The sequence below is a fragment of the Apiospora aurea genome (genome assembly GCF_038362705.1).
Source record: "Apiospora aurea strain CBS 24483 chromosome Unknown utg000006l_segment0_segment0, whole genome shotgun sequence".
In the NCBI taxonomy this organism is placed as follows: Eukaryota; Fungi; Ascomycota; class Sordariomycetes; order Amphisphaeriales; family Apiosporaceae; genus Apiospora; species Apiospora aurea.
The window spans coordinates 4329239-4385324 of NW_027117393.1; the positions used below are offsets into that span (position 1 = coordinate 4329239).

Genomic DNA, 56086 nt, shown 5'->3' on the forward strand with positions numbered 1-56086 from the left:
AAGTACTACACGCACCCTCGCAATAATACAACGACAAACCCTCCATAATAACGAAAACAGCGAGGGCAGCAGCGAAAATAAAAACCCGAGAAACAACTTAGTCCGCGCCGAGCGCCGATTAAAAAATCCTAAACGGCTCATTAAACTACTTACACCCGAACTCGCCGTAAAAGTAGCAAAACCCCGAAACCTAAACATCGACGGATAGCTAGCGATCCCAGGAGTTATACTTTCTAAATTACGAAAACTACGGCAAATACTTATCATGCACGAACTTAAACAAAGAGTAAAAAAAACTACGCTATCGGCGACGATTCCAAAATTTCGCCAACATACGACAACTATTTTTTACTCGCTTAGATCGGCTATATCCACGATAATTATACCGAACACTTAATAAAAAGTTCGAAAAGGGATAGTTCCCTCGAAAGATTAGCAAGCACCTAATTAGGCAACTACACCTTAACCACCTTATCGGGAAAGTTAAAACAATCATACTTAACCCCCGACGAGCCTACCTATTAATCGAAAAAACTCCACAGTGGCCCCGAAAATACCACCTAAAAAAACAGAATTAGAAAGACTGCACCAATAACGAGTGCCTACAGCACGCTTAGAAAAAATCACGAGCCTACCGAACACTTAAAGAAAGCGCACAATACTTCCAGGATACCCAAAACTTCCAGGTTAAAAAACCTACCATAACAATAAAATCCTAAACACCGCCACCACCGTATAACCACGAAACACCGTACGCATAAATCCGTCGCTACCGACGAATAACCAACGAACGAAACCTACTATAACGGTCGGGAAACGATTTCCGCCGGTTATAAAAAAACGACACCCGACAGGACACGATAAATTTTTATGCTTAATAACGAATAATTAAAACATCTACGACTACATCGTACTAATAATCGAAATCAAAAGAGTTACCATTCAAGCGCTATTAAATAGCGGAGCGTAAAGTAATTATATTTCACTACGAATCGTTAACAGCCTAGCCTTAAAATAATAAAAAAAGGACGCCCCATACCGACTCAAAACCGTCGATAAAAAACTCATAACGTACAATAATAGGGACGTACGAAAAGAAATCGCGAACCTTTCAATTAATATCGAAAAACGTTATAAACGAATCACGTATAACATTACGAACGTCGCAGGATACGATATAATTTTAAGGATACCCTAATTACGGGTAAACAATCCCAAAGTCAACTAAAAAACAGGCCAACTTTAATAAAATACACCAGGAAAAGGTTTAGTCGATAAGTAACGGTCTAAGAAATAACCCCCAGTAAACCTAAAGTCTTTAGGGCATATATCATTACCAAAAAGCCTAAACCGAATATCACGACGACTATACCAAAAAAGTACCAGCAATTCGAAGCTCTCTTTAATAGGAAACTAAAAACAAACTTACCGCCTCACATACGATAGGATCATGAAATACCCTTTAAAGATAAGAAAAAAACCCCTATTCATACTTATATACAAACTTAATTAGGAGTACGAATAAACCCTAAAAAAGTATATCACGAAAAATCTCGAGAAAAGAGTTATACGACCATCTACGTCGCTAATAAGATTCCCTATACTCTTCGTTCTAAAGAAAAGCAGGGACGGGAAACCCAAATAGCGTATATACATCGATTACCGGAAGCTTAACGAAATTACCATTAAAAACCGGTACCCCTTACCCTTAATCAGCGATTTGCGAAATAAACTACTACACGCCAAAATTTTTACAGCATTTAACCTCCCTAACACATACAACCTAATCCGTATCAAGGAAAGAAAGGAATAGAAAACCGCGTTCCGAACTAAGTACAGACATTTCGAGTACCAGGCTATGCCGTTTAACTTAACTAACGCACCAATTAATTTCCAAACAATAATTAATTACGTCCTACAAAAATACCTCGATAAGTTTATTGTAATATACCTCGATAATATCCTAATCTATTCCGAAAATAATAAGTAACACCGAAAACACGTTAAATTAATACTCCGGAAACTACAAGACGTTAATTTACTAATTAACCTAAAAAAGAGCGAGTTCCATTAACGATCCGTTACATTTATAAGATACGTAATATCCCCCTAAAGAAATCCGGATAAAACCTTCCAAAATTTCAGCAGTTAAAAAATAGCCCACGCCTATAAGCGCTATAAAAGTCAAATCCTTCTTAAAACTAGCTAACTACTATCGAATATTTATCCCCGGATTTAGTAGGTTAACAACACCTTTAACAAACCTAATAAAAAAGGACGAACTATTTCGATAGACAGAAAAGAAAAACCAAGCCTTTTACGACATTAAAGAGCGAATCCTTAGCGAACCAGTACTTTACGTAATAAATCCTATTAAACCTTTTAAAGTTGAAACCGACGCATCGAATTATACGATCGGAGGGTAACTCAACTAACGGGACAATAACGGAAAGTCGCACCCTGTCGCATTCTTTTCGAAGAAACTTAATGAACTAGAACTCAACTACCAGATCCACGATAAAAAACTAATAGCCATTATTAAAGCTTACGAAGAATAGCGACATTACCTTAACGGAACGATAAAACCAGTCAAGGTCTACACCGACCACAAAAACCTCACAACGTTCACTACGACAAAAGAGCTGAATAAACAACAAGTACAATAGTCTAAATTCCTCTCAAAATTCAACCTTACCATCATCTACCGCAAGGGTAACGAGAACGGTCGCGCCGACGCGCTAAGCCGACGACCAGACCACTAGGAAAAAATCCCACCTAAAACACGGACTATCTTAACCTACGACCAGGACGACAACCTCACGCCGTCACGACAACTAAATACTACAAATTCCGTACAATACAACAACAATTAAGTCTCCAAGTTCCGACAACTAGATCAAACCCCGGATCTTACCAACTACACCAAGGATCACCTCGAAAAACGAAACAACCTCGTCTTCTACCGAAACAAAATCCACATCCCTAAGTAATACCGTAAAAGCTTTATTAAAGAATTTTACGAGTATCCCGCGCACGAACACCAAAAAGTATTTAAAACCTAGAAATAAATCATTAAGCAATTCGACTACAAAAACTTTAAATCAATCGTAACTAAAGTAATCAACGAGTGCGACCTCTACAACAAAGCCAAGGCCGCCAGACATCGACCCTATGGGGAACTATAACTAATTCCACCACTAAACAGAATATAAAAAACAATCGCACTCGACTTCGTAGTTAAGCTACCCCTATCAAAAAACCCCTAACTAGAGTTAATTACGACAACATCTTAGTAATTACGAATAAACTCACGAAGTACGTTTACTTCCTACCGTATAAAAAATCCAGCGATACTAGTAACCTAGCCTACACGTTCCTACGAATAATTATTAGTTAATATAGGCTATTTAAAACGATTATCTCCGACCGAAATAAACTATTCACCGCCAAGTTTTAAAAGTCGCTAATAACGCAACTCGGCGTAAAATATAAATTGTTTACAGCCTACCATCCCTAAACGAATAGATAAACCGAACAAATAAATTAAATATTAAAGTAATACTTACGCTATTACGTTAACCATAAACAAAACAACTAGGTATAATTGTTACCTATAACACAGTTCGCCTATAACAGCGTAAACAATAAAGCTACCCGTATATCCCTATTTCGAGTAAACTATAGGTATAATTTAAAAGTTACCAGAACACCCCCAAAAAGAAAGTTAACACCTATCGCGACTATATAAATTGAAAAACTAAAGGAGTTACAAACAACACTATAATAAAACCTTACCTTCCTCTAATAACGAATAAAGCAGTACGCCGACTAGACTAAGTTAAAGGGACCAACCTTAAAAGAGGGAAAAAAAGTTTACCTCCTACAGCGAAACATTAAAACTAAGCGACTAAGCGAAAAACTAGACTTCAAAAAATCGGACCATTTAAAATCGCAAAAGTCATTTCAAAAACTAACTACCGACTATCGCTACCTAAAATAATGCGGATACACCCCATATTTTATATTTCATTACTCGAACCAGCCCTTAAAAACGCGAAAACCGAAACTTAGCTAAAAGTCGAAACAAATCAGCACGAGTATAAAATTAAAACGATTCTCGATAAAAAACAAGTAAAAAAAGGATAGAAATACTTTATTAAATAAAAGGGTTACTTAACGAAAAATAACACGTAGGAACTTAAGAAATACTTGGGGAACGCCGCTAGGAAGCTTTAATAGTTTAAAGAACGACCCCGAACTCCGCCAATAATAACGGTTTTAACAACACGTTAAGGTACACGGCGTTCTAATCGAATAAAAAATCGGAAAGCAATATCGGAACCTCCCCAGGAACCGGTTCGGATATAGCCTTATAACGAACCTCTTCCTCCGCCTCCTCTCGTTCTACACGTTCCAGCTCCTCGACGGAATTTAAGCCTCGCTGAACGGCACGCATTATCTTTTTAAACTATAGCTTTTTTTATTTCCGAAGGCGCTATACTTTCGCATTTATCTCACGACGACGTTTCTCAACTTCCTCGATCTCGGCCTCTAACTTCGAGTATTAAAAGGCGACGTCCATCAACACTTTAACCGAAAAACCCATATCACACCCAGACTAGTGGTTAAAAACGCACTCACCACACCGAGAGGAATCGTCCGGTAAGGACCGACAAATAAAACCACGACGAATGCAGTAAAAACAACCGTCCGGCATCTCGATAGGACTTTAAAAAATAGCCTAAGCAAAAAAATCACAAGTACGAGATTTTTCCGTCCTAAATTACTTAAATACACAACGTTTCTCGACACGATTAAACGATATAATAAGCACACATCACAATAAAAACAAGAAAAAGGAAAAAACTTACAAAAATCCCAGCATAACGGCAACCCGTAGGTATTTATAGCGACTAAACTACTTTGGGGATAAAACAAATAAAAAAAAGGGGATAGTATTACGACCTAGCCCAGCTATACGGCCTAGAACCTACCCTACGGCACGGCCCTACGATACCCCGAAACCTTTACATAAAGACCCAGCGTAATCCGAAGCCCCACTAGTCAGCGAAACCCCACCAGTCATTACGACCCCACTAGTTAGTAAGGCTAATTACAACGATAACCAACACTACGAATTAAACAGTACGAATTAAATAGCACGAACTGGACAGCACGAGTTAAACAATACGAACTAAACAGCCAGGAAAAAACAAGCTACAATAGGATAATATTAATTACGTAAAAAATAAAATACGCGCAACGACTCTTAGGATCGCGACAAAAACTAAAAAGTCAGCTCGACAGGATCTCGTAAAAACTACGAAATCCCCGAAATCTAGGGAAATTAGTAAAGGAAAAGTTGGATATATAACGATAAACATTCCCTATATATTTTATATAAACACTTTCTATTTTAATAATTAATCTAAGCATTAATCTAACCCATTAATAAGGTAAACAGCCTTAACGACCCTATTATAAATACCCTCAAGTCTACGCACCTCAATCATTTTTATTCCTACGGCTATTACACATTATATCGATAAAAGTAAACTTCTATCGCACATTCAGATACTCTCTCGTATTACCAAACATAAAACCCCAGTACGTCTTACTAGGTTTCCTTTGGAACCCAGATAGCGTTCGTTACACTTAATAGGACGTATTAACGAAATTTAGTGAAATTTACCACAACGCGGTGATCTTTTACTAGTGTTTTCTACTTTTAACCTTTTTATCTTAGTTTTCTTCCTCGAATCCTTACTATAGTTTACCTTTTCCACTAACTGCTTAAGTTTATTTAAAAATAACTTATTTACTTTAAAACGTAATTAGGGTGCTTAAATACTTTTAAGTTATAATTATACTTAAGCGTTTATATTATATCCTTTATATAAGATATAACCCTTATTAACTACCCCCCCTTTACTAACCCCTTTAAAATAAATATAAAAATTAATAATAATAGTAATAAATAAGTTAATTAAGTAACACACACTGCATTTTAAGGTCTATTTCGGCTTGTACACACTATAATAAAATTACCCTCACCACTAGCTCGATTTGCATTAATTTTCACCACCTCACCGGCGCCCCTTTTCGGCCTTTTCTTTAGCCTTCCTTCTTTAACGTCCTTTTAAACCTCCCTAATGTTTACCATATAAACAAAGCTCTTATTAGGGTCCTTATCGACCTTCCTCCTTTTTTAAGCCTTTATTTTCTTTAAATCTACCTTTAAACCGGCCTTTTCCTACTTTAACCGGCCGATTTAAGCCGTTAAATTATTAACACTCTTATCGAGCTTCTTTCACAGTAACCTTTTAATTAAATCACCGGTGGTAACCTCTACACTAAGCATCGCAGCCCTTAAATTTTTAACCTGCCGGCTATTTTTCGGCGTCTCGATCCTTTCAGCCTTCGATTCGGCCGGCTAGCGCGCATCCTCGGTAGTAATAGTTTCGTCGATAGCTCGCACTATATTAAAACGCCGGAGCTTATTATTTATCGGCTTTTTAATATTAAAAAGGTAAATACTAATTGCTGCTCATTTATTAGTAATAACTTTAAAAATGAAAACTATTTTACGTACTTTAACTTAGGCTCGAAAGAAGTCCCCTTTCTTAATATAGCTATTATTAATAATAGCGTATACTAAGTCGAGCTCCTTTCGAAACCTCTTTTTAAGACCCTAAAACAGCTAACATTTAAGGGCTAAAACACATAAGAGCTATATAGTAATAAATAAAAGAGCTACACCTTAACCTTTAACGCCGCTAATATAAAGTTATCGTCGATATAATTTCTATATTTATTAAGAATTAAAAGCCTCTATTAATTAAGGTTATTAAGCTTCGTTAAAAAAATAAAGATTTTTTTCAACTATTTTAAGGTTATAGGATTAAAAATTTATCCTTTTAATAACGCTTTAAAAGCTTAATTCTTATATTCGTAATTAACCTCGTTCTCCTTTTAAAAAAACTATTATTATTAAATTAATTAATTTTTAAATATAATTAAAGGCGGTAAAATATTATTAATAATATTAATACACTTTAAAATAATTATTTACTCGCGATTAGCCGAGTCGTTCCGTATTAAACTTTAATAGGCGGTAAGTTCGATTATTATAATACCCTTTTTTATTATTATCGTAGTTCTTATTTTATCGGCGTTAAATTTAAATCGAGGGGGTATACTATTAATAATAACAGTATTAAGCCGATTAAAAAACCTTCGCATAGCCCCGTTTAATATATATATAAAACGCCGGAAATTTATCGCTTTAACACGCACGGTCTTAAAAGCTAAATAACGTTTTAAAAAACGGTACACTTATCGTTTACTAATAAAATAATCGACCCCTTTTATAAAAAGGATACGCTAAACATATATACGAAATAGCCGGTACGTTAATACGTAACCTAAACTAATTTAAAAAAAGCTTATTTAATTAAAAAAGTCTCTTCGATAAGGGTAAAAAGTTAAAAGGCTTTATACTTCTCTTTTTCGAAAGTTAACCCCTAAATCGGTTACAAAAGGTGCCCCTATTAACGTTATAGTTTTTAGCCGCACGGTTAATACTTTCGCCGGCTAACACAGCCTAAACCGCCTACGCAATACGAGCTTCTTTAATTATATTAATAGTAGTAAAAAAAGGAAAAAAAAGGAAGAGATTAATCTACTTTAATTGGGAAACGAGTAAAATTTAACCCCCTTTATATACTGTTATTATTGCTTAGGGGCTCTAGAATCATCTGAAATCAGGAGGGGTCAATCAGAGGGGGGGCAGCCAGTAGGGGTTGCATCTTAACCCGTAAAACGGCGCATTTATTCTTTACACCGCTGGTTTCGATGCGTTTCATGACTTGCAACTCAGTCGTGTTCTTGTCAGTCTCAAAAGTAGACAATTGCATTCCATTGATATATATGTTCATAGCAACCAGCAATGTCATGAATCAACATGCTTTTGTCGCCGCCTCGTTTTCCTCTCGTACGCCACAACTTGTGCGCCTTTCATTAGTGACACCAGCATTTCCATCTATTCTGTCCCCCGTCTTCGTTCCACCTTGCACATAACATTCCTAGTCCGATGAAACCAGCCCCCGCAAACCTCCCAGTCCTCGACCAGCAGCTCGAAGTCGAACTCCGTCAGGATCGTCGGCAGCAGCTTGTACATCTCGATCTCGCTGAGGCGCCGCCCGATGCAGACCCGCGGACCTTGCCCGAACTGCAGCATGGCCCGGCCCATTTTTTTGACCTCGCTGGGGTCGCGGTCTAGGCAGCTTGCGGGCCTCGCTGTAGCGTATGGGCCACGAGAGTCTCCCCTGGGCGAGTGCGGCCTCAATCTACCGCCGCAGCCTCGCCAGGGAGGCTGGGTGCTTGTGCAGATGGTAGAAGACGCTCGACAGCGCCGTCGCCGTCGTGTCGCTCCCCGCCCAGATGACGCCCCAGACCTCGGTCGCGACGTCAGCGACGGTCCAATTGCCCTCCTTACCTCTTTCCCTCACAATATTCAGTAAGCCGGTCAGGATGTCCTCCGTCGGGGTGCTCCTCGCCCTTTTGCATAGCCTCCCAGCGCGCGTTCGCCGATTTGTTGGCCTGCTTCGTCACATCCAGCATCCCGCGGACCCCGTCACGGCTGCTCCGAAACAGCATCATGCCAGCGAAGTAGGGCACTTTGAGGAACCACGGGATATACATGAGCGACGCCCCGGTATCCGGCATCACGCCCATCAAGTGACACCAGTCATTGTCATCGCGCCCGTCGCGAACCATGACGAACCCATCCTCGTGGCCGTGGAAGATCTCGCCAACGACGTCAAACTCATACCGCTCCATCCACAGGCTCATCTCCGTCGCATCCGTTTCCCCTCCCTCCATCCCTTTTCCTTCACCTATCCAATCAGATACTGCGACGTCGCAATCCCAGGATCGGCAATGGGAGCGGTAGCATCCAGAACGCGGCAATTGGGTTAAAACGAGTTAAATACAGTAGCATTGAAAACAACCAGCTAAGCTCGTGTTTACGTGAGATATGCATATTGTTCAAAGATTGTAGGATCCCTGAATGAAGTCGGATTTGACGAGAAAGCGTGTTAGCGGAAAGGAAAAAGTCATTTAGCATGGATCATCAGCATCGAGAGGCGGAGCGCCATGTTTCTGTTTCCTATACGCATGCTGCAGCTTGCCATTGAGACATCTTCGGGCCATGGCAGTGTCGCTCCTTGCATTTTTTTCAGCTCAAGAGCTAGTACACAGAGTAAAAACGCCAATAGGGATGAGTTGTGGCATCACACGAGCCGAATGTACACACATGTCAACATAAAACGGATAATCCTCGCACACCCTAAATCTCAACCCCCAACGCCTCGTAAATCGCCCTAATGTACGCCGTCGACGCCGGATTCCCCAACATACTCGTCGACCGTAGATTCATCGCATACGTAATAGTGAGCCCGCGGTCGACATCCATAATGCCCAGCGACCCGCCCGAGCCGCCCCAGTACGCGATCCGCCCCGCCGGCAGCCGGTCGTCCACCCACGTCTTCTCCCTGCCCCCGTCGGCGTCCCCGCGCAGCGCGTACCCGATGCCGAACCGGATGGTCTGGCCGACGGCGAGGTCGGGGCCGTAGGACTGCTCCTCGAAGATGAGGTCTACCGTCGGTTTGGAGAGGAGGTACTTCTTCTCCTCCTGGTCCTCGTTGTCGTCGTTGTTGAAGCCGGCGAGGGTGATGTTCGACAAGATCGCATTCAACCCCCGCGCATTCCCGACCCCATTCGACGCCCCCACCTCCCCCTCCCGCCACGCCCGCGTCCGTCCGAAGTCAGGCGGCATCGCCGGGTTCGCAATCGCCTTCACGAACAGCGGGCCCGGCTCGAACCCCGGCGGCAGCCCGCCCCCTCCACCCCCGCTACTCGAGGGAGGAGGGGCGACGAACTCGGCCATGCGCCCCTCGTCCTCCGCGCGCAGCCCGATCTGGAAATCCGCCCCGAGCGGCGCTGCAATTTCCCGCGCGACGAACTCCTTCAACCGCGTCCCGCCCGCCACGCGCCGCACCACCTCGCCGAGCAGGTGCCCGTAGTTCCACGCATGGTACGCCGACGCCGTCCCCGGCACCCACCAAGGGGCTTGCCCCGCGAGCCGCGCCGTCGCGTCCGAGTCGCGGTCGCAGACCTCCTCCACCGAGATCGGCCCCTCCCAGCCCGCGACGCCCGAAGTGTGCGCCAGCAAGTGCCGAATCTCGACCTCCTCCTTGCCGTTCGCCGCGAACTCGGGCCAGTACTTACAGACTTTATCGTGGACGGACGCGATGGCGCCGCGGTCGACGAGCAGGAGCACCGCGAGGGCGGACACGGTCTTGGTGCTGGACGCGAGGGGCACGACGGTGTCGCGCTCCCAGGCGCGCGTGCGCGCGGCGTCGGCGTGGCCGCCGTAGAGGTCGAGGATGGTCTCGCCCGCGAGGTTCACGGTCAGGGAGGCGCCGAGCTCCGCGCCCGAGTCGAGGAAGGATTGGAAGAGGGTGCGGACTTTGGCGAAGCGGGGGTCGCAGGTTCCTTGGGCTTGTGCCATGTTTGATGTTCGTGTTGTTCACAATTGAGTTTCGGTGATGGGTTCAAGGGTAGCAGTACGATGGTAGTCTGGTTGCTATCGCCCTGGATCAACGACACTTGAAGGTTAGAGAATCGGAGTGGTCTTTATACCACTCGCAATGAATGGCATTTCTGAAGAAAGCACCATATTCGGCTCTGGCGGAGCTGACCTGCGGTCACGATTGAGTCAGCCGGCCGGGCTAGTTTCCCGCCCTCGTTGCACCAAAACCGACGGCGTGGACGCCACTACACTACTAAAAGGGGACGACCAATCAGGAATTACCAAATCCGAGCCAATCATCGTGCACCATATTCGAGCACACCAATCAGACTTGTAGCTTCAGATCCCTACAGAACGGTTCTGGATGGGTGTGACGATGACTGACATCCTCTGTGGCACTGGGTTCTGCCCCCAACAAGGCCTCAACTCACGTAAGGCGTGCAGTGGTGCTAGGGGATGTCGTATATTCTTGGCCAACCTAATGAAACTTCCGACCAATAAGTGTCCAGTTATCCCGAACGATCGAATTAGCTTAAAAACAAGGGTATCTCTCGTCCCAAGGCGGTAAGGGTCGAAAAACTTAAGAACCGGCGACCGAACAAGCAGAGATCATTGTGAGATACTCCTGGCTCATCATTCACTCAACCGTCGAGACCAAGACCAACATCAATACATCAAATGACACTTTCTTATGCATTATCTATACTGGTATACAGAAGGATAGCCAACGTCCTGCTATATGCAACCGAGTCCAATCGGGACTCGTGACTCCAAAATGCAGTACAAACACCAATTCAGAAACCCATCCGAATGCTTTACAGGTTCTTGGAAGCCCAGCCCAGCTTAGGGGTAGAGCCGCCGTTGAACACCACGAAAGCCGCCTTGAGCGCAACATCACCAAAAATGTTGACACCGATGCTGGAGCTGGACTGCAGTCCACCAAAGCACTGGCTGGAGCCCGAGGAAATCTGGCCGAAGTTCATGAACTCGCCGGGGATGGTGATACGGGCGTTGCCGACACCGAAGGTGAAGTCGGGCGCGGTGGCGGAGCAGGGGTAGACGTAGCCACCGGCTGAGTTGGAGTTCTGCGAGCCGCTGATCTTGCCGTAGTAGGCCTTGACGACACTGGTGGGCAGGTACAGCAGGGTGGTACCGGTGTCGGCAATGCCCTGGATGCTGGAGGAGCTGAAGGAGCCGGAGCCGACCTGGTAACCGGATGAGGTGAAGCCCCAGAAGCCCTGGCTGTTGTCGACGTTGACGTAGGTGATGGAACCGGTGTAGGCGTTGTTGTCAATGTAGCCGAAGTTGTACTTGCCGGCTAAGCGGGTGGCGCAATTAGAGTTAGCACATCTGAGTGAGCAGCCAAAGCTTCGCATTCCAGCACCCGGCTAAGAATAGGGAGGAAAATAAAGTTAGAGTGCTTACAGGCTTGGTGCTTCAGGTCAGCAGTGAACAGAGGTTGCGCGAGGGAGCTCTTGGCATTGTCGAAGAAAGTTTGCTGCTGCTGAGGGGAGACGGTGTTCAGGCTGCTGAAGGCAAGGCCAACGAGACCGTCGATGGAGCTGTCCGACGAGAAGGAGTCGGACACCTGCTGGGCCGCCTCGACGGCCTGGTTGTTGACCACGAGGCCGCCGATGTTCACCTTGTCGGTGAAGACGTTGCCGCTGGAAGAGCTTCCGTCCCCGTACGAGATGTCCCAGGTGTAGCCGTTTAGCTGCTTCGAGGTGCTGCTGGAGCCGGGCGTGTAGATCGCCTGCCCATTGCGCTGGGACCGGGGAGTCTCGCTGCTGAAGACCCACAAGTCCGATGAGCCCGTATCGAAGTCCAGGTCGAGCTTCTGCGCGGGGGTGCCAATCGAGACGGGGCTGGAGTAGGCGCCATCCGACTCGTCGATGGGGTTGGCGGCGACGGAACCCTGGTCGCGAGTCTGGAGGAGGGTCCCGGTGATGTTGGCGACGGCAGCAACAAGCTCATCGGAGGGCTTGGCGCCGTACTTGAGGTGGGCCTTGTAGACGGACAGAGCGCCGTTGAACTTGTAGTGAGGCTTGCGCGTCTGTATCGAGGCCATGCCGGGGCCGGCGTTGCCCATGACGGTGCCGATTCTGGTGTTGGGAGGGACGGCAGCAGCAAGGCCGGCCTGGGCGAAAGACGCCGCCAGCAAGGCGTGGGTGAAGGCGTTCATCTTGGCGGAGTTGGAGTTGGAAGTTGGGAATTAGAAAGTAAAGGGGAATGTATTAATCAACCAATTAGGCCAAGGTGTCAGGCGGCGCAATCAAGCTCAGGGACGCAGGAGGCTTGCTGTGGGTGCTGGGTGAAGCACGATATGGAGAGGGAGGGAGACGTGATGTTTATATAAGCTTCTGGGTTTGGTGTTGGTCGTCATCCCATCCCGAGGCGTGCGCTTGCTTTCGTGGCCTCCATCTCATCTCTTCCGCAGGAGGCCGTCGTGACGATCACATGTGGGCGTAGCGTCGAAAGAGGAAGTTGAGCTCAGTCCCGCCCTGCCGTGGCCGATAAGCCCACATGAGCCATGTCGCATTGATAGGCTCTGCTGTCCCAGGTCACCAGGAAGATGGGATCGTAAGGTCGCTGATGGGACGGGTCTCGGTAGAGGATGCTACCTGGTGCGGGCAGTGACCTGTCGAAGAGGCATGTCGAGACTGGCACTGGTCGATGGCTGCATGCGCGCCCGAGCCACTCCATCGCCGAGCTTCCGTTTTAGTCTGGCCCGGAACCTTGAGCGACTAGCACCGGACGAAATGCCATGCAAGTGCCGCAATGCCACTGGAGGAGTATTGGGGCAGATTGCAACCTTGAACAGCAGGGCTAGCAGGGCCAGAAGCTCAAGTCGGATGGAGTGCCATCGTCTGAGTGGTGGGTGGAGGCTCAACTGATTTCCAGCGCCTTGATGGGCATTTCTTTTTTCTGCAACAGGTTGGTGGCGCTAGAGGCGGCCTGCGGGCTTAGGCATAAACATGCCTGTGCCGACCTGCCTATACGCGTTAGTCGGCGTGTTACGCTGTTGCGCCCTAGTGCTCGCATTGGCCAGAGGACGCAACCTCCAGGGCGACCCTGGAGGCGATCCTAAAAGCTTAGATCCAACGGATGGCCTGTTTGGCCATCTGCCCTCATCTCGGCTGCTGCCGCGCATCGGCTGGACAGTTTGAGGTCTCGGACATGTTGCCAGAGGAGGAATGCGCATGTTCAGAGGTGACGGGCGCGACATGTCATGCTTGCGTGCATGGTTTGCGGCATTGCGACAAGTGACTGTCGGTCTTAGAAATGGGAAAAGTAAGCAAGCAAGTAGACTCGGGAAGTGATAAGACGACAGCCGTCACTGCTGCCATGGGCCATGGCGTCATGTCCCGTTGCCTTAGCAAGGCGAGCGCCACTGCCACGCCAGGCACGGGCACGCCTAGGCCGGCATCCGATCTCTTTCGTGACGGAGGCTTTCCGCCATGTTCGCGTTAGAAGCCGAAGCCCCGATTCTTTTCTGAGGTGCAAGTAGCACTTGGGTTGGAAGGATGGTCGTTCAGGCGATCCATTCTTTGCCTGCGTGGTGGTGTGAACTGGGCAGTGGCAGCTGCAGCCAAGAGGTGCTTGATCACGACAAGCTTTCTCGATCGCGATAAGCGGCACCCGAGTGAGTGTGTGCTGCAGGGAAGACGATAAGAACCAAGACCTCGGCGTATTGGTGGGTTGCATACAACGTCGGCTGCCTCTACAATGCCAGCCGCACCTATGTCGCTAGAGATGGAATATGCAATGCAACCCAACATGAGTCTTGCATGAGCCCGAAATTGGCCTCAAAGTCGGAAATTTGGATTGATGCGAGCGCCAAGATCGGCCTATTGAAAGTTAGAATTCAAACTGCCAGGCTACCATCCAGTATGTGACTAACTGACTCGGAGTGGGGGCCCCTGCCAGCGACTGCCCTAACCTAGGTTAACTGCTTGAGCGTCCCGCAGGCATCGTCCCAGCTGCTAACGCCTGGCGTCTGATTGGCTGGGCACGACACATTCAGGGGCAATTGGGCACGTTTTGGTCTTCGCTCACCTGCTATATTGGGATCGGTATATGGATTCCGCATAGTCGGCCTAGCGCTATCAATGGCGCAATGGTCTAGTGCATTGCTGTGTTATATCCAAACAGCGATGGGTATTGGACATGGCCAGGCCACTCAGCTTTCCTTTTCCAACCGATTCAGTCGCATCGTGAATGCGCACAGTAACCTATAAGAGAAGGTGGGATAGCAAGCAGATTTCTTTTCATCCAGCAAGGTATTGCTGGCGCCGCAGAGCCACCGAATCTCACCCGAACAGCAAACCTCACTACCATGCCAGCTTCGGCTTTCCTGAAGTTTAGCTCCCAAGGCATTCACGTTCCGCCTGTGTGCAAAATTCACGAATGGCATCGTGTGGCAGCATGGACAGAGGAAATAAAGCTCTGATATCGGATTATTTGAGAGAGTGGATAAGTTCTAATGAACCAAGCCGACCCCATTCCACAGGGATACACTCGTTTGTGTGAATATCTAAACCAGCTGGGAAGCGTCCAGTGACATACTTTTCGTACAATGGATTTTTGGGGCCTGCGGGAGAGAGGGGGAAAAGATAATGTAACGACTGTGACAGAAAGGTAGTAATAAAATCCATGGGGAAAAAAAAAAGAAAAAGAAAAAGAACCAACGCCCAACAAGGCTTGTGGAAGCCATCGTCCACCCCCTTAAGCCTTTCTTCTACGATTGAGTTCCCTGTCTTGGATTGTCCAGTCCCGTCGCGCCACCCCCGAGATATCACGTTTTATTCCCACCACCCTGCTTACTCGACTAGCGGCAGTCGCTTTCGCAGAGTCGCCCATAGACTCAGTTGTGGCCATATGCAGTAACTGCAGAGGAAGGGAACGATTTCCCCTCGAAGTATCCATCAAGCATGCCCTTGAACGACTTCAGTGTGGCGTCAATATGCTGTTCAGTCGAGACGTAAGCCGGCGAGAATATGACATGGTCGCCGTGGGTATAATGCTGCGCGTCTGCGGTTTTTGTTCACGACCCCGGGTAGACATCCAGGCCCGGAACCTTCAGATCGCTCGCGTCCGGTACTCGGCAGTGCTTGACGAAATTCGTCAGGAAAGAGTACCGGGGGTGGAAGGGCTCCTTGCGTTTCTTGTCCTTCACGAGCTCCACGCCCCAGAATAGACCTTGGCCACGGACGTCGCCGACGTGCGGAGACGTTTTCATGATCTCCTGCAGTCCCTTCCTGAGCTGCTCGCCTCGCTCGCGGATGTTGCCGAGCTTCTGTGGCACGATCTCCTGGACCGCGGCGGCGGCGGCGCAGACGGCTGCGTGGGCCTGGTATGTGTGCCCATGAGAGAACTCTCGTAGTTCTCTGTCAATGTGTCTGTTTCCCCTGTCAGCTGACGGTCTTCTGTGACTAAAAGCTAAAAAGTGTGTGCGTGCTTATAGTACTCACCGGATTGCGTCCACAACCTTTGCATTTGCCAGGATGGCTGAAGCAGGTTGGATGCCGGCCCCGCGAGTTTTGCCTACGATCATGATGTCCGGCGCCAAGTTGGTGATATTGGGCAGAGGAGCTTCCCCATCTGCCGATGGATCGACACGGTCGCTGACCTCATCTTGGTTTCTGAACTCCTCGTCGAAATAATGCCAAGCATTGGCGTATCCAATATGGCCCAAGCCACACATGATCTCGTCATACACGAGGAGAATGTCGTACTTTTTGCACACCTTTTTTTTACCTTCCTTAGATATCTAACGCTAGGAGGCTGGCACCCGAGGGCCTATGATAATAACCATTAGACAAGATGCAAAGGAAGGAATCGTGATTTTCTGGATATCGACTCACTGCCCCTGACACCGTCTCGATGACGAACGCAGCAACCTTCTTCTGCTCCCTTTGTTCAACACGGTTGATCATCTCGACGAGTTCGCGTACCAATCGGTCATCGTACTCGTCATCAGTTTCCGTTCTGTTGGCTCCGCCCCTTTTGACGGTCTGTCTGTCCCGGTATGGGTAGTACCGATTGACCTTGTACAGATTATCCGTGCTGAGAAGTCCACCAAAGTTCTCCTGGCGGGCGGGGAAGTGACTGAGCGAGAGGGCCTGCACCGTGTTTCCGTGGTAGGAACTTGTTCTGGTGATGAAGCAGGCTTTCTCCTTAACGTCACCTGGAGTTTCTACGGCTTTTCCCTTGCTCTCCGCGATCTTCTTCCGCCCGTTCCAATACTGCCATGCCAGCTTTACCATGGCGTCGCACACTTCCGAACCTTGTGATCATGTTAGTTGAGGGTTCGCATAGGCAAGAGTTACAATGGGAATTTACCGGAATTGAGCACCATCACCTTCAACATCTTCTCTTCCTCTTTCAAGGTTGGGGCCGGGGTGTTCGCGTTGGCTACCAGGACGTCCGTCAACTTCTGGGGGACTTCCGACGTGTAGGCGTAGTGCATAAAGTAGGACCCATTGATGACTTGCTCGATAAGAGCAAGCACCACCTGCCCGTACTCGCTGAAGGAAGACTTTTTGGCTTGCATCCTCTTCAGTACCCCTCGAAGATCATGCAGCTCCGGCGCGTTGTCTACCCAGCCATTGCCGAAGCAGCTGACAGCTGCTCCGCCGCAAGCGTCGAGGATCTCATGGGGCTCGGTCTGAGTCTTGTCCTTCCAATACGCAACTTCAAGGGACAGTCCCTTGCCTTTGGTAGCTGGGATGAGTGGGCTATCATCGTCCAGGCTCCCGAGATCAGAAAGATGTTGTTTGAGGCCTTGGATGACAGACATGTTGGCTACTAATGCTATAAATTTATCAAACAAAACCTTTCCTATATCTTGCGAGTTGTTGAAGTGTAGATCCTCAGATTGTGCGGGATTCAAGATAAGTTCCACAGCTCCTATATGTACTTGGTGAGAGCTAGACCTAAATCCAAGATACCAAAGATTGCCGAAAACTGCATGTCGTAGATCCAACCAACCTTGGATCTCATTCCCCATTCCTGTCAAACATATCACACCATTCCCAGCTACCCGGTTAAGATTGCAGTTACATCGCGGTCAAACTTTCGAAGACAAAGGGAATCGGGCATGAATCTGTGTGTTGGTCGGCATCCCGGCCCCTTTTCCTTTGTTTGCCTCCGGACGAGGGATGGGCAAACACCGATCCAGATCGGAGATTCGGAAGTGAGCCATCACCCAAACCAACAACATCTACGATTCCCGATACCAAACCCGGTCATGTTTGCTACCCGCACTTGGGGCACGAAATCGGGCATGAGGAACGTACCCCGGCAGTTCTTCATTACTTACACTATAGCAAGCACCATAATCTTGTCATTGGTATGTGACCCGAAGGAGTCTGGGTTCGAAACTACCAGTCTAGTATTCGTGGCATCGACTCTAATACATGTCGTGAAGCTGACATGCTGCTGTCTTCTAAGGAATTCCATGAACTAATGGTGCTCCAGAGTTTCAGTCAGATATGCGATTACATCTTAAGCATCAAACATCACCGCTCCCATCCTTTTCCTCCCCAATCACATTCCCATCCCCCTTCCCATTCCCCCCTACCATCCCCCTTCCCCTTCCTCTCCCTCGCCCTAACCCTCTCCCCCTCCGCCTCCGCCTCCGCCTTCCCCTTCCTCCTCCTCAACTCCGCACAAAACCGCGACCCCGCCCGGATCCGCTCCCCCTTCCAAATAAACACAAACGGCACCCCGCACATGACCGCGCTCAGCCCCGCGAGCACGCTGCACGCCCCCGCCACCCCCAACCGCCCCCCAAACATCGGCCCCGTCGCCAGCGGCAGCACCACCGCCACCAGCGACCGCGACGCCGACGCCGCCGCGTTGGCCGACGCCGCGAACCGCTCGTACGCGTCCGTCAGGTAGTTGAGGAGCGCCATGAAGATCAGCATCCAGCCCAGCCCGAACGGCACCCCCCGCCAGCATCGGCACCCAGAACGGCACGCCCGCCGCGGGGCGCGCCGACCAGCCGAGCCACAACAGGGCGACCACGAAGAGGGGCCCGCCCAGGCACGCGAGCGGGACCCGGCGGTACTCTTCCTGCCTCGCCCAGGCCTTGCCCGTCTTCTGCGCGCGCTGCAGCACGTGGTCGTACGCGAAGAAGATGGGGAGGCCCAGCACGCAGCCGCCGCCGATGGGCAGGAAGCAGAGGCCCGTCACGCCGGGCGACAACCCATAGAGGCCCTGGAAGATGCGCGGGAAGGCCTGGAAGGACATGTAGAAGATGGCGTAGACGAGGGCCAGGTACATGCAGACGCTGCTGACGATGAGCTCGGTCAGGATCATGCGCATGGGCCGCGTCAGGACGACGGTCACGAGCTGCTTCAGGTCGCGGTCCTCGAGATCGGCGGCGGCGTAGACGTGGGACTCGGGCTTCTGCTTGCGGAGGGCGGCGGCCTTGCGCGCCAGGAGCACGGGAGCGTACGTTTCCGGCAGGAAGATGACCGGAATGAAGGTTAGGCCCGCGTAGATGAGTGCGATCCAGAAGGTCCAACGCCAGCCAATCGACGTGGAGCAAAACCCCTGCGTGAACAATCGATTAGCTTCGCCCTATTGAGGGATCAGGCTCGGTCCAAGATGACTCCCAACTTACGGAGATGATAGGGGCGAAAAGGGGCCCAAACACAGTCGTCTAGCAGCCGACACGTCAGTAACAGTGTATCTCGTGGATGAGGGCGCAGACCAGAAAGAAGTCCCAAGACATACAGCCATAAAATACGCCATCGCGCGGCCTCTAGCCACGGGATCGGCGTAGACGTCCGCAATGATGCCTGCGACGGCCGCGATGGGCGCACTCGCAAACGCGCCGCACAGGAAGCGGAAGACCAGGAACGCCGGCCAGCTCGGCGCCAGCGCGCAGGCCAGGGTCCAGATGGTGAAGATGGAAAACGTGCTGACCACCACGATGCGGCGACCGTACTGTTCACTGAGGGGGCCCCCTGGAGATTAGGTATCGGAGATCGTCAGCCTGGAAAGCCCTCCAACTTCTTCTCGTATTCTGAGAAGGGGGAGTTGCCATGAACATACACATCATAGGTCCGAGCACGAACCCCATCAGGAATGTGGCAATGGGCAACGGCATCTGCCCCTGGGCCGTGACGCCCCACGCCTTGGCCATATAAGGGATGGCCATGCTCGGTAGGGAACTCCCCAGAGTGCTGTTGATGATTAAGACCATGGTGGTGAGAAGCACTCGGTTTCTCTTGATCTGCACCTCACGCATAGAACGTCAGTCAGTTCCTATCCAAGTTCCTGCGACAGTGGCTTGGGGGTAGCCATCATCGTGAGTGCGTACGTGGGACCAGTTGTGCGGGTTCTCCTTGTCGCCTTCCTCCCACGAAATGATCTCTCTATCCGCAAACTGGTTACGGTCTTTCGCTCCACGGCCATTGCTGTCCGGGATGCCATCGTCTGCAGCTTCTTCCCGGTATCGCGCAGCAGCATCTCGACTACTCAGAGACCGCACGAGGTCGGCCAGGTGGCTCCGTCCGACAGGATGGGCCTCGCTTATAGTAGCGTCACTCAACGAGTCTGGTGGGCTGCGAGGCAGGTGCCTGCCGTCTTGTGCTGGTCCGGCATGGATCTCGGGCTTGTCTTTCTCGATATTCTCTCCGTTTGACGCCATCGTGGTCAGTTGGTGTCATAACAATGCTCGATTTCAACACCATTAGACAGCGTCGGTGTCAATCGACGAATGTCGCTGGAACGAGCCGCAAGAGAACTATCAAAGGCGTGGATAGACAAGGAAAGGTATGTTGGGCAGGCAGCCGGGATAGTTCTGGTATGCATCCGCGGATGTCGTATCGCCGCTTTACTGCCCAACGGATCTGCCACCACCCAATCCTGCTGCGGAGGGCCCTTCTGGAGCCGAGTCCGACGCATGAGGTTCGGCAGGGAGGGGGGATCGACGCCCCCAAAGCGGAAACCGTTGCAACCATCCTGCCCAACACGAGGTGCGATTGGGTTATTGCGCGGCTCCCGATTGCTAAGCATCATATGAGCCTCGAGCCAAAGTGGATTCCCAACAGCCGGATCTCCCAGATCAAGATATCCGAGCCAAGTGGTGACGACTGGTCGACGAGGTCCATCCGTTCGGATGGCTGTCATCTCTGGACTGCTACTACTAGTGTTCCCATCGCCTTAGAGTTGAGCCACTGTGCGGTGTCGCTCGTGGTAGCGTCGCGTTTCGGCTTGTTCTTCGGGCTTTCCCCCTCAAATCGGAGGGTATGGGCCGAACCGCGTAATGACCTGGGGCGCTCACTCGCTTCCCCGGTTATGGTGAAGCCAAAGATGTGTGGGAGATAAGGCGGGTATTGTCTGGGCAGCTGGGGTGCCTCGCTAGCGAGAATAGTGGCTACTCCTGGCGGCGGGGGGCAGTAGGCGTTAGGGAGGGGCTACCCCGAGATCCGGGCAGGTCAGAGCACGCAATTCTCCGAGTAAAAGGGTGTGTAGTAGTAGTTGGACATCAGTCTTTCGAGGGTGCGCCGAGAGACTAACATCCAGATCCCGCCACGCATGATGTCAGCGGCCGGCCCTTCTCACTGACAAAAGCCACGATGGAATATCCGGCGTCGACAATGAAGCATTGCGAACATATTCGTATCTAGAATCTTTTCGTATGATAGATAATACAACACGCTTTCGTCGCACAAATGCACATCGTAGTCCTCCCCGCCTCCCCCAAAACCGCCCAATCCACCATCCGCGCCCTCCTGGCCGACCCCCGCGAGCCGACCGTGACAGGCGTGTACCGCGACCCGCGCAGAGCCTCGGCTGAGTTCCGGGAACACCCGCGGTTCAATGCCGTCCAGGGCGACATGGCCGACGCCCAAAGGCTCGACGGCGTTTGCGCGGGCGCCGACGCGGTGGCCACCATCACCCCGCCCCTGCACGCCGAAACGGACCCCATCGTGAAGGCGCGCGAACTGGCCGGCAACGTCAAGCATGCCGTTTCAGCCCGAGAGGGAAAGTCGTCGTCCGTGAAACGTTTGGTCTATGTCTCAAGCGTCGGGGCGCAGTTCCAACGCGGCACGGGCGAGATCAGAACCAACCACGAAGCCGAGCAGTCCCTCCGCAACGCCGCCCCCAAGGTCGTCTTCATGCGCTGCGCCTATTTCATGGAGAACTGGGCTACCGCGCTCGCCACCACCCTGAAAGCCGATCCGCCGTTCTTCTACTCCGTGATCTGCCCTGCCGACTACAAGATCCCCATGGTCTCCGTACGCGACATTGGCCGGATCTGCGCCGCGCAGCTTCTGGCGGCCGGGTCGGTAGCGGTGCCGGGCGATGAGAACCCGTTCATCTTCGACCTCCACGGGCCGGAGAGTTACTCGACGAGGGATGTGCAGGAAGCATTTGAGGACGCGATGGGGAAGCAGGTTGGGGTGGAGTTGGTCCAGGATGATCAGTTGGTCGGATTCTTCGCCCAGGCATTCAAGGAACCGATGGCCAGTCTGTTCGTAGAGATGACGCGGAGTTTCTTGCCAGGTGGTGTCACGGAGAAAGGCATGAATGAGGGCACCCGGATCCGGCGGGGAAAGGACACATTGAGCGAGACTGTGAGAAGGATGTTGGGGAACTAATTCGACCTCGGATTTCTCTGGAAGCTCGCGGAGCGGGGGACGCATTGTCAGCAAGACCTAAGTAGTGGCCACATCTATAGTAGTAAAACATATACCCGATCGGCTCACGCAAACGACGGCGTCAGCGTCCCAGCCCTCCGCCGCGCAACCCGCTCCTCCATCACCTCCCCCGTAAACATGCCCAACCCACCCACAAACCACCCCCTCGTCCCCGCCGGATCCACAATCTCCTCGACCCCAAACGCATTCGCCGTCCTGACCGGACTCATGAGGCCCTCGTACTCCGCCTCCAGCTTCCTATACAGCTCCGCCTTCCCTTCCGTCCCACCCTCCCTCTCCGCCTCCCTCAGCTCGTGCGCGTGCCCGACCTCGATCCCGCCTGTCAGAGGAAGGGACCCCCAGTCCCCGCTCGGCCACGCCACCCGCGTCCGCGGCTCGCGGCAGTCCAGCATCACCCCGCCCGCGACCCCGTACACCCGCCGCGTGATCACACTAAAGACGGGCGTCGTCGTCGAGTAGTACGCCATCGCCAGGTTGACCCCGTGCCGCATCGTCGCCGTGCGCTCCGCCGCCGTGCCGACCGCGTACCCGGGGACGTCGACGAACTGCAGCACCGGCAGGTTCGTGACGTCGCACAGCTTGAGGTGCCGCGTCAGCTTCTGCGACCCCGCCGCGTCCAGCGCGCCGCCCGTCGCGCTCTCGCAGTTGTTCGAGATGATGCCCACCGGGTGGCCCGCCAGCCGGGCGAGGCCGACGATGGCGGTCGTGCCCCAGAGGGACCCGATCTCGAAGAAGGAGCCTTTGTCTACCACCAACTCGATGATCCGGCGGGGGTCGTACATGCGTTCTTTGCGTCGCGGGATAATGGTCTTCAATGCTGCCTCGCGACGGTCCGGGGGATCATCGCTCTGGACAACGGGCGGTACGGAGAACCCCGAGTTCGGGAGGTAGCTAAGGAGTGTCCGGATTTGCTGGAAGGCATGATGCTCGTCGGTCGCAAGATTATCAATCGTCCCATTGCGGCAATGCATGTCCGGGCCTCCGAGCTCGCTCAGCGTCAACCCTTCCTCGAAGGTCGCGCCCTCGACAACCTTGGGGCCGGCGTTGAAGAGGCTGCCGACATTGGCCGCCATGACACTGAAATGGCAGACGGTGACACGCGCAGCTCCCAGTCCTATCGATGGCCCCAGTGCAGCGCCCAGATTCGGGATGCCCAAGTTCAGCTGCTTGACGACATGGCTGAACGCCGGTAGCGGGGGCACATATGAGAACCCATTCTTCCGAATACTCGTGACAGAGCCTCCCCCAGACGAGCCGTCCACCAGCTTCACGATCGGGATGCGTAAAGAGAGCGCGAGCTTCTCGATGTAGTCGGTCTTCTCCCACAGTGCTCCATCCGCATGGCCGGCACGGAGACTGTAGTCGTCCGCCGTGAAGAGGATCTTGCGCTCGTTCAGCTTCCCGAATCCCTGGACGCTGTTGCTGGGCGTGAAGCCTTCGATGGTCTCCTCCTCGCGGGGCTGCTGCTGCTGCTCATCTGGGTCTGCGGCGGAGCTGCTCTCCAGCTTCGTCCTACCCCATCTCACTTCGCCCGTCACGCTGCCGACCTCTTGGAGGCTGCCCTTGTCCAGCAGCGCGTCCACCCGCTCCCAGACCCATAGCTTTCCAGCCTCCTTTTGGCGTCGATAGCCACGGCGCTCTGGGTCGGGAGTGCGGGCAAGTTTGCGCAGACTCTCTAGTTGCCCAAGGCGGTCTGAATAATCTGCCGGAGGACCTGATACGGAGGCCCTCCTCCTCCGCCCTTTCCGTTGTGGTGCCTGTGGCGGTAGTTCGCTTTCTGGTGGTACTTTGCCTCCCAGATGGCCGGCGACCTGTTTCAGCCGGTCGCTTGCCTGTTGTTTGGTGCTTTCATCAGCCCCCATCTTATGCCATGCATGTACTGCCGAATTCGAGATAGCTTGATGGTCCGGATGCGGGCTGGACGATGCCGATTGCAGAGATATAGTGCAGCTTTGTATGCAGAGGTTGTCATAAGGTCCGGAAGTCCGAATTGCTTCCTTTCGCCTACTACTTCCAACCGAGACCCCTAACCTCCTGGCATTGGAAGATCATCAATTGTCTTATGAGAGGACCTTAGCGGCCCTGGTGGCGACCTCGGCAAGTCCTCCAAGCGGCAGATCCCCCGCACTTACAAGCGGCACCGCTCTGGATGCTCTCCGCTAACCCGCTAACCCCCTAACCCCCAGGCCTATGTAGCCGCTAGGACGCGGGACAGGCACCGGCTGCGGGTTGGCCAATTGGCGCTGCATTGCTTTTGCCTGTACATTCTCCCCTAGGGATACTTCTGCAGGGCCGTTGGCCATAGACTGAACAAAGAAGACTTGACCCAAGTCGCACTACTCATCAGCTCTTTTCAGAAGGTGCTTTCTGCTAAGTTCCGCATATAAAAAGTGGTAGGTACGCACTCTGGGATTAGTCTCGTCGTACAGCACTGGGCCCAGCACCGGTGTGAAAGAGGTGTGCGAAAGGTGAATGTCGGTTGGGTCGCAAGCAGTTGCTCAGGGATACTCCTCAGTGCTGCCAACACAGCCACCAACATGAGTTCGCCAGGCTATCCACCTCGACGGAGGATAAAACGACTTCTCGTCGCAAACAGGTATCTCTCCACCTCGCCATAAGGCTATCCATACCTGGGCACCTGCTAAGAGCTTCTGTAGAGGTGAGATTGCCACTCGCATAATCCAAGCCGCCCGCGAGCTCTCCCCCAAATCGAGCCCTTCGCCTTCGTAACTCCCAACGACTGGACCCACGCCCGGTCCCTGGACGCCCGGCACATGCTCGAAGCCCCATCCCCTAGTTCGTACCTGGACATCGCCTTCCTCGTGGAGCTGGTCCGGAAGCGCGGCATCGACGCCGTGCACCCGGGCTACGGCTTCCTCTCGGAATCCGCCGAGTTCAGCCGCCGCATGTGGCACGAAGCCGGCGCCGTCGTCATCGGGCCCGGCTGGCGCATCCTCGAGGAAACAGGCGACAAGCTCGCGGCCAAGGCTCTGGCACAGCGGTGCGGCGTGCCGACGCTGGCGGCGAGCGCGCAGCCCACGGGCAGCATCGCGGATGTTCTGGCGTTCGCGCGACAGGTCGGGTTCCCCATCATGCTGAAAGCCGTCGACGGGGGCGGCGGCAAGGGCATCCGCCTGGTCAGAACCGAAGCGGACCTCGAGGGCGCCACTGCACGCGCCATTGCTGAGAGCCCCTCGCGGCAGATATTTGTTGAGCGGGCCGCCGTCGACGGCTTCCGGCACATCGAAGTGCAGATCATCGGGGACGGGACGGGGAGGGTGCGGCACCTGTGGGAGCGCGAGTGTAGCATCCAGCGGCGGTACCAGAAGGTCGTTGAGCTGGCGCCGAGCACCATAAGCGACCGGAATTTCATGGGTCGCATCATCGACGCGGCGGTACGCATGGCGGAGGCTGTCTCGTACCTCTCGCTGGGCACGTTCGAGTTCCTGGCCAATCCAGATAGCCAGGAATTCTTCTTCCTCGAGGTCAATCCGCGCATCCAGGTCGAGCATACGGTCACTGAGTGCATCACCCACGCGGATCTGGTCAAAACCCAGCTGGACATAGCGCAGGGTGTTGCTCTGGACGCGCTTCCTGCTCTCGCAGTTCTCACATCGTCGGATACAGCCGAGCCCCCCGCAGCTATCGTCTGTACAGTTGCGTTTAACGGCCGAGAATGTCCATAATGACTGGTCGATCAGTATTGGACGGATTCCGAATTTCGCGTTACCAAGCGGTAACGGGATTCGGGTTGACACTCATCTTGTCCCGGGTGCTCCCATGGTCGTTTCCACAGATTTCGACAGCTTGCTCGCCAAGATCATCGTCACCGGTGTCTCCTGGAACGACGTGGTGGCGAAGTGCCGGCGAGCTCTAGAGGATACCCGCATCGACGGGGTCAAGACCAATCTGGATGCCCTGCGTGCCATCGTCGCAAGTCCAGACTTCCCAAACGGGGCTTGCGACACGTCGTGGCTGGAGCGAGAACTGCCGCGGCTCCTGGAAACGGGGAAGAGGATCTCAGAGGATCTAGCCTCGGCCGATTACGGCAGTCGAGATGACGCCTCCCTGTCCGCGGCGGCGCCATCAGGGGGATCCAGCTCCAGCGTCCTCCTCCGCAAGGGCGACGCGTGGGCCCTGAAACTGGCCCCCCAAAACGGCACCATCTCCAAGCAAGCCCCGGCCGAACCGCAAGTCCACCACCTAAAGCTCACCCGCGTCCTCCACAACGAGTTCCCCTCCCTCCTGCGCGCCGAAGTCAAACTATCTCACCCCAGCGCCACCACGCCGCAAACGTTCCTGCTCGAAGCCGCCAGCAGCGCGGCCTCGGCCGGTTCCGTCCTGGCCGAGGGAAAACACCGCCGCGGCAAAGCCGCCGACCCGTCCCACGTCGTCGCGCCGTTCCCGGGCAAGCTGGTCGAGGTCCTGGTGGATGCGGGGGATGTGGTCCGGCCCGGTCACGTCGTCTGCGTCGTGCAGCAGATGAAGATGGAGCTCGAGGTGCGGGCGGCGCGCGCGGGTCGCGTGCGGTGGGTTACGGAGGCGGAGGATGGGGAGGATATTGCGGAAGGGACGCTGATTGCTGAGTTGGAAGAAGCCAGTGATGGCGCAATTGTTGCTGATGGGAATGAGGCGAGAGCAAAGTTGTAAACGCGTTATCGCAACCACCGTTGCTCGGATTGGGTACATTGGCCTAAACGTACGGTTACAAAAGGGTTGGCGAATGGATTAACCAACAAAAGTCCATGTCTATTCCACATCGGATAAATGCATTCCAGTTGGGAGTTGGGACAATTATTCCATCTGCACACGGTCATCGTCAACGAGTAACTGGGTTTGCATTTCAAGTCCACTCTCGCCGCTGTCTGGTATCCAACTATTCAACCCCTCCAGTCTACAATGTGATCCAATGCCCCCTATCGCATAGACATCATAACCCTATCCCCAAGCTCGATAAGAGACGTGTTGATTGCCAACTCCCCTTCGTTCCTCCGACCCCTCCCTGACCGCCTTGTTTAGGCACCTAAATAGGAAGAGGATCGCACCCCTGGCACCCCAAACACTTCCCTTTCGGCACAATCTGCGCAAAGCACCCGATGTAGCAGAGCTTGTTCTCGATGCAGTAGGTCGGCACCACCACCTGGTTGTACGGGAGGCGCGGGTCCGTATCGATGACTAGGCGCTTGGCCTTCTCGAACGCTTCCCGGTTCTCGAGCGAGGGGGCGGGGGTGACGAGGGCTTTGGCACTGCATTCATCGCCAGCGAGGAGGACGTCAAGTCAGTGACCACGGACCCAAAGTATGGGGGAAGCCTCGAGTAGCCCGTTTTGTTGAACTGGTGAAAAGGACACTTACACGATCACCTGGGCCAGAAGGCCGGTGACGAGGAAGGAGATCTGCATTGTAGTGGATTTTGCAATATAGCGTTTCTCCGATTAAGATGGTAACAGACTTAGGTGAAAGAGACACTCTTCGGCGAGGGTCTGGAATACCGAAAGGGAATCTCCCCTGTCCTTATACTCTGGTCCGTCGAAAGAGGTCCTGACTGGTATGTGGGCGGTTGCCAGGGAGGGCAGAATTGATTGGAGTGTCTCGGAAGAGGAATTCTAGTAATCATTTGCAAAATCCGATCAGCCACAATTATTCAGGAATGAGAACAAAAGCAAGATATTGAATCAGGGAGAGATCAGCGCCCTTGCTGTTTGTCCATAAGAGAAGCACCATCCCTCGCTGTTACTATCACAATACCATGCACAAGAACTCACCAGTTAGAAACCCGCGCACTCTGTCGCGGCCATTAATTAACACACAATCCAAGTCCATTTCTATTACCCCCAACGATATTACTGCGCCTAACAAGAATAATAATGCCCGTATAGATATTCGTCGGGTCCGCAATGCGATGCGATGCGATCCATCTACAAACCCCCGGCAGTGTCGCTATACCAAGTACTTGCCCTTTCCCGTGTCCTGATAGTTTGTTCCTTCCCATCCCTTGGTGAAAAGCAAAAGGGTGACTGACCAAAACTCCACGCGAAGACGCTGAAAATTCCTAGAAGGCGAGAGGAGCTATGGTGGCCCAACTTTGAAATGTGGCGATCCATATGCGTCCGTTCAGAATGGACACATACACGAGGTATTCGTGACAATGATCGGTGGAAACACCGGTGAATGGTCGTCATCATGCGCAATAATCGCTGTCTCGTTAACCCAAAGCCATTTCCTGCGCCCGTATGCCAGGCCTCCCAGTCCAAATGCCCAATTTCCCGATAGAAAAGAATACAACCAAAAGTTGATTAAAGATGCCGGTCCGCGCAGTAGTGCCTCATCACATGACAACGCAGTCCCTGTGTCGATCATCAGCGCTTTGCGCAGCTACCGGCGGCGGTCTGGCGCGGCCCATATTGTTACCAGCGAGGCTACCTCTGGATGGGCCTGCCAGATTGGGCCTACGCCCCCTCGTCGAACTGCCCGGGCTGCTCTCCGGGTGGCTTGGGTGGCCTGCCGGCGGCACATATGGGGTAGACTTGGAGGCTTGTTCGTAGCTCGGCGGCGCATCATCGTCCTCTCCATCTGTAGGACGATGAGTTCGGTTGTTGGCCGGCGGGACGAGCGGCCTGACTGGTTGCTGCTGCGCCGGTCTGCCACCCCGAGCTGGACTGTTCAGGCTGTTACTGCTCGCCCGAACCGGAATGTTCAGTTGGCTAGTAGATCCACCACGGGAGGAAGAGACGCTATTCCCGCCTCTGCCCCGAGGCCCTGTACGAGCCGTCGAGCCGCGGCCTTGCTGCTCAATAAACTGCTCGGATAGCTGTCTCTCACGCTGCCGGGCCACTTGCTCATTCCGATGCCGTTCATCTTCTTCCTCTTGCAACTGCAGCGCTAACGCCAGATCCCGATCTTCTTGCTCAAGAGTTGGAGAAACCGGCGCGTTGTCCGCGTCGCTTGTACTACGGCGACCTCTGCCGCCGCTAGTGGAAGCCCCAGCCGGCGACTCCTGGTGTGACTGTTGGTGCTGCGGGCCGCCCACGAGCCGAAAGTCCCCCGAAAAGAACTCTGCCCGCTCGCCGTTGACGTCGACAAGTGATTCCCAGACAACTTCGTCGTGCGAATGGTACCCAGCGTCTGTCACAAGCACCAGAAGCTGTAATGTCTGCGGGTGCCTGTATAGCGTAGAAAAGTGATCATTGCGGAACAGAATCGAAAATGTACCGGGCCGTACTGATTTTGTTATCACCTCCAAGCCCCACGGAGTCAGTTGAGTTGCCGAAGTGGCCAGGAATGATTTGATGATCATGATATCCTGGTACATCTCTTGTTCTTGTTCTGTAAGCCCAGCGCTGGAGGGTGCGCTGAGTTTATCTTCGAGTTCTTCTTCGCGGAATAGTAGGCTCTGCACATCATCGTATGACGATGCCTGGCGGTCAAAGGCATCGTATACGGGGTCATCCTTTGGAGGAAGCCAGCCATGTATAAGCGGGATAGAAAATGTGGCGTACAATTTCATGTCGCGAGTATCCTCAAACGTCCCAGGGATGAGATCACCCCGTTCCGACGGATGGACATGGGTAAGGGACGTCCGTTTGTGAGATGTTATCAGCTCGGGGGTAGGGATGTAGCGCGGGTTGACATTCATCCCCGTTTGTAAGCCTTTCAGGAAAGCATACAGCTCGCTCACGTCAGGCAACGCGGCATCTGAATTGGTCCTCCTGGGAGACATCAATTCATCGAACACCGCCTCCAGTAAGAGGTTCAAGCTGATCTGCTCTCGTGATCTCAGTGTCTCCACCAAAACGGTGTTAGTCAAATCAGCCGGAGTTGTCAAGGTCAACGCGTTCACGAGAGCGACCAATGGACACGGGCCGTTGGCGTTTTGAACGAGGATCGGGGATTTCCTCGGGTTCTGGGCAGCGGATACATCATGCCAGTTTATGTTTTTAATCTGATATGTTTCGTTCTTATTGGAAGCACTGGGGGACTGAGGCCTTGGGGGTTGAGCGGGTGGGACCTCCTGGGAAGTGCGTGGCGGCAAGGCGGGTCGAGGTTCCTCGGCGGCCTCGGCCGTAGGTGTTGGTGGCTTCTGTATTTGCTCTTCTGGTTTTGCTGGTTTGTTCTCTGCCTCTGGATCGTCAAAATTCTCCCAAGTACTCTGTCTAGAGAGACTCGCTGGCTGTGGGTCATGATCTATCAAATTCCAATCGTCGCCGGATCTTGGTTGGCTTTGTCCTGCATGGGCTGCGGGGCCCTTGCCTTTGTCCAACTGAGCAAGGTCATCCCAAGCATGGGCATCTTGCGAGAACTCTTGCTCTTCTGGCGACTTAAGCGGCATGTGCCCAAGCGCGGGCTTTGCGACTACATCATCGTCCCAGGCCGAGGATGACTCGCCCTCTGAAGGCAAAGACACAATAGCCGGAGAGTGCGCTCGGGGACTCGCAGACGGCTGTCTTGAACCATGCCCAGAGCCCCACACGTTGTTGCCGGTGTCTTGGTCGGGTATTGAATTGACGAGGGGCGGTGCGAGCGACGCTTTTGAGTCTTCGGTGGTTGGTTTCCAAGGATTCGTGCTTTGTTCGGAGTCGTTGAGTTGCAACTGGGAGAACGCGTTGGTCGGAGGGACCGGCGGCGCATCGACGGGTATCAAGTTGGCTGCGCTCTGGCCGGTGTTGGTAGAAGATAGAGGTTTCCTCTTGAAGGGATTTGTCTCTTGGCGGCCGCCTGGTCGCAAAACTGTAGGTACATGTTCCAATCCGCCTTTTGACCCAGTATGTGATGACGGGACACTGCCTTGTCCATCGTCCTCATCCCATGGGTTCCCGGCATCGTGGCCGAACGGGTTCTGGGTTGCATGGCCAGGACGTAAAGTGTCGGGAATCGTACGAGGAGCCGACTGGGCACCAGCAGAAGCCGTGTCTTGGGGTTGTCTTGCGTCGCCCCAAACATTCTCTCCGTCGGTGTCGGAATCGGTCGCGGACCAAAGCTCCTGCCTCACCCCTTGCATATTGAAGGAGGGAGTGGGCTTGTCGTTGTTTGGGGCATTTCCTGCGGGTCCGTTCCGTGTGGCCATAATGACGATTCAGAGACCGCCAGGCCTTGTCGTTTTCAAGAGTAGCGGAAACCTCGGGATCTGACCCAAATGGCTGTATTCAATCACTGCAGTAAGGTCAAATGCGCGATCTTGGTAGAAGGCAGTCGCACTCCTGGTGGGAAGGACGTTCGGCTTGTTTGTTGGCCGTATTCGTGTGCGCAGGTCGAGCCAGGAACCACGGGGCAGGAGTGAAGTGAGAGAGACCCGGTTGAGGGGGTGGGCTGTGGGATGTCGCTGGATCTGTGCAACCCTGCTGGCGATGCCCTCAAATCAGAGTCAAAAGATGCGATACGGCGTGGCCGAATAGACGGGGAATAAGCTTAGGCGTACAAATGCTCAGTTTACATGGTCAGTCTTCTCGCAATCCAGGTCGCCTCGCCTCGGGGCAGTTGCTCAGGCTTCCAAGGTCGGTCAGCCCTGCGGCATGTGAGGGAGGGCGTAGGTTGGCAGATCGCAGATGATTCGCGGGGTGTGCGTTCCTTCGGGTTCAAGCTTGCGTCATCGGCTCCCAGAAAAGGCCGGAAGCTCAAGCTTTCTCGAAAATGGGTATAACTAATGCGGAGGTAAGAATCCGGGCGAGTCTCAGGATCCGTCGGATTTCATAGAAGAGGGGAAGTGTCAAGGTGGTTTACCCGCCGGAAGGTATGCGCGAGAGAATTAGTAGGTTAGGTATGTAAGTCAGTTACATGTAGGCGCTGCTGCTGAAGCTCGCAGCTCCCGTCTCCAGTCTACTGTCCAGTCAGGCCCGCACTGAGTGGTTGGGAGGCTTAGGAGGTCAAGAGGTACAGCGCGCGCTGTGATGGCCCAGAGTGGCCCCAGTCTGCCAGTCAATCAAGCGCCAGGTACGACGTGTGGCGGTGCTCGTGGTACTAAACGAATCGTTTCAATGTTCCGATCCTACCATCAATTGCTTCTGCATGGCGGTCTACTTCGGCTAATCACTGCTCACTATCACGCTCGTTGGCACTGATCCAGCTTTCAATATTGTCACAATGCTATAAGTATAAGATCTTCATTGTTAATGCAGTTGTGTGCTCGCTATCTAAAGTAACTTCAAAGTAGACACGATAGATAGTGACCGAATATGAACATGGTGAGCGGCGTTGCGAGCTTTCCAAGATCCTCTTGCCACAGGTACAAAACTTAACTGGGCTGCCATCAATTGCTGGTACGCGTTTGACCATGTATGGCTCTTCCCTACGACAACTAGGCAGCAACATACCTAGATACATGTAGGTTATCTGGTGTGGTGTGAGCAAGTGAGCAGCAAGCTGAGCAGGGTGCAGACATACGGCTCGGCCGGCACGGGGCCCTGGAACCCCGGCCAGTTGCCTCTGTCTGGCTGTGTGGCTTGCGCACCCTCAGCCACGACTCTGTGCGTCAAGGTTGCCTCCGGGCATGACGTAGGACTCCATCAGCTGTCTTGGAATGGCAGCTTGACCTGCGTCGCAACGGAGCTGGCTGTCCATTGGCAGGAAGGCTCGTTTTGAATATCCTGCTTACATGTACGTGCAATCTAGAATATCGCTGATTATCACCTACTTATATGCTTGCGAACCGATTACTGAACTCGCGATAGCGAACACGATGCCCCCAGACACCACAAAAGCTAGGCGATGTTCAATGTTCGTTCGTCTCAACCATCCAAAACTTAGCGCCCGTCGCCGGCAAGCTTGGGCCTTCGACCTGCATGTGTTTTTTCCCCGATTTGAGCAAAAGCAAGCAAGGGAGCATCAGAAACGGAGCCCGTCTGGGTCGCCCATGGTTTTAGTCGCTGGGTCGCCGCCAACAACCTGATGAACCTTTCGTCGAACGCAACGCCAAATCGCATGTCACAGTGCCATACATACAAGTACATGAAGGGCACGGGCGTCATTGACGGCTAAACTTGGTTTGTCGCTATTTTTTTTCTGGTATTTGACGTCTTACATCTTCGCCAACTTTCTTGATAAAGCTGCCTGGCGGGGAGGAGTTGTGTCTGTGTGCTTTTCCCCCTTTTCTTTTCGGGTAATGGCCATTTGCCGCCTGCACGTAAATCCATACCCCGCGTAATCTATCTCTCTCCCACCACGGGAGTCGTCCCGGGGCCCTCAAATTCCGCACGCATTTCTTCTTTGCTGATGAACTCCCCCGACGTGACTCCATATTTCCTATCGCATTCCACCCACGCCCTTTCGGCATCGTCCAGGAATGGCAATCATCGAGAACTGGCTCCCTGCGAGCCGCGAGAACTACGAGTTCATCCTGAGCATTTGGAAGTGGTTCCCCGTGGTACGTAGTAGCTCGCAACAAGGTTTCACTCTCAACCTTGCCAGCATCGCTAACAACAAACAAAAGGCCTACTCCACCCAATGGATGATCTCCTGGTACGGCATGGGCAAGACCTCGGTCCAGAGCCCCCTGAACATCCCGGGCCGCATCGCCTGGCTGACCATGGAGGTCCCCGGCTTCGTGACGCTGCTCTACATCATGAACACGCTGCCGACCCAGCACGGCATCGAGGACCTGCCCTGGCAGAACAAAACCCTCGCGGGCCTCTTCTGCCTGCACTACGTCTACCGCGCCGTCCTCTTCCCCGTCCTGCAGCCGTCCATGTCGCCCATCCACGCCGTCGTCTGGTCCATGGCCCTCGTCTTCCAGTTCTTCAACGCGACCTGTCTCGGCAGCTGGCTGGCCGCCTACGGCCCCACGACGGAAGCCGAGTGGAACTCGGCCGCCCAGTTTAGTAACGGCGGCTCCTCCGTCCTGCAGTTCGCCACCGGCCTCGTCGTCTTCTACGTCGGCCTCACCGCCAACTACTTCTGCGACGAGGAGCTGCGCGAGATCCGCCGCGCCGAGCAGCGCCGCCAGGAGCGCCTCGCCCGCGAGCAGGGCCGGCCCGTCGGCTCCATCGAGAAGCACTACTCGGTCCCCAACAACGGCCTGTTCCGCTACATGCTGTACCCGCACTACTTCTCCGAGTGGATCGAGTGGCTCGGCTTCTGGATCGCGGCCGGGGTCGGCTGCACGCCCGCCCGCTGCTTCCTCGTCAACGAGATCTTCGCCATGCTGCCGCGCGCCGTCTCGGGCAAGAAGTGGTATATCGAGAAGTTCGGCGAGGACAAGATCAAGGGGAAGTACGCCATCATTCCCGGTGTTTGGTAGGCATTAAAAGTCCGGGGAGGACTAGGGGAGCCTGCATGTCCCAATTTATCTCAGCGGGCTACACCGCACTGCGGTTTGTTATCGGCGCTTGGGTGTGTGATCGGTAGGCAAGGTAGAGGCGGGTGAGCAATGGGTGGTCTGTCACCCTGTAGCTATTGTAACTGAAAAGCGACCGTAATCGCTGCATGAGCTGCTGAGTTTTCAATGTGCTTTATTCACGAATCGATGGCTATACGCATGTACGTACGATATGTATTTAATACCCAAGCTATGCTCTACCCCCGAGTCTCCTTTACAATTCATTTGTGCTACTACTGTAAGCTTGCGATGCTCCATCTTTAGTCAGTCACATTGCAATCACTTCGCTTCCATAGCATACCCCTACATGCCAAGTATATTGTAAAGGAAATCTAATCCTCAAGTACTACAAAATCCCCATCGTGCCAGAGATACTAAACGACCTCCCAAACTACCCGTCCTTGCCTCGCTGGTTTCCATTGGTAATGTAAGCATCGGTTCACCCAATAAGCATCACAATCCCTAAAAATGCCCAGCCGGTGCCGTCGCCGCCCTATTGCCCCCAGCCCGACTCCCGCTCCTCCGCACACTCCTCCGGGCACTCCCCCTCTTCTGCGCCGTAGGCGCCCTAGACCTCGACCCGGACCTCGACCGCGCCAGCCGACTTCCCCTTCTGCTGCTCCTCCTCCTCCCAGACTGCGAGCCCCCAACCCAAACGGCCCCGACCACCCCGGCCCCGACAGCCACCCGTTCAGCCCCGGATCGGCCACGCTGCCGAACGCACCCCCAGCGCTTCCGCCGTTGGCGTACGACGACCATGCATCGCTATCGTACCCATCGCTCGAGTCGTCGTCGGAGTGGTAATGCACGTCGCAATAGTTATGGTACGCATCGATCGGCGCCCGCAGGCACCCCGCTCCCGACAGCAGTGCTGGTCACAATACCCATTATCCTGAGTCGCGCGCGCGGCGCAGCCCGTCTCGCGGCAAACATGCGTCGCGCACAGCCCGCCGGGGCTCACGGCCTGTGCCACGCACCCCGGGTCGCGACACCGGTGCGTCGCGCACCAGGGGTCGTAGATGTTGAGGTTCGCGACGACGGTGCCGGCGCCGGTGCCGGCGTTGGCGTTGGCCGTGGCGTTCAGCTGCCTGAGGACCGACGACGAGAGCGACGCCGACTGAGCCCGCCGGCTGTCGCAGGCCGCGTCGCTGCACTTGTGCTGCGCGCAGAACATCGACGTCATGGTCCGCGCGCCGTTGCAATCCTCGTGGGCGGTGCAGGCATGCGCGCCGCAGTGGTGCTTGTTGCCGTTGCCCGACTTTCGCGGCTTGTCGCAGCCGATGTAATCGCAGATTCCATAGTAATCTGGAATGTTTAATGCAGGTTAATGAACTTGGGCCTACCCAGATACAGATAGACTGGGAATCTGGTCGTTTCGATCCCAGTCACGTAGGCATAGGGGGTTGGGGGAAAGAAGAACGAAGAAATCCAAGGAACAAACTTACGGTCTTCGCAGAATTGGCGCCGCACCCCCTTATCAATGAAGATCTTGTTGGCGCATCCCGTGATCTCACAGCGTACGTGATCGGTACAGAAATGACCCTTATTTGGATCCCCCTGGTTCTTGCAATTCTCGAAATAGTCCCGACAGATATGCCGAGTGCACCACTCGCTGCCCGCGACCCGCTCCTCCAGACACGGCCCCGTCGCATCCTTACACTCGTGGTCCTCGCAGTACCGACCTGCCGCATTCTGCAGCCCCTTCGGGCACCCCGCGCGCCGACAGCGGTGCGTCCCGCAAACCTTGACGCCCGTCGCGCGCGGCTCGTCGCAGTTGCTGCCGAACTCGCAGTAGTGGTTGCTGCAGTGCTTGCGGTACTCGGCGTTGCTGACGCGGTGCACCATGCTGTCGCAGTCGGGGTTGCGGCACGGCCGGTGGACCGGGCAGTAACTGTGCTGGCCCTTGGTGTCGCCCACCTCGGGCGCGCCGTGCACGTTGGCCATGCAGTGGTCGTCCTTGCAGGTGTGCGCGGCGCAGTACACGCTCTGCCGCGTGCCCGTGGCCCCGATGCGCGCCTCGGGGCAGTCGGCCTGCTGGCAGTTGTGGTCTTTGCAGTAGGTGAAGGTTTTCCGGCCCTGCGGGGGCAGGATCTCGTTGTTGCAGCCCGACCAGCTACAACCATCTATGAATCACTCTCAGCTTCTAGTTTTCCAAGATAGCTACGTGAAACGGGGGCAGTGCGGGAATACTCACGAAGATCGCAGAATTTGGCATCTCTGTTCAGGGGGTTGCTCCGTTCCGACGGGCACTGGCTTCCATGTGGCGCGGCCTGGCAAGTGAGGTCTATTATAGTTGAGTGTGCGCCTCTAAAACAAGTGGTTCAGAGTGAGTGCTTACGATATCGGCAATACGGCTTGTTACTCTTCTTCGAATTGCGGCAGGAAGTGCCGTTGGCCTCCCGCCACGGACAAGCATGGGAGGGGCAATATGGCGACACATCCAGATTGGCTGTAGAGCCTCGTACGTAACTCCACTCGGATCGCTCTTTGCACTTCTTCTTCGCGCAGCGTTTCCTCTTGTGCGTATGCTGGTGATGTCCATGGCTATGACCGCTGAGGAGTTTGTCGAATCGATTGCGAAAAGTGAGCCTGGGAAGAAACATATTCGTGTCTGAGTTTCGGCTCAATGGAGTAGCCTGTAGGTATTGTTCGATGTCTCTCAATTCTGGTTTAGTTTTAGAGAGAACTTGAATTGGAAACTGTCGCGAGTGTCTCGCAGTGTAGTAAGTAGTTGGTGGTGGGATAACTGTCGACGTATCGAATAGAATGTTCACGTGTGAAAAGCTGTTGGTGTGTGGGATAACTGTCGTCCTGTAGAATAGATGGCAGTGTGAAAACTAGTTGGCAGTGAAACACATGTTACCATGTGGAATAACCAGTTGGCGGTGGAATAGCTGCCGACGTGCGGGACAGTTGTCGACGTATGGAATAACTGGTGTCCCGTAGAGTAGCTTGTAGTGTGAGAACTAGTTGGCCATGGAATAAACGTTGACGTGGAATTTGTTGTCTATAAGCGGATAATCAATACTAGTATCTCTTTGTTCCCAAATTGGTGATGCGAGTGGAAGTAGTAGGAGCAGCCGGTCGTTGATGCATGTGATGACTCAATATTACTACGAAGACAGGCGTATAATGGCGAGACCGCCCACTTGACGTAGCATGGAGTAGCAGAATGGGAGGTGGGATAACATCATGTCGCAAATCCAAATCATCCAGTCTGAACGTATGCGAAAGGAATCATCAAGTATTATGAGGCAGTATGCTGACAAACATAACCATGTCTGGCAAATGGGTGAGGCGGAATCAAAACCATGGGCCTCCCACTCGCCCATTGGCTTGCAAACCGCGTGAGCCATCAACATACATGGATTGAACTGTAGAGAGTGACGCTTCCGTTGACTCATGCTCAGATTCATAATCTATACGCCAGAGTTGCTTGCTCGGCCTCGATTCTAGCAGTTGGTTTGGTCACTTGATTCCATTGAGGTTCGGTTTGGTGAACCGTCATGTGGGGCGGCGTCGCTACACGAATCTGACGATGTTGTTTGTTGTCTCCAATTGCCATTAGACGAACGGACGATTGTTCCTTTCGAAAAGCTTGATGGCAATACCCGTCAAAACATTCTTCGGGCTCTTGCATAAGCGATGTTACAGCAGGGCGAATCTGTCCTGGATGAGTAACATGTTCGCTCTGGATTCCGGACGGGATAAGTCGTACGCGCATACATCATACATGGAACATGTCATCAAATAAGAACGTGAGATGGGCTGGAGCAGCCTTCTGAAGTGATTTAACAGTTGTTATTGCTCATTAAAGGCTTGGTAATGCACACAGGACACAGCGTCCTTGGTATCTCGTTTCTCGTGACTCTCATCCCCTACTAATATCCCCCCAGACATTCATCTTCCCAGTCTGATAGTAGTTAGTCACTGAGCTAATTCCCTGCTCATTCGTCCGTGGTATATCTCGTCCCATATGCATAATCCTCCTATTACGTCCCCGGGGCTTAGAACAGAGGTCCAGCCAAGCGCATGGAGACCGTCTTGTTCTGCGTGTAGTTCGCCAGGGCCGCCTCGCCGAGTTCTCGTCCAATTCCGCTCTCTTTGAAGCCCCCAAACGGCAATTGATGCGACAGCCTGGTTCACGATGGTCAGTTGGTGTTGTTCCTAATTGCCAGAAGCATGTTTGGTGGTAGGAGGTCGATAGGGAGGTGAGTTGTGGATGGAATAGGGGCAAGGTGTAAGGACATTTGGGAGGATCGGAAAAGTGGAGACATGATTTAAGCTTAAAAACGTACATGTTGTACTGGTTGACCCAGACGGTGCCGGCGCGGAGGTTGTTGCTCACGCGGATAGCGGTGTTGAGATCGCGGGTGTGCACGGCGGCAGCAAGACCATATGTGCTGTCGTTGCCGGCGGCGACGACCTCGTCCTCGGTCTTGAACTTGGTGATGGTGCAGACGGGTCCGAAGATCTCTTCCTGCATGATCTTCATGTCGGGGGTGACGTCACTGAAGATGGTAGGCTTGATGAAGTAGCCCTTGTCGCCGTGGCGCTCACCACCGGTCTCGCACGTGGCACCGGCCTTCTTGCCCTCCTCAATGTAGTGCATGATGCGGTCATACTGAAGCTGGCTGATCTGCGGGCCCTGGAAGGTGTTGTTATCGAAGGGGTCGCCGACGGTGTTCTGCTCAGCTCGCTTCTTGAAGGCGGCGATGAACTTGTCGTAGATGCCCTCCTGCACGTAGATACGAGATCCAGCGCAGCAGCACTGTCCGTGGTTGAAGTAGATACCGAAGTTGACCCAAGAGATGGTCTGCTCGATGTCGGCGTCGTCGAAGACAATGTTGGGCGACTTTCCGCCAAGTTCCAGGGTGACCTTCTTCAGGTTGGAAGAGGCAGCGGCCTTCATGATGGTACGGCCAATAAGCGTGGAGCCAGTGAAGGCAATCTTGTCGACGTCCATGTGCGAGGACAGGGCAGCACCGGCGACCTTGCCGAAGCCGGAGATGATGTTGAGGACACCGGCAGGGAAGCCAGCCTCCTTGACGAAGTTGGCGAACACAAGAGCCGACAGAGGCGTCTGCTCGGCCGTCTTCATGACGATGGTGTTACCCGTGCACAGGGCGGGGCCGATCTTCCATGCGAACATGAGCAGAGGGAAGTTCCAGGGGATGATCTGGGCGCAAACACCAATGGGCTCGGAGCGGGTGTAGGCGAAGGTGTCGGGGTTGGTATCGATGGTCTTGCCCTCGATCTTGTCGGCATAGCCGGCGTAGTAGCGGAGGCAGCCGATGACGGCACCAACGTCGCCCTTGGCCATGGTGATGGATTTGCCATTGTCCAGCGACTCGACGGCGGCCAGGAGATCTGTGTTCTTCTCGGCAATGTCGGCCAGCTTGTACAGGAGACGGCCTCGCTCTTGAGGGGGTGACTTTGCGCCACTCACCCTCGAAGGACTTGCGGGCTGCGGCTACAGCGATGTCGACATCCTTCTCTGTGGCCTCGCTGACGGAGCAGATGACTTCCTCAGTAGAGGGGTTGATAACCTCAAAGGTCTTCTTGTCGACACCCTCGACCCACTCGTTGTTGATGAACCTAAAGATATTGGTCAGTGTCTCGAAGCTTGTACCACACCAGTGGCGTGCGGGGTTGTGGCGCTTTGAACTTACAGGCCAGTAGGCTGCTCGTAGGGGCCAGTGACGGGCGTCTTGAGCGTGGTTGTCAGAGGCATGATGAAGGATTGTGATGTGATGTGATGGTGATGTGTCGGTACGGAAGAGCGTAGTTCGTTTGATTCTGGATCGTCAAACAAACAGCTGGTCAATGGATTGGAAGGAAGTGAATGGTGTGAGAAGATGTCAGAAAGTTGTTGCGAGGAGGGCCTGAGGGTTTATGTATTGTATGAGCGGGGTAACTTGGGAGACTTCTACTAATACCAGACCGGCGCTGCTACGGGCAGTAGAACAGGTACTAACTACCATTACGCACACAGTCTGGAAGCTGGTGGGTTTCGGGGAAGAGGGTGCCAGGAGCTGCAACAGCTACGCAAGGACGCCAATAACGAATCTGCTACACCACACTCACTCACTCTCACACGCACACGCAGACAGCCACCCCGTACGCTTACGGCGCAATATGTGGGTTCCAGGTCGTCCTTCCAGGATGCCTAACTCCAGGCAGTCAGGTAGTGAGTGTGTGCGTGGTGTACTACAAGAATGGAGAATGCTGGAGGCACAGTCGATGGTCCGCTGTACTACTGGATATGATTGGGGCCAGTCGGGTTCCAGAGCGACGTTGGATTGCGACTAGGAGTTAAGACCTAACTTGCAGATGCCGAGGATATCAATTCGGGGCCTGGCGCAGCGAGATGAGTCCCCCGCTGGCCGCGCAGGTCATCCATCCCCATCGCCAATGCTGATGGTGTGTGCGGCTTTATCGCAGGCAAGCTTCACCAATGTGACTAAACTGGCAGACTGGGGGAGCCAGGAGCTTGGGTGTAGGAGTGCGAGGCACTGAGGCACTGATGCACTGGGGCAATGATGACGAAAACGGGGTAATATCCCATTATGGGGTTAAGATGGGCCACCTTCCCCTTGGGCCCTTGGGCCCTTGGGCCCTGGAAATCCCTTCCTCTAGCCAGACGGCTGCCAAGCTGCGACTCCCTTAAGCCCGAAGCCGATAGATTTGGCCATAACCGCCCATTGGCTCAAGATGCCCGGCCACGGCAGACGCCACGAATCACGTCGCCCGCCTTGGTCCGGACAGCAGCCAAATAAAGTTTGCTATAGGCGCTAAGAGCCAACGAGACTTGCACGCATGCAATGGCCCGGGTCTAACGACATGGGGGTTGGGATTAGCTAGAACGACCTCTCCACCCGCCGCATGGATCAGGTTAGCAGCAGTGGGCAGAGGCTGGAAAGTATGCGCTATCGAGGCTATCTGATACCCCTTCTACTGCCTCGTGCATCTCTGGGGTCTGGGCGAAGGGGAACGACTGGCCGACCCCGCACTCTTTTCTGAACCCCTACCGCCTACACTGCTGCCATTTTACCAATGCTGCCTTATTTGAAAGCCTGCGCGGGGCTTGCCGTCGAGGGAGCGACAGCCAACACCCCTGGAAAAACGACGAACGATTATCTGGTGATTTTGGCTTCCCTTCGCCCTAGCGACTATGTAACCCCTTGGCTCACGTGGCCTTCCATGATATACCCGTTTGACATGCTGCCAATTTCATCTCGCCGCATAGTCTGGTTCACGGGGCCCTGGAATCTTTACCGACCGACGAGCGAGTCGAGCACCGGCGTCACGGCGAAACGCTGAACACGCATTTATGGAGAGAAACAACCCCGTTTCCGTCCTCGCGTGGACCTACTAGTTCGGACGGCGGCCAATCCAAGGAAGAGATTTCCATTTGGTAATCGCTAGACTGGGCTTGGGGGATGGGGGGTTTGTTTCAATTGGACAGAGCCGACCCCAGGACAGGACGGACCCGATAGCAGTGCAACACTCCGCTGTTCAAATCATGCCCAGTTCACACCCATTGGGGTCGTCCTCCTTTTTGGGGTTACGCATCCCCGCACTTCTGCTGCGAGCCGACATCATACCCTCCCTTCCGCCTGGGTTGGTGGTTGGCATCACCAAATCCGCCAAGTCCATGACATCGCGAATCGCGATAGATCTGCCAATCCCTCAGATGGCCATGTGTGTCCTATGTCTATGTAAGCCTATGATAGCCCTCCCTATCTCGAAGCCAAGTGACAAGTGAACAGAGCGCCTGCAGCGATGCGGTCGGTGGCCGCACCGCACGCATTGCATCTCGCATATCTGTTTTTTCCCCTTTCCAGCAGCTTACCCCACCTTCATCATAGGCTGGAACGGGATTTTCTTGGCGGTGCACATCCAAGGGGCAAGGGAAGCAAAGAGCACTCGCATTACCAAGGTAAGCGACTGGCTGTGTGCCTGTGCCCACAATCACGAAGAGAAAACGGGGTCGGCGCCAATCCTCATAGGATTCCCTTCCGGCCCTTTTCTGCATAACCAAACACACCGTCCGGATTGTTGGGGAAGGGCACTGTCAAGGCCAGATATCATCTGTACCCCATCCTGTCATCGTGGCAGGATTGAGAGTTGTCGGTCTGGAAGGGGAAAAAGGGGGCTTACTTTTTCCCCCACTCCCGGCTGGATTGGGAGTGGCCTTCCCAGACGGAGCCGCAACGAACTGCCTTGACTCTTGTCGCTGGATGCAGGCAGGCATGGCCATTCGCGGACCCAATGAGGTACGAGAGAATAGCCCGCCTACGTTGTTGCTACTGCGACGACGTCGTAGATGGCGATGCCACTTATGCACAATTGCTTCATTCCAACTCTGTTTTCACCGACCATGATACGATTGTCAATGCCATTGACTTTGGTTGCACTGATCGCATTTTGGCGATATGCACACATCCGCTTACATCATTGCATTTCCCGCTACGCTTACAAGCGGCTCTTGCGCTGGGATCACAAGCCAATTGAGCAATATCAATTGCTAATCTGCTGAATGCCATAAAGTATTCTGCCATCAAAAGAAACAGTAGTATGCTCAAAACCCGTCATTGGTTGGTGTTTCATAGGAAGAATTGTTTCTTCATCCTCAAACAAATTGGGAAATATATGATATAGTCAAAGCATAGATTATGATGGACAGTCAGCAACGACTCTAGCTACATACAGAGACCACGCATACTTATTTCCCGATTGCAGACTTCCAACGACTGATGAACAGAGCTTCCGGGGTCGGGACTTTTGTAGATCACTACGCGTATATGCAAACGTAATCAGAGATAATGATTGTGTGACTATAAGCAACTCAAGTACAAAGCAGCCAACATCCAGTGATCTCTATCGAACTCTGATATTCCCGTATAACAATACAGCATGCGCGTCCTTTGACAAGCAACGGTCACGGCCGCAAACAAGAAATGGATGGATACTTAGATAAGCGATCGATTGTATCCGTATCAGCCCACCTTCTGTACGATAAGCCGTATCGATAAGACTTTATCTGACCGGGGAATTTTGATCTGAAGCATGAGAGAGTATATGGCACGCGGAAAAGTCAATCAAACCTGCTCAGAGTGAATTTAGATAAATCCAAAGTGTTCAATTGGAAAAGAGCCGTCGATTGAGATGCACGGCCAGCCTAGGAATTTTGGCAGCAGCAGCGGACATCCCAGGATTGTTGTGTATCTCTGACATCCAAGTGGTTGGGGCAAGAAATAAGGGCATCGCGGTCGGCGCTCCAGACCAAATTTTCTCCGACATCAACCCTCAACCGCCCGCCGGACCTGCAGTTTGCTGTCGCAAACCCCCGCCAACGCCCTTCCCGTCCCCCTCGACACCGTAGAGCGCATCTGGAGACGCATGCGACATGGACGACGCCCTCGAGGAGGCGCTCCGGGCGGCCGCCGCCGCCGAGCATCCTCCTGACCACCAGGCCCTCTTGGATGCTCTGGCGGCCATGGCTTCGGACCATACAACAACCCCGCCAACCTCCCACGACGAGTCTCACCACCACGTCCCGGAGCACGAGCTGGGCCCCGACATCTTCGACCTTTTAAGGCAAGGCCAGCATCATGAACCCGAGGAGGCTCAGCAGCAGCCCGAGAATGGCGCAACAAGCGCTACTCCCGCCCCAATGGCAACCGATCTGCACCCCGCTCCCTCCAGCGAGTCGCGCCCGCAAAGTACAGAAGCGCAAGAACAATCTCCTGGGACTGCGACTGCGGCGGCTGTAGTCCCAGAGGAGGCAGATGAGGATCATCAAGAAATACTGGATGCTCTTGCCGCGATATTCCCATCGGAACAACCTACCGCGCCCACAAGTGAGTTTTGCCCAAGTAGAAAATTTCGTAGCAACGGACTGGCCATGGCTTGTCCAAGTGGACATTGCTTGGCAGCAAGGCTTCCCAGTGCCTGTAGTGTTCTTCTTGTCGGCGCGGCTCCCTAATGCGCAAACTAGATTCCGAGGAGAAGGATGAGATCAAGCGCGAATCTCCTGCCGAGGAACCGCCCCAGTCGCCGTTAAAGCGAATGCGATCGCCGGAAGACGATACAACCGCCGACCAAAGAGACGAGAAGCGAGTGAAGACAGATGCAGAACATGCTCGCGAACTCGCCGAAGAACTGCAACGGATATTCCAATCAGCGCCCTCGAACACCGCCCACGATCCAATGGATACGGTCACCGCCGATGAGACAGGCGAGCCAGGCGACCACTCCATGCTAGATGCCGATGCGCATATTATCGATCATCTGAACGGCCATTTTGGCGAACAAGAAACACATGACTTACCGAACGATGTTCTGGATGGGTTCCATAGCGACTTTGTTCTGGAGGGCCTCGATGGGGAGAACACTCTTCACTCGGAACAGAACGGGACGCCCGATCTAACGTTATCAGAAACACCAACTCACAAGAGATCAATATGGGATCCCAACCCAAAACATTTCACGCGCCAAATGCACTACATTCCGACGTTGGGTACGGTGGCTTACGATGTTCTGAGAGCATTATCCGAACGGTCGTTTGAGACGGTCATTGCGGGAATCAACCCTAGAGAGAACGGGGAAGAGACCGAGGTTTTCAAGGAGTATCGGAACCTCAAGTCATTCTTCATTAACCTAAGAGAGAAGTTAAACGACGAGTTTCCTCTGTTATATCCTGATCAACTAGATATCGTGGATACTGGAGAACAGGAGATCATTCGGGTAGCGAACTTGGCTACGATATGCTCAAGCATATTCGGTGCGAACGAGCTTGGGTGGCCAGACTTGGACAGCAACTTTCTTCTGGCTTTTGTTCCCAAGTCGAAACCCATGACATCCGAAGTCGCCGACCTCTACATTGGACTCAAGACTCAGATGTACTTGGACCTTCTTGAAAACGAGAAGGATTCCAATCGAGAATCGCTTTTGAAGCGCCTTTTCGTCGATGGGGTGGAATCTTCTCTCAAACAGCGGCACCCAGATGTACCCTTGGTAGGCGCCGAGAAAGACTTCTTGGCGAACTGCAATGCGAGGAAGGCCTTGCTGCTCGAAGAATCGTTCGACCCGGCCAGGATTGGTATGAAATCCGATATACCCAACTGGTGTCTTTGCTGACTTGTGATTACCCAGTTGACTTGAAGGATCAAAAGTATCCGTATGACTCTTTTCTCCAGAGTATCAACGTATATATCAGCAACTGCATCGAGACAATCGAGAATTTGGCGACAAGGCGGAATAGCATCTCGTTTGACATGGAAAACTTCTCGTTCGATGATGGCCTAGACGGGCATGACCTAGGCGACTTGGAGACAATCATGGCCGAGGCGGCCTCTAGAGCCGCTCAGGCACAGGTTGATGAAAAAGAATCCAATGGGGCCGATATCGACGAACTCGCCGCTCTCCTATCCGATGGCATTACCCGCAATAGCCAGCAGCAACAAGCGCACCCACCAACATCAGCAGCTTCAGGGCTGTCTCCTACAGCTCTTGCCCTTGAGGAGAGCGCTCTGAGAGCCAAAACCTTGGCCCTCGACAGTATACAGCAAAATCAATATCGACCAACAGTATCCCCGCAGCCTTCATCTAAACCTACCGCATACCATAACCCACAACAACATCAGGCTCAGCCACAGCAACCGCATCCACAGTACTACCAATATAACCAACAGCCAGCTACAGATGCGCAAGCCTCTGATAAAGTAACTTCGGCTAATGGTGTAATGCTGCCCCCAAACCAGACCGATTCAACTCCCAACCTGTATGAACGTGCTCGTCAGGCGGCCGCCGCTCGCTCATCTAACCACGCGCGACGCGAAGGATCGCACTCGACGCGCCGGCCTTGGAGCGCCGATGAAGAGAAGGCGCTCATGATGGGTCTGGACATGGTGAAGGGCCCTCATTGGTCACAAATCTTGTCACTATTTGGACCCAATGGAACCATAAGCCAGATACTGGCTGATCGCACGCAGGTGCAGCTGAAGGACAAAGCACGTAACCTCAAGCTCTTCTTTCTCAAGACGAACTCGGAGATGCCTTATTATCTTCAGTGCGTTACGGGCGAGTTGAAAACGAGGGCCCCTACACAGGCAGCTCGGAAGGAAGCGGAAGAGAAGGCCAGGCTCAACTCGCAAGAGGAGCAGGAGAGGATTAATGGCATCATGGCACTTGGCAGCATGCAGACGAACGGTGCGCAGCGACCAAACCCGGCGCTTGTCGGCCAGAGGAGTGCGACACCGACCCAACCACCTCAAGGGGGCTTCAAGCGCATCCGAATGCGAACAGAGCCACCCAAAGCCAACCGCCTACACCGGTTACAGGCCGGATCACAACAGGACAACCGACCCAGCCAGTCCGGTATCCTCCGACGGCCCCCAAGCCCTATCAGCCGCAAGGCACCCCTTCACACCCGCAAGCGCAGGCCCATTCCGTGGCTCAACAGAATGGTCAGCGTCCCGCAGTTCCACAGCCTGCTGGACAAACTCAGGCTCCGTCCCAGAATCAGCAACAGCAGGGACTGCCTCAAAGCCTGCAGCAACATCATGGACTGCCCCCTGCGCCTCAACAACAATCTGGTCTACCCCAGAGCCAACAGCAGCAACGGCCAGTGCAGAGCACGTTGCAGAACCCCAAACCGCAACAGCATCCGCCGCAGTACCAACAACGCCCCCAGCCACAGCCGCAACCAGCTGCCCAAGGTCATACTCAAGCAAACCCACAGCAGCAACCCCAGCGTACCCAGCAGCCGGCCCAGGCCGGTACTGCTGCGGTCAACACACAACAGACTCAGCAGCAACGGGCGGCGCAACCTCAGGGGCAATTGCGTCAACCTCTCGGGGCACCCCAAGCCGCACCGAGAGCCCCAGCCCCTGGCCAGGCTCCTGCACAGACTGCAGGGCAAGCTGCTGCGCAAGCCCCTCGTCCTGCACAATATGCGGGTGCAAGTCAGCCTATATCACGTCCGCCACAGCCACAACAGCCGTCGTCTCAATCACACATATCCACGCAGCAGACTAATGTGCAACAACCGGTTATCAAGAGGGAAGGTGTACCGCAGCAGTCAGCGCAGTCTCACAGTGTGAACACGCAACCTGCACAGCAACGACCTGTGCAACAGCCGTCTCTACCACAGCAGCCTGGGAACCCGGTCAATACTCAGCAGCCTGCTCCGGCTAGGGCACCTCCACAGTCGGCACCATCAGCAGCAGCCTCGCAGGCTCCCCAGGGAACACTACGGATACCTCAAGCGAACGCTCAGCCTAACCTCCCAAATATTGGCCATGTACCTCCCCGAGCGCCTCTTCAGAGAGCTCCGCAGCAAGCTGCTCCCCAAGGACCGTCTCGGGTAGGCCCTCAAGCTGGTCAGAGCACCTCTCAGGCTACCACACCGGCTGTTCCTCGAACAAATCCACAACCTTCTGCCCAGAGTACTCCACAAGCTGTCCACCAGACTGCAGCTCAGCCTACCTCCCAAGCACCCGCCCGGACCGGTGTGCAGACAACAGCCCAGGCTTCCACTCAGGCTGCTCCTCGAGCTGCACCCATGACTGCAAACCAGCAGCCTGTCCGAGCTGGTCCTCAAAATCTGCCCCCGGCAGCTTCCCGGCCTATTCCACCGGCTACGTCTCAGCCCTTATCACAAGCTCCTCGCCCGGCTGGGCCTCAAACTGCTGCCCAGGCTGCTGCCGCTGCTGCCCGCCCGCCTACACAACAAGCTTTGCCCCAGGCAAGTACTCAGCCAAGCCGCCCGACCGGTGCTCCGGGTGTACCCCAGGCTGCCCGCCCAGGTGTGCCTCAAGCTGCTGCCCAACCAGTATCCCAGGCGGCGCCACGGCCTACACCTCAGGCTGGACCGGCCGCTGCTCCTCGAGCTCCATCGCAGACCCAGTCTCCACGCTTGGCGAACCCCCAGCAGCTACCTCCGGCGCAGGCCCAGACTCAACCTAAATCGCAGCAAACTCAGCCGCAGCCTCAAGCGCAACCTCAGGGTCAACCTAGGGCTCAACCTCTGGCGCAACCTCAAGTTAAGCCCCAACAGCCGCTACCGCCTCCACCCGCGCAACAGCAACAAACACAGGCTAAGCCCCAAGCGGCTGCTCAACCCCAGGCTGCTCAACCTCAGCAACGCCCGCCGCCGCCGCCTCAGCAGCAGCAACCTCAACCGCAGGCCCGACAGCCACCACCGCCGCCGCCTCAGCAGCCTCAGCAGCCTCAAGCACAATCCCAGACGCAGCCTCAGGCGCAACCTCGAGCTCAAGCCCAAACCCAAGCCCAGGCACCGGTTCTGACGCGGTCTCCGGTTCAATCTCAGGCTAAACCACAAGGACCCCCACAGCAACCTCAACAGCCTCCTCGGCAATCTCCCCCGCAACCTCTCCAGAACCCTCTTCCCCAGAAGCCGCCTCAGCAGGCGCCTCAGCAGACACCTCAGCAGTCCCCTCAGCAAGCACCCCAGAAGATTGCTGAGCAAGCCCCGCAACGTCCTCCGCAGCAACCTGCGCAGCAGCAGCAGCAGCAGCCAACCCCGCCGCCGCCTCCTCCACAGCCATCGCAGCAAACGCCCGAGCAGCGACCTCAGGTGCCTGCATCGACCCCAGCGACGACTGGACCCCAGCCTGAACAACAGGCCAAGGCAGAGCCAGCGAAGGAGGGCGAGTTGGATCACTTGTTCTTCCTCAAGGAAGCCATGGAGAGGGAACAGCAGGATGCCCGAGATAAAGAAGCCCGAGACAAGGAGGCAGAGGCGCTCCGTGTTGCCCTTTTGGCCATCGAAGGTGCGGGTGGCGGCAGCAATGGAGCTTGATTACGACACGAGACGACATGGACATTCTGCGCAGCGTGAGAGAGGAAAAAACGACATGAAACGGACGAGGATCTCCTTCTAGTATATATTGCGGACTGTTTCTACCTTTCTTCTATTATTCTGGACGTTTTGACGGCGACGCTTGATACCCCCAATTTCTGCGATGGATGGGTGATTGATTATAGATTTACCAAAAGGAGAAGGACAAGAGCGAGAGAAGAAGTAGAGTTGTTGGATTGCACAACCTAGACGGTCCCCTGGATAGATTATCGCGATGATGGATATTCAAGGGGGGCAGGGAATGGATAAAAACATAGTTATATGCATTGAGCGCATCGGTGTTATGGAAAGGCAACAAGCGCTGGCCACCTGGTTTGAATGCCAGCTTTGATAGGTATATAGTGTTGGTCTATATTTAAGAAGAGACAGACAATTCATGTTTCGGTATTGGACTCCATGTTCGGCCTCACCTTACTTGTTATGTCCTCCTGCTCGCTCTTTCTTGTGAAATGTAGACACTCAATACGTGTGTAGCTGCTACCTGGTAGATTTTATATACAAGTAGGTTCTGCCTATGACTTTGAGTGAGGTATCCACTGGTTTCTGGTCGTAGGATACAGAAAGCAAGTAGTCTAGGCGAGTAGATAGAACTGAGACTTGCTCGCCCCATCGCACGGGCTGTCGACAGATAGTTCCGCTGCTGGTAGCTAACCGAGCCACGGGCGAATCTATAGCAGGCAGAGGAGGAGGAGGAGGGGGTGTATATACTCGTTTTCGTCTTTCTGGCAAAGGCCGCACCTGATAGTCGTTGTTACATGGTCGGCTGATCTGTATCTCATTCCACGTACGTATAAGAGTCTTCGTTGAAATCTCTAATTCCGTGTTTATGCTATCAATTCATTCCAGCCTACGGATCAACTACTACTCTCACCCAACAAGTCGAGATGCATAGAGAATGCAAGTTTCGTATATAACTATTACAAGCAGTAATAGGCATACATCGAAGTTGTATTCATGCGTGTTGTAGCGCTTAGACAAGCACAGCATACTGCCACGACCTCTGATAGTTTGGCCCCCAACCGCTCTCCTCATTTACTCACCCTTTACGACCCAGATAATTCAGCACGCGGGCACTTTCTCTCCTTCTGCATGCGTATACATAATGCAGCAGCGAAAAGTCGGTGAAAAGTCCAGCAGTATCATTCATGTATGTATGTAATGAGCCACATATCGGCAGACCGGCATTCTCGGGATTGTCGAAAACCCTCTCTTCTAGTTGGCTGATGCTGTTGGCCTGTTGCTATCTTGGCTTCGACCACGTCGCGCTGCGCTTCTACCCCCCCCTCTTTCCCCCTTTCCCCCTTTCCCCCTTTCCCCCTTTCCCCCTTTCCCCCTTTCCCCCTTTCAAGGTGGTTTCCTCCTGATGAACGGCAATCGCGACGAACCAGAGGCTGCCAAGCCAGGCAACGAGCTTGTTGGGAGACCAACATGTCCGGCATGACGTACGTGTCTTTGGTCTGCAGACAGGACATGTTTACTTCACGGCAAAGATGCGTGGACTAGCAAACAACCTCGTTCCATGTTAACTACAAGCATATATGCAAATAGGCAAGGCAAAGGACTAGCCGAGAAGGTACGTGAGGCACACAGAGGCAACCTTGATTGCTCTCGATGCCTTGGAAGAACCGGGAATTGTCGTATGGTCGTGAAGTGTCTATCCCCCCTCACTCCTGACACCACAACCTATCATCTTTGGCTCGCGAGGCAACAGCGGCGAGGCATTTCGTCAAGGCATAGTCGCCTTGATGCGCCACGACAGTAATGTAGCACGAAGTAGCAAACCTACAATCTTCCATGTTTTCCATGGAGTAACTACTTACCAATACAAGGGGCTGCCGCCTACACCGGACTCACCGAGGAAGAACCAGAAGGGTGGCTCTCCTTATTCCCCTAGCGGTATCCGCCTGCGATGCCGCCTCCCAGCAAGTGGTGGATACAGATCAGGCATCAGCGATCAAGGCCTAAGCGTGATAGAATGAGTTGGAAGTAACGTTAACAAGAGACAAGAGCCATGATAATGCTCGAAGGCAGTGACGTCGTGGCTGAGGACATCAATGTGCACCTGTGGATAGTCCACATGTAAGTAAGCAGTGAGGGTGTTCCACGGCATACCCCATGGGACTGATGGCTTGAACAGAGTAGAACGCCCTTGGTCTGACCGCCCATCTCCCCGCTTCGGAGTCGACGAGTACAGTTGGAGGCGTAGATGCCTGTGGAAGGTCGGCAAGTAGGCACCAGTTCTAGGAGTCCAGGTAACTCCAGCCTCAGAGGGGCGAACGTAGGCCCTCTTAAGCGGAGAGGTTGGGCAACTTCCATGTTGATACTTTCGGTCACGAGAGACGTATTCTTATCGCCAAGTAGAAAGGAGGCTCTGTGGTGCTTCATCTGACCATTTGCCGCGCGCGGGTACTGTAGTCTTGGTGAGTATTGCTTATCCAGAGAAAACCAGGGGTGGTCAGCCAAGAGCCCGCGACCGATAGGAAAGCTGGCACAAGGTTATGGAAACACCAGCAGCGGTCAGTGGAATTCCCGAATCGAAGGCCTCCACAGAGGAATGTTGGAGGCGCGGTGTAGTTCGGTTTCGGATGGCGAGCAGCGAGTTTGTGTGAAGTACTGGAGGGAGCCCGTGAATGTATCTCTACTTCGGTGGGTGATGACGGGAACAGGACTGTAGTTGTCAGCACTAAATCCTTCCTGTCCCCATCTTCCGGGCTTCCCTGTTCAAGGTTTTGGACCAGGCTGCTGCGATTTGGCCCCCAAAGGTATCCAGCCCGACTGCCGACGCCGTTCAGAGGCGAGGTCAAGGGAAATCCCGAAGAATCAGGCCATACTAAGCCGCCGTGCTTCGACAGACCTTAGCCTGGCTGACCGACAGTTGTGGACTCGCGTTTGGGAGGTGTGGTGATGTGTGCCTGCCATAGAGCGGCCATGCCGTGTTATCAACCAGCGACTAGACTGTAGGTCATCTCCAGCTTGTGGCGTCCAGTGAACCAATGAGGTGTGAATTAGTATGACCATTTCCCAATGCGAGTGTTATGCTAGTGCCTCATGGATATGTCGGTATGGTTTCTATAATTATCTGCCTGTGTTATTGCCAGTATCGCGTGGCATGGCGATCACTTTCCTGGTTCAGCCGAGCGTTGGCGAATAACAGAGCAGGATAGATTGCCAAAGTCCGAGGAAAAGACAGGAAGGACGGCGGTCCATTCCAACCAAGGGTGGGTGGGTCATGTTGGAAGAATTCCATGGTTCGTACAGTATGTAAGTTTTGAACCCAACACCAAAGCCGCGAGAAGCAGAGGAAGTCGGGAATCCAAGCAACGGATTGTCGGGGTGGACCAACCAACAGCTGGGGGTGAGAGACGGCCTTCGAAAGACTGATGGAGAGGCCGCGGCACACCAACTCCGATGAATGCCCAAGTCCTTTCCGAGAACATGGGTGCCGACGAGGTTTAGGTTCAGCCGTTTCTTTTTCCTTCCCAAGTGCGACATCCATCGATCGGCCTGCATGGGGTCCCCCGGTTGTCGCAACCTATGGCGAAGGACGATGTTGGGATGGCAAGATGGCGACAGAGGTAAGGGTGTGTGTGCGTGTGCGTGTGCGTGTGCGCGCATGTGTGTCGCAAAGAGGCGCGAGAGGCCTCTCTTATCAAATGATCAGGTCGAAAGCCAGCCCCCATGATGGGCTGGAGAAGGCATGCCTTGGCTTGCAGGCATTTGCGCTTCTATTTCGGGGGCCCTTCAAAGCTCAGAAGCACTGGACGGCTCCTGTCAGCCTTGGGGTGCGGCTGAGCTGCGCCATGATAGAAGCAACATGACGGTACAATGCTACTACCTCCAAATAGAGACAAGACGCCTTGGCAAGAAGATAGAGGTGAGTTGCCTGTCGATCACGCAGGCGGATTTGGAGAACCTACCTCATTTGATCGTAGTGTATGCCCCGGCTGGACCCCATCTCCCAGATGCCATGTGTGGTCAGTGAGGTCGGATGGTCCCAGAAGATGGTCCCAGAAGATGGTCCCAGAAGATGGCCCAGAATCCGGACTCCAAAAGGTCACCAGCCGGTCGGTGACTCTGAAGCTTCCCCGCTACTGGAGACCAGCCTTAATCCTTCGACTCCATCAGATGTACCCCGACCATATATTTCGTATACGTTCAGTACATGAGCAGCACTCGATAGGACTCCGCTGTATCGATTGCCCTAGATTAGGCAACTTTGAAAGTCGAGTTACTCACACTCAAACCTGTCAAGTTGGCAGGTGTAAAAACCAACTTGTTTGCTCCTGCTATGCTTGGGTGGACCTTAGAGATTGACTCAAGTACATGAGGAAAAACCTAGGTATACCTTAGGTAACGCCTTCTGGTGTTCCTTCCATTAACATCTTTAGAGGCTTTACCCTTTACAGGGCTGAGAACCTGGGAACACTGGTCGCATTCCGGCTGTGCTGCAAATGCCGGTTGTCGCTTGGCTTTGTGGAGTCCGGGTAGCGGTTGCGCATGCAAGTGTCGTCGTCTAGTGGGAAGAATCCATCATCAATCATCGTTGGCCAACCGACATACCATCCATGGCCATGGCCATGGCATGCACGACATGGGCGGCGCTGCGCTCCTCGGCCTTTCCTATGCGGCTCAACTGCTAGACCCGTTGTATCTGTCGTACAACTGCGCAAACAAATGCCGCTTGCACCCTCTGTCGATGCAACGTCCATGCCAACTACTCGACGATGGCATGCTCATGCTGCTTACCAGAGAAGTCAATCCAATAATTGACTTTTGCCAGTATTTGCTACAGAACGGTCGTCTCAAATGTATTCTCTACTTAATCGGACGCGAAACCCAAGTCGGCATAGCCTTCAATGTGACGCGGGCTGTGAGACACATGCTCTGCTCGTGGTTGACGTCCGGTGACGCGACCCTGGACTAAAACCCTAGCAGAAAGGCACCCGTATACCGAACAATGTTGTCGGCCTGAAGCTTGTCTCCAAGCAAACATACCGTGTCTAGGGCAGAAGGAAGGTCGGTCGATAGGTATGCGCTCCACACCCTCCCATTCTTCTGCCTTCTTCCCTCCTTGTACAAACAGGCGTCGTCTAGGTATGTTGCTTACCGGAGGCTCAGCCGCGCCTTGCAAGTGTAAGGGCTTGCTTGCTCTTCCCCAACCCTCCACAAAGCCAAACGTCCTTCACCTCCAGGACGCCTGTTGAATCATACGGTAGGTACCATGGGACATGGGGTATTCGCCGCGTGCCCCTTCTGGAATGGTCGCCCTATTCCATACTATACTTCCCTCCACCAGGTACATCAACGCTTGACTGGGCCCGCCCTGCTGGACATCAAGCGGAGGAGGCCTATCATCGAACCTGGTCCCTTGATAAAGGCTCTTATTCCTCTATCGTCCGCTGGTGGCTTCGAACTCTGGCCGTTTCCCACTTTCCGATTCGTTTCCACCTCTACATGAACCTGCCTTAGCTCCCGCATCGCATACAGACGCAGGAGCCTATCGTTCACTTGCCACTTTTACCTCCCACTCAAGCTTCAGATCCCACAACAACACGACCAACTACTTACACATCAACACTTTGGCCCTTCTTGACTCGATCGACGCATAACGTACGTCTGCCAGTCGAACCTCAACAAGGTCCAACCAACCGGCTCGCTCTCATAAATCCCAGACCCTTGCCTTTATAAACCTGAACTCTGGGGCCGAGGCCTCATAGCACGGTACCCAAAAGGCGAATGGGCTACTACGAGACCATCGACGTGACGAGGTCGGGGCATCCAGGGATCGTGCGGGGGTTCACTTATTCCCACCACCACCACCACCGCCCGCACCACCGCGAGCACCGGCACCACAAATGCTTCGATGACTGCTGCGGCGTCCCGCTGTCCGAGTACAAGCAGCTGCGCGCCGACCTCCAGCGCAGCCAGGAGGAAGCCGCGAAGCCCAAGCTCGACAAGGAGGACCTCAAGTGCGCCCTGCGCGACCGGGACGACAAGGTCCGGCAGCTGCAGGGCGACAACGGCTGGTACCACGCCGAGAACGACCGGCTCAAGGCCGACCACGACCGGCTCCGGGTCGAGAACGACCGGCTCGCATACGAGAACGCGTGCCTCCGGCAGGACATCGCCGTCGAGGTCGGCAAGGGCGACGCCTTCAAGCGGCGCATCAAAGTCCTCGAGAAGGACGTCGTGGCCAAGGAGTGCGACCTGCGCGACCGCAAGGCGGACGTCAAGGACCTGAAGCGCCAGGTCGGCCTGCTCAACACCAAGCTCGATGTCGCCAAGGACCGCTACGATCGCGGGCTCAAGGCGCGCGACCGCGAGCTTTTGAGTAGGGACGAGGTCATCCGCGAGCAGAATAGCACGATCCAGAGGCTGCAGCATCTGTTGGAGCACTTCCGCGGCTGGTAAAATGAAGAATACCTGAAGGGACGCTGCGAATTGTTACGAGTTTACGAATACCTAGTTTCCTTGCGCCGCAACCGGCTCTTTGTTGCATTTATACCCCCTATGCAGGATGCTCATTCAAGGGAGGAGCTCCCTTTGCCGGGCATATTGCTTTTACGACTTTCCTACCTGAACGACACTATCGGAGAGGCTACACAAGAACGCACTGGT

At 53.6% G+C, this 56086-nt stretch overlaps 17 protein-coding genes across 17 annotated transcripts; 6 read left to right on the top strand and 11 right to left on the bottom strand.

Annotated features, from left to right (window-relative positions):
* Positions 1–8041: 8041 nt before the first annotated feature.
* On the bottom strand, positions 8042–8251 carry PG986_009937 (cytochrome P450; the record flags this gene model as incomplete). The annotated part of the gene is made up of 1 exon (XM_066846159.1): positions 8042–8251. One exon carries the CDS (start codon positions 8249–8251, stop codon positions 8042–8044), a length of 210 nt encoding a protein of 69 aa, XP_066698557.1.
* Positions 8252–8348: 97 nt separating this feature from the next.
* PG986_009938 (cytochrome P450) lies at positions 8349–8853 on the bottom strand (the record flags this gene model as incomplete). Its single annotated transcript, XM_066846160.1, is given in 2 exon segments — positions 8349–8497; positions 8511–8853. The coding sequence occupies 2 exon segments, from the start codon at positions 8851–8853 to the stop codon at positions 8349–8351; spliced, it is 492 nt and encodes a 163-aa protein (XP_066698558.1).
* Positions 8854–9349: 496 nt separating this feature from the next.
* Positions 9350–10573, bottom strand: PG986_009939 (beta-lactamase; the record flags this gene model as incomplete). The annotated part of the gene is made up of 1 exon (XM_066846161.1): positions 9350–10573. One exon carries the CDS (start codon positions 10571–10573, stop codon positions 9350–9352), a length of 1224 nt encoding a protein of 407 aa, XP_066698559.1.
* An 836-nt stretch (positions 10574–11409) lies between these two features.
* PG986_009940 (secreted aspartic proteinase precursor) lies at positions 11410–12776 on the bottom strand (the record flags this gene model as incomplete). The annotated part of the gene is made up of 2 exons (XM_066846162.1): positions 11410–11912; positions 12020–12776. 2 exons carry the CDS (start codon positions 12774–12776, stop codon positions 11410–11412), a joined length of 1260 nt encoding a protein of 419 aa, XP_066698560.1.
* Positions 12777–15638: 2862 nt separating this feature from the next.
* PG986_009941 (aminotransferase- class III) lies at positions 15639–17393 on the bottom strand (the record flags this gene model as incomplete). Its single annotated transcript, XM_066846163.1, has 4 exons — positions 15639–16020; positions 16066–16340; positions 16459–16880; positions 16937–17393. 4 exons carry the CDS (start codon positions 17391–17393, stop codon positions 15639–15641), a joined length of 1536 nt encoding a protein of 511 aa, XP_066698561.1.
* An 812-nt stretch (positions 17394–18205) lies between these two features.
* PG986_009942 (uncharacterized protein) lies at positions 18206–20255 on the bottom strand (the record flags this gene model as incomplete). Its single annotated transcript, XM_066846164.1, has 4 exons — positions 18206–19180; positions 19337–19556; positions 19681–19844; positions 19926–20255. The coding sequence occupies 4 exons, from the start codon at positions 20253–20255 to the stop codon at positions 18206–18208; spliced, it is 1689 nt and encodes a 562-aa protein (XP_066698562.1).
* A 1027-nt stretch (positions 20256–21282) lies between these two features.
* PG986_009943 (uncharacterized protein) lies at positions 21283–22212 on the top strand (the record flags this gene model as incomplete). Its single annotated transcript, XM_066846165.1, has 1 exon — positions 21283–22212. The coding sequence occupies one exon, from the start codon at positions 21283–21285 to the stop codon at positions 22210–22212; it is 930 nt and encodes a 309-aa protein (XP_066698563.1).
* A 104-nt stretch (positions 22213–22316) lies between these two features.
* PG986_009944 (ClpP/crotonase) lies at positions 22317–24134 on the bottom strand (the record flags this gene model as incomplete). Its single annotated transcript, XM_066846166.1, has 1 exon — positions 22317–24134. The coding sequence occupies one exon, from the start codon at positions 24132–24134 to the stop codon at positions 22317–22319; it is 1818 nt and encodes a 605-aa protein (XP_066698564.1).
* Positions 24135–24809: 675 nt separating this feature from the next.
* PG986_009945 (uncharacterized protein) lies at positions 24810–26922 on the top strand (the record flags this gene model as incomplete). Its single annotated transcript, XM_066846167.1, has 3 exons — positions 24810–24868; positions 24959–25888; positions 25974–26922. The coding sequence occupies 3 exons, from the start codon at positions 24810–24812 to the stop codon at positions 26920–26922; spliced, it is 1938 nt and encodes a 645-aa protein (XP_066698565.1).
* A 373-nt stretch (positions 26923–27295) lies between these two features.
* Positions 27296–27673, bottom strand: PG986_009946 (uncharacterized protein; the record flags this gene model as incomplete). Its single annotated transcript, XM_066846168.1, has 2 exons — positions 27296–27518; positions 27627–27673. 2 exons carry the CDS (start codon positions 27671–27673, stop codon positions 27296–27298), a joined length of 270 nt encoding a protein of 89 aa, XP_066698566.1.
* Positions 27674–28599: 926 nt separating this feature from the next.
* PG986_009947 (uncharacterized protein) lies at positions 28600–31335 on the bottom strand (the record flags this gene model as incomplete). The annotated part of the gene is made up of 1 exon (XM_066846169.1): positions 28600–31335. The coding sequence occupies one exon, from the start codon at positions 31333–31335 to the stop codon at positions 28600–28602; it is 2736 nt and encodes a 911-aa protein (XP_066698567.1).
* A 2211-nt stretch (positions 31336–33546) lies between these two features.
* Positions 33547–34500, top strand: PG986_009948 (uncharacterized protein; the record flags this gene model as incomplete). Its single annotated transcript, XM_066846170.1, has 1 exon — positions 33547–34500. The coding sequence occupies one exon, from the start codon at positions 33547–33549 to the stop codon at positions 34498–34500; it is 954 nt and encodes a 317-aa protein (XP_066698568.1).
* Positions 34501–35146: 646 nt separating this feature from the next.
* On the bottom strand, positions 35147–36793 carry PG986_009949 (uncharacterized protein; the record flags this gene model as incomplete). The annotated part of the gene is made up of 4 exons (XM_066846171.1): positions 35147–35214; positions 35353–35883; positions 36024–36654; positions 36773–36793. 4 exons carry the CDS (start codon positions 36791–36793, stop codon positions 35147–35149), a joined length of 1251 nt encoding a protein of 416 aa, XP_066698569.1.
* Positions 36794–38585: 1792 nt separating this feature from the next.
* Positions 38586–40312, bottom strand: PG986_009950 (aldehyde dehydrogenase; the record flags this gene model as incomplete). Its single annotated transcript, XM_066846172.1, has 4 exons — positions 38586–38715; positions 38877–39999; positions 40028–40176; positions 40251–40312. The coding sequence occupies 4 exons, from the start codon at positions 40310–40312 to the stop codon at positions 38586–38588; spliced, it is 1464 nt and encodes a 487-aa protein (XP_066698570.1).
* A 3678-nt stretch (positions 40313–43990) lies between these two features.
* Positions 43991–47687, top strand: PG986_009951 (uncharacterized protein; the record flags this gene model as incomplete). Its single annotated transcript, XM_066846173.1, has 3 exons — positions 43991–44444; positions 44582–45685; positions 45739–47687. The coding sequence occupies 3 exons, from the start codon at positions 43991–43993 to the stop codon at positions 47685–47687; spliced, it is 3507 nt and encodes a 1168-aa protein (XP_066698571.1).
* Positions 47688–48148: 461 nt separating this feature from the next.
* Positions 48149–49408, top strand: PG986_009952 (uncharacterized protein; the record flags this gene model as incomplete). Its single annotated transcript, XM_066846174.1, has 1 exon — positions 48149–49408. The coding sequence occupies one exon, from the start codon at positions 48149–48151 to the stop codon at positions 49406–49408; it is 1260 nt and encodes a 419-aa protein (XP_066698572.1).
* A 5796-nt stretch (positions 49409–55204) lies between these two features.
* PG986_009953 (uncharacterized protein) lies at positions 55205–55879 on the top strand (the record flags this gene model as incomplete). Its single annotated transcript, XM_066846175.1, has 1 exon — positions 55205–55879. One exon carries the CDS (start codon positions 55205–55207, stop codon positions 55877–55879), a length of 675 nt encoding a protein of 224 aa, XP_066698573.1.
* Between the last annotated feature and the right edge of the window lie 207 nt (positions 55880–56086).